Genomic DNA, 71,751 nt, shown 5'->3' on the forward strand with positions numbered 1-71,751 from the left:
GGGTTTGACGGCTGCCACGTCACCTATGGACAACTATATTAACTAAGAACACTACTTCTCGATCAGTACAAAAGAAAAGAAAAACAAGATTTGATACGCAAACTGTAAGCAAAGCAAAACTAGCAGTATTTTTAATCGGCATTTCTTTATCAGACTAGACATTTGAAGAACGTTTCAGGCGGAGGTGTTGGGCCTAAACTTCATATTGTCGATTGTCTGACCCGAAGAAAGGTATTTGAGCATGCCCGGCGTTTGAAGCGGAGCATCGACATTGGTTATGATTGTGAGCCCTGCTGTTTAATTGCGAGAACTGTAATGGCATCATTACTCTGGATCATTATGCTTTGGCAGTGTCCTGTGTCTTTCACTGACTGTGACAAGGAAAGAGGCTGGTGGCGACGACTCCTTCACAGCAGAGTTCTTTCAGATCAAGTACAGGCCGTCCAGAAGGGCCACGATACTGCGGTAAGGTTACCCCTTACTGTCCAGACGTGTGAGCCGCCTGCATAAACATAAGGGTTGATCTTCAGGACCTGAATAAAGTTCGTCATACCGTACCATACTACGGTTTAACCCACCCCCTCCGCAGCGTTCGTTCCCTCGGAGTCAATAAATCCTTCCATATCCGCAACCTGTTTGTGTCTACTCTACTCGAGCGCGATAACATCTCGTGGTTTGTACGGCCACCCTTGGTTTCCCTACACGCGTGCGTCCTGCTGCTGCTTACGTACCGACGCTTGAACTTTGAAGCGCGGGATAGGAAGTCCATGTCCGGAGACTGAAAAAGAAAGTTTGCACTTATCTCCGGCAATCGCATCGTTCCGGGACTCGCAAAAGGACACGGTGTCACTGGAAATTTTAGAGAAGGACAAGGGGAAGAAATAGAAAACGAGAGAATCTTTATGGAAAGTTCGTTCGTGAAGGCACCGTATCCGTCGGGACATGCGAGCCGGAGGTCCTTTTCTCTTTCTTTTTTTTTCGAAGTTATTGGACGACCGGCCGCAATGGCTCAGTGTCTTAAGGCGTTTTGATACAGTGCACGAGGGTTCGTATCTCAGCCATAGTGACCGCGAGCTTATAGTGGCGAATGGCAAGAAGGCTCGTGTAGCACGCTTTGCGTGCGCTTTAAAGATACGCAGGTGGTTAAAAATTAAGCCGGAGTCCTCACTATTACGTCATCGCCGCATGGATTAGATTTGGGACGCGTCAAACCCCGTAATTTTAATTGTTTCTTTTTATAATCCAAGATGCTCGTGTCGAGGCAAATGTTTATATTGCAGCTGATGACAGCCAAGCAACCGCCTAACAAAGGTTCTACTATACAGTCTCGTGACAGTGACAGATGTGTAATGTGGCAGATTATTATTTTTTTTCTTTTTCGTGAAGCAGCATTCACAAGTTAGAGGTATCGACAACAACGATTTGTAGCGCATTCTTGCGTGAGTATAACACATTCTCTCGCAGAAGCGTGCGTGTTAGATGCTTCAACATGGCTTTTGACGGTAGAAACAGCGCAGGAAGACGATGACTGACGAAAGGAATTAACACACGCCATAATGCAATTACCATTGTCCATTCGCGAGTAAAACTTCTCGTTGTTAACCAGTGTTATGCGAGGGTGTTCATTCTGCTAATCGGCGCTTTCATTTTCATTTCAGTCATTTTCTCTTCCGTCAGTCGTGTTCTCTTTAAGACTAAGCAGTACACATCAACTGAGTCATCAACTGAGCCAATTAATGCAACAGGCATAATGTTGAGGGATAAACAAGGCTAAGGATTGAGGATCAACAGTGAGTGTATGATATTCTAGCTAAAAATAACCGGGAATCGGATCACTTGGACGGCCCGTGCATCATGTGTACATGGGACAGACACCCGGTGTCCCGTTAGAGCAATATCTCTCGAAACGACATTTGGTTCACGGTGTCCCACGCTTCGTCAAGGAGTCGGCGACGCTCGAGGTGGACGAGTATCGCGGATCAAGCGAGAAAGTTCTTTCGTGCGACGTATTTGGCAGCGACGCACCTCTTCAAACATGGTGAATGGCGCCAAACACGCACAGGGAGTCTCTACAAAGCAGCATACTCTGTGCCGATTCGGATCGAATGTAAAATAAACGAGGGTTGGCGTCTAGCCGAGGGTTTCACTTTGTCTTCAATAGAATGTGACTTGGTCTCACAAACGGGCATGCAAGATGACTTCTGACTCCTCGTTAGTCGTTCGTTGCAAGGGGAATACAAAGCAAACACAGCGCGGCTTTGCCATTTTTAAAGTATATGGTAATGTATGGTAATACGTGTATATGGCCTTGAGTTGTCATGGCGCCAGCAGGATGACAGTTTTACTGCGCATATTTTCTTCCGGGTCGTTTTCCGATCCGAGAGTATGGACACACTCTAGAAAGAGTTGGCACCATTTGGGGTTTATCTTGTCTCCAAATAATAATCATCCTCTATACCGCGTGCCTTTATTTTTTATTTTTTATTTAGCGCTGCGCGTCCGACACTTACAGGTCAATAAGGGAACGCGCGTTATCAGCGCGGCGCAGCATTCTTGACAGCAACGCATGGTGCAGGTGGAGTTCAAAAAAGAATGAATTGAATTCTGGGGTTTTACGTGCCAAAACCACGATTCGATTATGAGGCACGCCATAGGGGGAGGGGGGGGGGGGGGAACTCCGGATTAATTTTGACCACCAGGGGATTTTTAATACCGGTGTCGCACGTACACCTCTGATTGCGATTGGGACCGATCAGGATTGAGCTTGATCCGGATCGAGCGTTGCTACGCGATCATTTGCGATCGCGATCTTGAGGGATCCGGAACCAGACGATCGCGATCCGTGAATCGTGATCAGGCCCCTTGATCGCGATCGCAGGCTGACGTCTTCGCCCTCTAGCACAGTATCTTGAAAACTCTAAAAACAAAAAAGTGAAGGCAGCTCAATAAAAAAAGAAACGTTTGAAACCTTTTTATCAGCAATAGCAAGCTGTAAAATTGAAATATTGTCCAAACTTAAGGATATCTTGCAAATCTGAATTTTTAGCCAAGTTCTGAGTGTTGCCGACGATCGATCAGCAGACGATAATAACTCGATCCGGATCGTCAGATCATTGCTGAATGCAATTAAGCAATCCGATCGGCTTTGATCGCGATCAGAAGTGTAAGTGTGGCACTGGTGTGACGTGCCCCTAATGCATGGCACACGGGCGTTTTTCAAGAAAGAAAACGCAGCCAACACAGATGACTATTGTCGCGGGACAAAGATACGCACCAAATGGCGCAAACTTCCTTTTTTTAGAGTGTGCCCACACGAAGCGTGTCAGGAATGGTAACTAACGATAAGCGCCTTTGCCACCATCCGCCGCCATTAGTATCATGAAAGTCTATACAGACTTTCTTGATCCTAGTGACGTGCTACTTTAAATCATACTTCGTCAGTCTCAAGACCATCTTTAAAGGCTATCGCGAGACTGCCGAAATAATATATAAAAGAGGCACGTCTATTTCGTTTATTGCTGAGGGGAAGTAGGAAACCACTTTTCTCTACCACACAAAATTCACTCTCACAAAACTTCGTTTGCGAAGCTTGCGAAACGTCCACATAGGCCCTCCTATGAGGTCTGTAGACTCTTTAGAGACAGTGGTTGGACTCACGGGCTCACATTTCTCGCCTATTAACTTGGAGACCTTGGAGACGCTTGGCGACCTGAAAACTGCCTGTTCAGATGTCTGTGGACCCACAAGAGACCAACAAGAGACAGACTGATAAACGACTTCTGTACGTGCGATGTCTGTAAATTTTAGGCAGCGAAAAGCGCTAATCTGAATGAACGTCTGCAAGAAGTCAGTACGGACCATCTGCAGGCTGTCCGTCTCCGTTCTTTTTGATAAGGACATCGCACTTTGGTAACCGGATAAGGGCACACGTGCCAGCTGCCATCGTCCAAGTGCACGGTCAAGGCTGCGAGAAGAGGCGAAGCGGAAATTCCTCGATTCGTTTGATTCCGCTTCTTTCGCTCCCGCTGTATCTCGGAGTGGCACGTGTCACAGCCGGGTTTATCTCCAGCCTGGGCCCGTTTTGGCATTCTCCTTATATCGCTGAGGTTATATACGACATCGTGCCCGGTCTCTTAAACGACGCTGCCGTTAAAACTTGAGCAGTCCGCAAGCAATATCGGGGACAGACACGTGCGGAATCACAGGGTGCATTTTGGCGGCGGGAACGTGTAGCGAAACAGAATGAGTAAATGGATTAGAACACTTGTACGCTCGCGGTTTCAAGTGGGGAAATGGCGTCCGTTGCCCGTGACGCGGATAGGTGATCCGCGACTGAATCACCGTTCGTCGGTAACACGTATGATGGCACGCACGACGGTAATCTGAAGCGAGTGACGTCGTACTATTAGAACGTCACGAACTTTGCTTGTTTACACCCGCCGTGGTTGCTCAGTGGCTATGGTGTTGGGCTGCTGAGCACGAGGTCGCGGGATCGAATCCCGGCCACGCCGGCCGCATTTCGATGGGGGCGAAATGCGAAAACACCCGTGTGCTTAGATTCAGGTGCACGTTAAAGAACCCCAGGTGGTCAAAATTTCCGGAGCCCTCCACTACGGCGTGCCTCATAATCAGAAAGTGGTTTCGGCACGTAAAACCCCAAATATTATTATTATTTGCTTGTTTACACCGGCTGGTGGCATCACATCCCGTCGACCATTGGTCCCATCTCGAAAACCTGTACTTTGATTTAAAAATGAAATGTCATTATACAACAGAAAGCTCAACATCTGATGTACCCTTATATACCGAACTGAACTTCCACGAACTACCGTATACACTTGGGTAAGAGCCGCACTTCTTTTTCGCGAACTTGACGAAGCGCGGCCCATACACGGGGTCGGGCCATTTGAGCCCAATTTTTTTCCTATCGTGCGTAACCCCGGTGATCCACTTTTACGGATAGGTCGAAAACTACTGTTTCCGTACGACGTGTATTTGTTCCTATGAGCGTCCCTCTCTCCACGGGGCTTCGACGTATGTGCATTTTTTCGTCAGCGCCGAAGCAGCGATCCGCTGCACGCTCACCAAGTGGTGCTCGGCGTGTGGGCCACAACCGTTAGCTTGAATTTGGCGTCAATTTCGGCTGCCAGACGCTTTGTTTTAGTAGCTGGGCGAGTAAACACAGCCGGCTGTACTAACCTGTATCGATGTGCGCAGTATTTCGTTCTTTTTTAAACGTTTTCATTAATGTTTTGGGCTTCTTACCTACCGGAGTGGCACTTAAACGAGTGCTGCTCTTACGCGAGTGTATGCGGTATACGTTATCAAGAGCTCGAGTAAAACGATTTTCTCTTCTTATGGACTTCTTCTGGTCATATCAGGTATGCAAGCGCATAGGAAGAGTTCTCAAGAAGTCTGTTCCAATGGGTTTATTGTGACGCCCGTATACTTATACGTATATGAAGTGCGATAGCCTGACTTCATGGTAAGTTGAAAAGCCCTCTATGATGTCCGCGCTAAATATTTCCGGCTTTCGTTAATAGATGTCCCAATAAACTCTTGTAACGGTACGGAAGTATTTATGCTCCACAACGCATAACGCCCAGCGAGAAACTTTTCAGCAAGAGGTTACTAAATGCCACGCAGCTAGAATTTATCTCACTTTCTCGCTTGTTTTCACTGTTCCAGTTACTACAAGGTACAGTAATTGCCGTTACAATAGCACGTTATTCTCAGAAAGAAATTAAAGTGTTCCATCTACTCGAGGTTTCCAGAGGCTATAAGTGTAGAACTGTAGAAATACCAATCACGTCTGTTGGACTCCAAATCTAGGCCATGAAACCATACTCCTTGTCAAGGCGGATTCCCTCGACGAAGGTGTTGAGAATTCGTCAATGCTGAGGATCGGCTCCCAGTCGTGAATGGTAGCAAACGCTTTATTGAAGATCCTTAATGATGCTGGATTCTCGAGAACCTCAATCTACGGTCTCGCTGGCAAAGCTTCACAGTGCTCAACGGAAGAATTCCGTCAGTTGCTAAGAGCAAGTTATTCCTTCACAAGAATTGGCTTGGATAGGGTGCGTATCACGTTTACGTATTTTAACTGTTTGCTTGGCTGGTCTATTCCGAAATATTTGTCGGTAGATAGATTATGACTATTTGAAAGGCAACATGCTGTCTTTGAAACAGTCATCAGCCTTTATAAACTAGAAAGAGAAACAAAGAGATATTTTTTTATTTATAAGCAAATGGGTTTGCCGGCTTAGAAGTATTCGCCCACATGCTACTCGAAGCTAGATCGAGGATAGAGATTCTAGAAGGACAGCAGAACAAAGTGTAAAGCATATATTTTTAGACTATGAGATGTAAAGGAATTAAACCGACATATACAGGACAAATATGGCAACAATGTGTCCAGGCCTTTTGACACTAAAACGCATATTAAGTCGCTAACACTCTCCATCAATGCAACGTCAAGCTCAAGACTTCTGTTTGATCATCTTCAATCAATGAGCTTAGCCTCAAAATTCAAGCTTTCATCTGGACAATGCGCATCGTATAAAAAGCCAGCAGTGAAGTCAAGGCGACTAAATTATTCGGTCAAACAGGGCTCACAAGAGAACGGAAGGTTTCAAGTAGTGTTATTTTGATTTTGTTCTAATATGGAAACGCACGCACACTACATTCGCTTGTACGATACATCTCACATGCTATTCCTCTTTCAATTTCTAGCAATAATGGGAGGGTTATTCTTCGAACGTCAGTATGTGGCCACGACGGAGAGCTTTGCGGGGTGAGCATTGGACGAGCTTTGCAAAAACTTGCTTTGAGACGAGCTTTGCATAATTTTGCAAACCTTCGGGAGCTTTCTTAAGTTTCGCGGGAGCCGGCGGTGAGCTAGCAAAAATAAACACACTCGGCTAGCAGACGTAAAAGACGGGTGCGTGACACTTTGAAGGCTTACTTGAAGGCTTGAGAAATAACGTTGCAAGCGTTTCTCACCAGGTACTGGCGTAACGCGCACTTAGCCCCGTAGCATCTGCTAGCCATCAGCGTATAGAAAGATACGATAGGGAACAAAACAAAACATCTTCGCATATTTATTATTTTTTCTTGCATCAATAGGTTTAAATTCCTCGTCAAATTCGGTATATCGAATAATAGTGCGGTTGTTTTACGTGGTGTTATACTTCGCATAAAGTAGATTGTCCTGGTGCACAATCAAAGGCATCTTTATTGCTTGTAAGCCTAGATCAATATAGCTCTAGCGAAGCTTCAACAGGTTTCTCTTCGACAGCTGGAAGGCGTCTGCCATCGTTCTGAGATCTTCTCCACATTCAATGAGGGCATCATATGTGTCACCATATGACCGGACCATCAAAAGAAATGGGGCCAAAACATGTATTGACATTCCCAAACGTTTTCACCCGGGTCCTTTGTTGCTCAACCGCGAGAATAACATCTTTCCAAAATTTGAAGCCTCACTACCACCTTTGGAGGATCTTGTCATTAGTGAGCATGGTATCTTAAGTATGCTGCTTAACCTTGAGGTAAAGAAATCACCTGGACCTGACAATATACCTAATGCCTTTTTGAAAAGATATGCACAATGGACATCTAAATATTTGTTTGTTTTATTTACAAGGTCCCTGTGTGAAAGTCAAATCCCAAGAGACTGGGGGACTGCCAGAGTGAAACCGCTTCACAAAAGTGGAGACAAGCAATTGATCAGGAACTACCGCCCAATTTCGCTAACATCGACTGCTTGTAAACTACTTGAACACATAATTCACAATCACATATCAAACTTCCTCGAAGCTAACAATTTCTTTACTAAATATCAGCATGGATTCAGGAGGGGTTACTCAACTTGTACACAGCTAGTAGAAACTATACATGATTTTTCCTCTTCAATTAACAATGGAACACAGATTGACGCCGTATTTATGGATTTCTCGAAAGGTTTTGACAGGGTCACTCACGAAAAGTTAATTTATAAGTTAGACACAATACTTCATAACAAACAATTAGTAAAGTGGATTTCAGCCTACCTTTTAAACAGGGAACAATTCGTTGTTTTTAACAATAATTGTTCTGACAAACTTACAGTTCACTCTGGCGTCCCTCAGGGCTCTGTTCTTGGGCCTCTATTGTTTTTGATATATATTAATGATATTGTGTCTAACATTCCTGTGAAAATTAGGCTTTACGCTGATGATTGTGTCATTTACACAGAAGTAAGAAGTGTCTCAGACCAATTACTACTAAATAGCGCGTTGCAAAAAGTTTCTGCATGGTGTGAATCATGGCAAATGTCCATTAATTTTGAAAAACCTGTATTGATGAGGATTACGCACAAAAAGAATGCCTTACCGTTTGATTACAGTATTAATGATGTGACACTTGCAGAAGTAACAGAATACAAATATCTAGGGCTATGGGTCACTAACAATCTCAGCTGGAACAAACATATTGATTTCATAACGTGTAACGCTTTTCGTAAATTGTTTTTCTTAAGACGGGCATTGCGGTTATCCACTCCATCTGTCCGCCTACTTGCTTACAGATGTATTGTCTTGCCTACCTTAGATTATGCTGCTATCATTTGGGACCCATTCACTAAGACTAACATAAACAAAGTAGAGAGGGTTCAAAGGAGGGCTGCTCGGTACATATATAATAATTACCGACGTACATCAATAACACAACTTTTAATCAAAGCTGGTCTGCCGACAATGAATGAGCGATATCGTTCTGCAAGACTTAAATTCATGTACCAATTAATTAAAGGACACTACAGAACCGAACTCACCCATTTAATTCATTTTTCGTCTGGGTATGCGACCCGACAACGACATCAACTAACTTTAACTCCTTTTCGCATCCGTAATAACTGTTTTAAATACTCATTTCTTCCACGAACTATTACCGATTGGAATAACCTCACTAACAATGAAGTGTTGCAACCGTCACTGACATTATTCGCTCAACATATTGCCTAGTCTGTGTTACTGCATTTCATCACTTTACTGTTCTATTGTGTATTTTCTTTTTTTTTACTGTTTGATATCTTGTTGAAATGTATTCATGATGCTGGCTGCAGAGCTTCAACCTGCACCCTTATTTCCCTTATTTCTTTTGTTTTGCCATTTTTGTGAAAGTGCTTAATTCTTTTCCCACCCTGCTATAATCCCGATACCGGGATTGCAGTATCAATAAATAAAATAATAAATAAATAAATAAAAATGAAAGTCTGGTTACTGTCAAAAGCTTAAGGGCGGACATTTATCAGTCTTTAAACTCTCAAGATGAGCATTCATCGAACCCTTCGAAAAAAAAATTTTGACTTCTTGCATCGTGACCACAAGCAGGTACTCCCCGGCACCGAAGTGACGTCATTGTAGATAACGTTACTTTGAACCTCGTATATCTTGAATTTCGGCAGGAAACGACATAAAACCGGTCGCAGCTTTCGAACGGTGGGGATCGTCTTACAGCGCACAACACCCCACAACTCAGCGGCACGTAAAAATTAAAGAAATAGCAACGAGCATAAAACCGCGGAGTCACTGCCGTGTCAAGCCTCTCTCTCTCTCTTTTTTTTTTTGAAGCCCCGCGAACCCATCGAGCAATCTTTGCCTCTTCTGTGCCCTTTTCTCCCCCCTTTCTTGCCTCTCTTACACGTTTGTTGATTTATTCCAGTTGTCCTACGTGATGGCAAGCTCGTGAGACTGAGTCCCACCAGCCCGCGCATGACAAGAAGCCAGTGACCTTAGGCGACCGGCTCAGGTTTGTCCGGTTGCGTCTCCTCGCCCCGGTGACGGGCACAAAATCAAAACAACATCGCAACAGGAGCCCGCGTCCCCGCGCGGGGGCCTCAACAAAACTGGATGACCGGCCCGCGTCCGCCGGATAGACAAGACGCCTCAGCAACGACGACGTCCTCGGCTCCACTGTTGACTCTTGTTGGCAGGGACCCGTAAATCGTCACCGTCTCCGGGCAGTCTCGCAGTAAACTTCCGCTGACTCGCCGTCCTTTGAAATTCCTGGTGAGTCAGACAGCGTCTCCCGTGAGCGACTCGATCGGCGACTACCCACCCCCCCGCTGCTCCCCCGGAGTCATCCCTACTTCTTCTACACAGAACGCACCTGCTGTGGACTGACGAGCACATTATTACACCCACGATGCGCTCTCCGGTAAGATATAAAAGCCACCCCCGCGGCATCCCGATCAGTTCTTTCTTCGCACCTTGGGTTCGGAGTTCAGAGTCACAGGGTCTGCACTTCTGGTTGCAAAACACGCCGGCCACCCTTCTTACCTCCCATGGTTTGAGCTCACTTAAAATACTGTCTACAATGGAGCTTTCTTATTATTGAAAACAAAGTGCCAATGGGAGAGAACAAACGTATGCTTTTTTTTCTTTCTCTTGAAAACGGGGCATACATCGTCTGTTCAAAGTTGAGCTGGCCCACCGGCTTCACGCCCTTCACGTCTTTCAAGTTCAAGGCCGCGAAGCCTTTACCCTGCCCTGCCGGTTTCAGAGGATTTCAAATACTTTGTGCAGCATAGCTTTCCTTTTAGAACACTGTATAATTGGAGTGGATATCTCGCATATTTTAAGATAAGCTAAGCAGTGTCTCGCACACTACGTCATCGTTGACGCCTTTGATGTTCACGGCCGCGCATACTTGTCCGGGCGCTGCAAAAAAAGCCACCATCTTAACCCTTTCTTTATCGAGCTCATTTAAAACGCTGCGCCTTAACAATGCCGAATTTGTTGCGAAGTGAGAGAAAGCTAGGAGAGTTGCAGTTCACTTTTTCCATGACGCGATACTCCGCAGTCCGTCCTTGATGCTATCGGATTTTGTACTCCTAACGTGTGTATCCCACGCATCTTTGTGTCACCGCCGATGCTACAATTACTTAATCTATTGCGTTCTAGGCGCTTGATCGAGGCTACTGACACCGCTTACCGATCGCGATTGTCACGCCTCTGGACGCTGAGCCTGAGTTAACACAGACATGGATGAACGGGATTTTGCAGGAAGGCTGTTGCAACTCAACTTTCGAACGACATGTATTTGGTTCGTTGGTCTCTGTGTAACGTTTCACGCACGATGTGCTTGACGAGCAAACTGAAAGTTTCGAATTTGATTCCTTAAGCGGGTTACCTGATTAAGGTGTGTGGTTCGTATTATGATGCCGACAAATACGCTTATTTTGTTGCCTCTGAATAGAACATACGAGAAGGGAATATTTTCTTTCGGGATGTGGCCGTTGACTGCATAAAGGAGAGTCGAGGTAATTAGTTCTACGATTTAAAAGAAATTTACACCCTTTGGTGGTAATCTTGCCCCCGTACCTTTTTATTCGTTCATCTTGCTTACATTCCCTTTCTTTAAAACTCTGCGCTCGTAAATGTCCTCTCAAGAACGCTATGTCACGCTGATGTGACAGTGCATTTGGGACTTGAAAGCACCGAGAGTGAGGAGTTAGAAAAATAAAAAAGTGCACAAAATAGACCCCGAGTATATTGTTTGAGAACCAGTTAGACCCGAAAGGCCACCCACTTTTTATAGCGTGCAGCCTAAGCTCGTATGTGTTATCTACAGCAGTCTGTACGACATAGTAGAGGGCGACAAATTATTAAATGGAGTGATGAGTATACAAAATTCGTGGGTATATGATGAGTTCACCTGGCACTGGACAGCGGTCAGTGGAGAACATTTGAGAAAGGGCCTTCATTTGCACCCAGGCTTCAAACATGATGATTATCATTATGGTCGTGACATGACAGCCCCTAAATAGTGAAAAGTGAGTGTAAAACAATCAATAAGGATTCCACATATTCATAGGTCGTGGCAGTGGGCTCCGAAGCTCCTTTCCTTTTGGGCATCCAGGAAAACTAGCAATGCTTCATTTCGCATCGGCGAAGGATAAAGAAGTTAAACTATTACAAACGCCCCACTGAGTCATTTCTGCTTAGATTCGACTTAACGAGCAAAACAACAAACGTAGAAGTCTCGCTGTCCCTAGCGGTAGCATTTTCAGCATTAACTAAACATGTCACGTTAACAGCACGTCTACTTTTTGGTTTACTGTGGCGCGAAGCCACAGTAAACCAAAAAGTGAAGTGAAGTGGAGGCATCGACTATTGTGACGACCCCGCCTATGGGTCGTCACAATAGTCGATGCCTCCCCTTCACTTTCTCTTTACTCACTGCCTTCCTCTACAGAGCACCCTCCACGGCCCTGACCCTCAGTGCCATTACGGTCACGGTTACGCGTGCAAGTTGGCACTTCCAAAAGCTGTCACTTGTTTGTCGTAGCTAAATCAGTCCTGCCTAAATCCGCAAGGTGGAGCAAGTTTGGGAAAAAAATTGCTCTTTTCCCGAGAGCTGCGCGAAGCTGCCAGGAGAATTCCCCCGGGGGCTTTTAACAATGATAACCAGTATGGCAAGGCGACCGGCCCAGAAAATATTTAACTCCTGGGTTCGATCATCGGAATCGGATGAATTTTCCAACCACGAAGCTTCCTTCCTGAGAAATCGGTATGAATTTCCTTTGTAGCTTGGTTCTACTTTCATTGGGATGGCAGTCATTCTCTTCGAAGAATCAATCTAACTTCCGCAGAAAAAATTGCTTATTTTGTACAAAAACAGCTTTGGGAAGCAGGGTCTGCATTGATGAACAAAATCCTTAAACCACAACTTCTCATGAGAACATTCGCTGACTAATCGGGATGTTGGGCGTATTATTGGCGAAGGCGGAGAGTCAATGACAAAGAACTGTTACGAACGAAAAGCTTCGTAAATTCAGTCTCTAAATTTTAGAAATCGCGCAAGGACCCTGCAGTAGGCGCGCTCGGTCATAACTTTCATCAATGTGCAGACAACAAGGCGTGTGAAGAATGGTACAGGTTGAAGAGCAAGCCCGTCAACTCGGACCTATTTGGTTTCATAAGCAACAACCACCTTTACGAATTCATTTTGCTTCTAAGCACTGAGCCTGCATGCGTAAATTTGTTTTCTTACTCTGGAATTTTTTGTTTTTTTTTCTTTTTTAAAAATTATTACTGAGGTGATTCAGGCCACAGAGTTATCGACAAGAGCTAGTGATTCAGCTAGAATCCGATCGAATAATAATAATAATAATATAGTTTATCCCACAATGTTACAAGACACAGTGTGCATATCAGGCCCGCCAAAGCCACATATCTATAAGGTGTGAGAGGCAGTGCCTGGCAGGCGGCAGGACTACATTATTTTGATTCACATACATAATGCATTATATGATGCCATTGAGAAGAAAAATATGTACACCTATCTTCAAAACGTCTTCCTTGTGGCTCCAAGCGGCTTTGTGGCATCTGCAAAGAGGATAATCTACAACAAATTGTTGGGTTATATATGCAACAACTCGCAACGATTATCCTTGAGCGATGAGACTTGTTGTCTTGCTGTCCTCATAAAACTACGGTCACTTAACAATGTCGCTTATAATGAAACGTGATAAATGACTACCGAATCAGCAACAACGTCAGAAGCCAGGACCACGAATAGACAAACCTACGTGCCACCCCCACAATTCCCACTTTTGCTAAATGATTGCTGTGCCACGGTGCCCTCTGGTAACCATGTGTCAAAGAAAAAAAAAACTAATGCCTCCGGTGATACGATCACGGACATCATCCGATTCCGCAATGTGGTGAGGTTCTGTAGTAGCGGCATAGTGAGCCAATTAGAACTGCTGTAGCAACCCTCTGGACCAATCAGAGTTAACAAGGCGGCGGAAACTCGATAGCACGGAGAAATTTGACAACAATGTCCGGAACGGCAATCCCTGCTCTCTGCAGTGAAAAACTTCAGTGATACCATCATGAACATCATCCGATTCCGCTATATGGTCAAATTCTTTAGTGGCGGCATATGTAGCCAATTAAAAACACTGTGGAACTCCTCTGGGCCTATCAGAGTTAACAAGGCGGCGTAAACTCGACAGCACGGAGAAATTTGACAACAATGTCCGGAATGGCTATCCCTGCTCTCTTCAGTGAAAAACTTCAGTGATACCATCATGAACATCATCCGATTCCGCTATATGGTCAAATTCTTTAGTGACGGCATATTTAGCCAATTAGAAACACTGTGGAACTCCTCTGGGCCTATCACAGTTAACAAGGCGGCGGAAACTCGACAGCGCGGAGAAATTTGACAACAATGTCCGGAACGGCAATCCCTGCTCTCTGCAGCGCACATCAGCGCGCGCGACGGATCGCGGCACCCCTGGCTGGTTCGAGCATTTGCGTAGAACGCGTACATACGCAAAAGCGCGGCGCAAGCTGTTAAAATGACCCTCGGCCGCCCCAACGGTTCGCCTGTCCGGCCGCTTCGAGCGACGTCGAGTTTTTTTAGAAAGCTCGTCCTTGAATTCATCCGGTCGTTCACCGGTCGCTTCCCTCCTCCTCAAACCCACGCCCTCTCCCCCTCGTCCACTCCCGCGCTTGCTGTACGCGGTCACACTACTGCGTTTACGGGCAAAAACAACAGGGCATTCTTCAAAACAGCATCTGCCTACGCCCCCCCCCCCCCCCCCAAGAAATGAATTAAGAAATCCGGCGAAGGTGAACTGCGCGGCTGTGACGCAACTTGTTCCTGTGTTTCGAAAAGGGAAACGGTAATCGGGTGGGAGAGTATAGACAGTCCAGCACCCAGCCCAAGACTTCGCCTTTCTTTTTTCAGTTTGTCTCCGTCCTCTTCTTCTTTGCTCTAAACGCCGCCGGTCGGGGAAAACACGCAATAAAGAAAGGTGTATAAATTACGGTTCGCTGACTCGGTCGACAGTGTTTCGTTGGCGGGAGTGCTTGGTTTCTAGTCGCGTCGGGCTGCTTCAGTCGCTACAGCCTTTCGCTCATTTGTCGGGTGGATCGTTTACAGAGGGGAGAGGTCGCTATTTTATTTATAGACACTCTCTCGGACAGCCCTGTTATTCGAGAAAGCCCACGGGGTGCCCTTTTCGCAGTTACTCGCTCGTTACTTTAGCGGGCCGTTCTTTGGTGCATCTGCCGTTACACGTGGGGAACACTGAAAATGCTGCGTTGATTTAGCACAGTAAGAACGAAACACAGATAGAGAGGAAAGAAGACGTCGGCACGGATTGACATAAAGCTTGGAATAGACTTAGCGTACCGGGCAGATCTAACGGTGTACTACCGCTTGCAGAGCATCGGTGAGCATTATTCATTGTGTAACCCAGTATCACGCAGCAGTGCTTTGCGTAATATAAAATCTGAACGAAACGTGATTGAACAGAACTATATTTAGTAATGAACTTTTGTGCGATTTCATGTCCGCAAGTATGAACTCAGTGGGTGCAGTCGATCACTGAATGTCATGCCACGTGATGAACACGATGAACCTTGTGGCTGAACCTAAGTAACGCCAAAATGTTCTTTCGGCTAAACGCAAAAGAATGTCAAGACACCCACTGTGCACCACTGTAAAATGGAATAGTTAATTTGTGTATAGAAGAGCGATTCCTTCAAACTTGCCAGAACACTATTCACCGCCGTTCCATTTTCAAGAATCGCGGTCGTAGTACGCTACCTTCCGGCATGCAAACGAGGAGAATAACGTGCTTTAAATGAAGATCTGGTGTTTCTTTCATACATCAACGCACCGTGTACAATTGTCCACAAAATGTTTCTGGGTCACAAGTTTCTCTTCGAATGCGAATTCCTGCGGGGTCAAGCCATGATGCTTCTAATTTAATTAATCGCGCTGCCACTAAATTACAATACTACATCAGTCTGAAACGAGGGTCATTTAAAAACAATCCTACTGTAACTTTGAGTTCGGTGTTAAATGTCCAGTTACATGTCCACGAACGCGAACGTCTGCGTTCGCGGAACGCTGACGCTCCACAAACGGAATTCTTGGGCTCCGCAAGTGGCCAAAACGAATCTCCGCTCGCTGGTTGTTTACATCAGAGTTTGAATCGAACAATGAAAAGCACCGCGTCCGCACATCGGTAGTCCTCATGAGAAAGACCATCGAGTCAGCAGCGTTTAAGACTCATTGCTGTGCGATTCAATGAGCCCACAGCGTCCACGCTGGACGCGTTTCATTCGAGCACGCAGGGAATTGATTCCCTCCCAATGATCGCCTCTCAATGGGAATGAACTTGCATAGGCTGCAAGCTGAAATCAACTATTGAAAGCAGCCTTCGAGTAATTCACCGCAGCAATCATCGCGAGTACATAAGTACTTTGAAGTGAGAGGGGAATGGGGGGGGGGGGGTGTTGGTTCTGTGGCACTCTGGGAGGGCATGCTGCAGGTGGGGTTCCTGAAGGCCAGAAAGTTTGGGAGGCCCTGCCTTAAACCTTAGTGGCCGAGAAGACGTGTTTTATTCATTTGCACCAGCTATTTGCGTTTAATCCAGGTACTGCAGAACGCGATATAGCCCAATTAACGCGACTCCATGGTTGTGCGTATCTTCACTATCATCACTTGTGGCCATGGTCATCGTTTATGAGTGTGATGATCCTGATGATGTCGGCATGGCTTATTTCCACACTAAACACGCGTAACGTATCACGATAGTCCACCAGTACCAAAACAAAAATGCAGCTTTTGCGTTTATGGAACAGCTTATCATTTATAGCAGTCTCATTAAATTGCAATTGAGCCATGAGGGTCTTATAGCACATCTCCTCTGGTCATCTAGACTGGTCACCGCCAGAGTTCAGCAGCCTTGTTTTATCGCGTGCGCTCAAGCACACATGGCCTTGCGGACGAGAGATCATTACTCAGCGGCGAAGAAAAAGAGAGAAAACGTGTCGTTTCGAACTGCAAACCAGAAGCGAGAGCGGCAAAGTTTCCGCAGCACATTTGGCGGAGGCGTTTCGCTTCGTCGCCTTGCGCAGCCAAGGACACGGTCTGCACATTTCTTGCGCGTTTTTTTTTCTTTCGTTTGATTTGTTCAAAATCTTGAGCAAAGAGCCAGTGGTCACATATACAAGATTTCATAAGAGGCGGCTCACTTCAATTGCTGGTTCCTTAGATTGAGAAGCCAGACGGTTCGTGACTCAACGTCTTACCTTCCAGACGGCAGCCTCAAGCACACGCACTTATGCGGTCCTCTGTGCCACGTTTTATTATACGGCGCAATCTCCTGAGATCTGCGGGCAAGTCTGGTTTAGTTTGTGGTAGAATGAAGGCTCTGGTGGCATATTTGTATGTGACGAAACTCCTTTCATTTTTTTTTATTTCACGTCGCTCATTCGCCGGTGGCGTCTGTGTTACGAGACATCTCCACGCACACCATAACTCCTGTGAACGTCCAGAAGGGATCGCTACATATTTGTCCATTCGTTCACGAGAAATATGACCACGCCGCATGTGATATAGTCACGTTACGTGATAACGGCACGTGGCCATGGTTGCTTACTATTGACGCACGTATATTGTTTGTCTTCGTCGCTTCGACGTCACTGGCTACCATGTGACAATATCTTCTCGTTCCGGTAATCTACTGGACAGCTATTCCTTTACGCCATCTCACCCGCCGTGGAAACGCAGTGGCTTCGGTGTTGCGCTGCCAAGCCTGAGATCTTGGGTTCGAGTCCCGACCGCATTTCGGTGGGGGAGAAATGCAGAAACCACGCGTGCATTGCATGCTCCGTAAAGAACCCCAGGTGGCCAAAAAAAAATCCGCAGTCCCCCACACTACGGAGTGCCTCATAATGATACCGTGGTTTCGACACGTGGAACTAAATAATTAAATTATTTATACCATCTCTTATGTTTCTGGTTTGGTGTTTCTCGCCCATGAAATTCTCGCGCTTAGTAGCTTCACGCCGTAGCCACTGGGCCACCGCAGCTGGTTGACAAGATATGTGACGTCAGTTTTCTCTCAGGAAAAAAAAATGATGATCGGCAACAAATTTTCAAAATTCAATAGCACTGAACAGAGAAGCAGAATTTGCCGAGTCTTCATTGTGGTCGTCTGCTATTCGTGATCTGCATATCATACATTGTCGAGCCCCTTCTAGTTTCAAACATTAGGCTTGGTTATAATTGGCTGTGTGTATTCCTATACCTAACGGCGGACGTGTTGTCTTTTGTTTTTTGTAGATTTATTGGTTGAATAATCCATTTCTACTTTATTTATGATCAATGACTTGCCTTGCATTGAATAATTTTTCATTTCTTTAATTGGCACCACTAAATAAGGAGACTTTGGCACCAAGAGTTGGTGCAGACTTCTACTTATTTTCACACGAGGCGTATCACGAGTCACAGAACACCAAAAAGGTAAAAGAAACACATGACAAAATAATGTAAACACAACAAACACCCACCAGACAAATATCACCATAATAGAGAAAGAAAGACTACAGCTTCAGACGTCACCAACAATATCGACACTTCCAACAATTGACACACATCACTTTTTTGAAGCATACGGCAGGCTACGCGCCGTATGTAGCAGTCATACCACATGCTACATACTGGAGTACTGACCGAAAGTGTTGTGTGGCGGGCCGCCTGAGCCCGACTCGGTAGTTTCACACCTGTCCCATACCCGGCCCGGCCCGATCACGCCCAAGCCGGCCCGGCCCGGTTCGGCCCGTTAGCCCTCGAGCGTAAGCGAAGCTTGGTCCAATTCTGGGTAGTTGTTATGATACGATCCGCGGCACAGGACATTCTTTAGAGACTGTTTTGACTGTGTCCACGCGACTGAGCCCACTCTAGTTTCTGTAGGGACTGGCAACACTGAATCGCATAATTTGGGACTGCGAGCCCACCTAATCCGCCCACATAAAGCTGACGAAATAAAGTTTTTACCAATAGCATACCCCGCCTATTGCGGGCCTGACTTAGACCCGTACCTATTACGGGACTGACCGGGGCCCGAGCCCGACCCAAGCCCGAAGCTCCTTGGCCCGAGCCCAGCGCGGGCCCGCAATTAGCATGGCCCCTGCGCAATGATGTCACGCAAGATCGTGAAGCGTTCCACATTTTTGGCGACATCTGCTCGCCCCCATCTAGATCCTGTACATTTACAGGATCCAGATGGGGGCGGGATCCACAACTGTCAAGATTTCAATAGAATACGCACATGCTGCGCGTGATTGCCAGAGCGGTGGGTGGGTGTCCCTGGGGGGCTGTTTGGTTCCATGATTGAGCTGCGGCGCTGCTGATTACCGGGGCCTGATTATTACAATAGGAGCACGCTCCGAGATTTTGTGAGGCATTTAAATCCCCTTCGAAGGTGTATGCCTATTCGTCCACTCCTACACGTCAGGCTTGCCTTCGCTTTTTCTTTTCATAACTGGATCTTCCTTAAAGCTCATTGGGATGCTAACGCTTCCCCTTTTCGGTCATTTTTCATTGGCATTTACGCCTGTTGTGCCTACCTGGTGATGCGGGCTTCCCCATTTTAGTTTTACTTTCTTTTAATGCTTGGGGACACAGAAAGCAATATACGTAGCTTACCCGACCCGAGCCCGACCCACGGGCCAGGCCGGGCCTGGGCTACCGGGCAGGTCCGAGCCGGGCTTGCGGGCGGTAGCAGAACAGAAGCGGTAGAAGGACCAGATGATGGGCTCTATATCAACCAGATCATCACGCTCCGTACTATACAATGCGTTCAAGTGTGGATTCGGAAAGTTGCTGATAAGATTTTCGAGCCGTGATCGCTGTTCATTTCAGTCGAGGCAAAGGGCGGTCGTCCATCATCTTGAGTCGATGTAGGGTGTTCATGTATAAACGAACGTTCCAGAATACTAGAGTTAAATGTAGGCACGGTACACGTGCGAGATTACGAGAAAGCGTTTGATTCTGTCGAAACCTCAGCAGTCATGGAGGCATTACGGAATCAGGGTGTAGACGAGCCGTATGTAAGAATACTGAAAGATATCTATAGCGGCTCCACAGCCACCGTAGTCCTCCATAAAGCAAGCAACAAAATCCCAATAAAGAAAGGCGTCAGGCAGGGAGATACGATATCTCCAATGCTATTCACAGCGCGTTAACAGGAGGTATTCATAGACCTGGACTGGGAAGAATTGGGGATAAAAGTTAATGGAGAATACCTTAGTAACTTGCGATTCGCTGATGATATTGCCTTGCTTAGTAACTCAGGGGACCAATTGCAATGCATGCTCACTGACCTGGAGAGGCAAAGCAGAAGAGTGGGTCTAAAAATTAATCTGCAGAAAACTAAAGTAATGCTTAACAGTCTCGGAAGAGAACAGCAATTTACAATAGGCAGCGAGGCACTGGAAGTCATAAGGGAATACGTCTACTTAGGGCAGGTAGTGACGGCGGATCCGGATCACGAGACGGAAATAATCAGAAGAATAAGAATGGGCTGGGGTGCATTTGGCGGGCATTCTCAGATCATGAACAGCAGGTTGCCATTATCCCTCAAGAGAAAAATATATAATAGCTGTGTCTTACCAGTACTCACCTACGGGGCAGAAACCTGGAGGCTTACGAAAAGGGTTCTACTCAAATTGAGGACGACGCAACGAGCTATGGAAAGAAGAATGATAGGTGTAACGTTAAGGGATAAGAAAAGAGCAGATTGGGTGAGGGAACAAACGCGAGTTAATGACATCTTAGTTGAAATCAAGAAAAAGAAATGGGCATGGGCGGGACATGTAATGAGGAGGGAAGATAACCGATGGTCATTAAGGGTTACGGACTGGATCCCAAGGGAAGGGACAAAATCCAGCATAGCAGGGGGCGGCAAAAAAAGCATAACAGACAAAAGCATAGACAAAGCATAGACAAAAGCATAGCAGGGGGCGGCAGAAAGTTAGGTGGGCGGATGAGATTAAGACGTTTGCAGGCACGGCATGGCCACAATTAGTACATGACCGGGGTTGTTGGAGAAATATGGGAGAGGCCTTTACCCTGCAGTGGGCGTAACCAGGCTGATGATGATGATGATGACGGTACACGTATTGTGAACCTCATCACGCTGAACGGGCGTCACCACACGAAACTATCTTGCGTTCGGGCAACACCGACGCTCCCGCATTCGATGCAGACGTATCGTGTTCTGCGGCAAATTTAGAATCAGAATCGAAAGAGTTTTTATTTTCCTCAAGGAAAAATGGCTTTTCTTTGAGGTAAAGCTCCAAAACTCAAACGAAATCTCGCGCGATGATCAATGGTGAATCCAAACAAGTTCGGTCATCAAGAATTTTGGGCTAAATTGATTTTGGCCTTTCGTAACGGGCTCAACGGAATGGTTTATATTTTTTTTTCCTCCTGTGCAGGTTTCTGTGGTGCTGCTGCTTGGGCTGTTCTGCCTGTCGGTGACGTCCACACCCGCAGGCTACCCTGTGGCCAGCCCGTACTCTCTGGTGTACTCCGACTACCCGCTCCCGTATCACAACGGTTACGCCCAGCCGTACCAGACCACCTACCAAACTCTCTACCATCCTGGCTACCAGCCCGGCTATCCTGGAGGCCACCAGACGGTAGTCGTTGGACTCGGGTGCGTTGAACCGCGCTGGCAGTGACGGTCCAGGTTTGCAGTTGTATCCAATGCTCCGTGTCACTCTACAATGCCCACACTACGAACCGAATGAATAAGCGAAGAGGCAAGGCTGGGCGCCTCAGCGAAGTAGCATTTGCTGTTGACTTTCAGATGCCGCAAACTTCCAGACACTGCAGCCTTCTGCAGCATCAGCTTGAAAGCACTTTCGGTGAACACCTGCGTCCTCTCTGAGGCTCATAACTTTGGAACCACGTGACACGCGAGCGGGCGCACGTGCCTGCATTTGCTGTTAAGAGCCAACCCACGTGTGCGGATCAGTAAACGCTGAGGAGATCACAAATTGAGGCGAAACTTTTGCAGGGGCTGAGTGGACCCTATACGTACACACTGACGACTTATAAAACGCGTGTGCATGGTGAACTCGAAGAGACTGTAAAAGCTTCCCAAGATCTGCAATTGATTTAACAGGGCAAGAGGGCACCGCGCCAGAAAGCGAAACTATATGCTACAGGCCTCCGAAAAAAATCTTTTTCGGGCTATGCTCAATTCATTACGAGGAGAAAAGAAATTAGCGTGCGTGTGCGTCGAGATCTACGCGCCGACTCACTTTTCCTGGTGATTACCATTGCAGACCGATGTATGCATGGGAAAGGCCCCACGCGGGGGGGGGGGGGGGGGGGTAGGAGGGACTCTGCCTCGCATTTCAATGAGCCTACAATTCACGGGTCGAAGGTCCATGTATGCTTGCTCCGCTGTGTTGCTCGCGTGGTTGGAAGCAGCACCGTTCGTCCAATTGACCGGGGGAAGAAAGCAAATTAACAAGTCTTGCTTGTTCGCTTCCCTTTCAAGCGTGATGGTCTTAGTGCTTTCGAAGCTAGGTGCCTATAGACTTGACCTCTTGGCCGCGTGACTCACTCTGACTGTAATTATTACCGCTGCGACTATAAGCGACGTCAGTGCGCTGACGTCTTTGCTTTAGAAGGTCCTCAATCTTCTAATCACATGACTTCCTCTTCTCTTTCGTATTTGTTTGGCATTTAGAGTAACGTACACCGAGGAAAGTGATATGGCTCAAAACAAGGACTCGTGTCTGAATGAAAGATCAAGAACACGAACGGAGGTACTTTTTTTCTGGAAGTGAAGCACACGTATTCATCTAATGCTCTTCCCACCACAACGCTCATTTGTTATCTGTTTTCGTTGAGAAGCATCCGGAAAAAAAGTTACGTGCGCCGACGTTTATGTTGTGTCGAATTTGAGTTTGTTCATCACGGCCATGGATAAAAGAAAAAACGAAAGACGCAGGTTAACAGAGTCGATGAAACATGGTATTTGTTTAGTAATGCATTCATTTGTTTCTTTATTCGTCTGCCTGACGGCTTGCCCATCGGTTACTGCGTGACCCGGAGAGAGCGAGTTGCTGAAAGCGTGTAAACGTAGCGACAACAAATCGTACTTTACTAGCGACGAAGAAAACACGAAGCACAAACTTTCGCACGAGAATAATCACTAGCTCGAGAAGTGAATGGTTAAATATTTTGGATAATACAATAATAACACAGTAATAAATTATAAGTATAGACTAGCGGCAAGCTTATATTTACGATGTTAACACAGTGATTCCCAATTTCATTGTGCTTGCTCTCAAGCGCATCCTGTCAAAACTGCACAGTGACGGAGGACTCAGTCGAGCAGAGTGATTAGAACAATAGGGGAAAACGTTACCTTTTTTAAGGTGTTTAGCCTGAGGATAAGCCAAAACACTTTAGACGTGTGCACCAGAAAACTTCCGTGACTCCTCGCCCAATGAGTTCAACACATTCAGGGAAATTGCATATTGTCGAAGAAACCGTGACGGCGTCGTATCAGCACTGACAGCTCCGACAAAATGTTCTTTGTAGATAAGGTTGGTCTATCTGTCTAAGGCGGGAAAATTTGCTGCAATCATGGAGTTCTATTCCTCCGAGCGAATCGGGTTGCTTACTTGCACCGAAAATTCCGGCGAGTCTACTACGCATATCCTTCGATGTTCTTAGGTTAGCATCTTCGAGGCTACGCCGGTGGTCATTGCGATGATCGTGGTTGGCACCATCCATCATCATTTCCAGCTGCGTCGTCTATTTCCTTTCTTGTAGTTGTCTTGGCTTGTAGGAAAAAAAAACAGAAAGAGCAGAGGGCGAGCCGTTCCTTGTCTGCGACTCACGCCACCGCTTGTTTACCCGCGCCGAGACAACGATTGATCGGCCACTCTGGGGAAGACCGCACGTCGAAAGCTAAGCAAAGTGGGATGAATTCAATTGTTCAAAATTTTACTTAGGTAAGCATTCCAGCTTGCCTTCATACGCCGATGTGGATGTGAAAGACGCCTTTTTACCTTGAAGCTCTCTGTCAGCACAAAGATAAGAAGAATTACAAAACTTAAGTGCGTAGCCCTTACGGAAAGGTGTGAGGCAATTGGTGCATGGAAGCGTTAAGTGAGTGCTGGCCAGTTTTCAAGGGGTTTTCCTTACAGTTAGCTTGCTTCTTCAATTGATTGATTGATTGATTGATTGATTGATTGATTGATTGATTGATTGATTGATTGATTGATTGATTGATTGATTGATTGATTGATTGAGTGAGTGAGTGAGTGCCAAATTATTTGTGTGTATACCAAGAGATTTATACGACATGACGAAATCTAAGGGATCGTTGTTAAGATGGTGGGTGCTAGGATTAGAATTATGTCTGGATATACGCGCATTATTTTCCATTTCTTAATATTTAATTAGATTAGCCACTTCCGCCACCAATCAACTATATTATCCAGACCAGCTTGAACTATTACGGTATCACCATCGTTGGAAATTTCCCGGAAGATAACAAACGTGTGCGAACAGATGTATGTTGGATGATATTGCAAGTCATATCTTTAATACACATAAGAAATAATAGTGGTCTCAGCACAGAACCTTGTCGTACACCCGATTATCTTCAGTGGGTGGAGAGTTACGACCGTTAATAGTAACGAATTGGAAGCGGTTAGTAAGGAAATGTTCCATTCATTTCAGAAAATTAGGGTCGATATTTAGTAAGCTTAGAATAAAGGGAAAATCAGACATCCACCCGTTCGTAGCAGTTGCTACAAAGGACAATTGCTACAAATTGCTACATTGCTACGAAGTTTAAAAAGTTGATTGATTGATTGATTGATTGATTGATTGATTGATTGATTGATTGATTGATTGATTGATTGATTGATTGATTGATTGATTGATTGATTGATTGATTGATTGATTGATTGATTGATTGATTTTTAGTGCTGGTTTCTACAACCCACCCGCGGTATGAATTATCGTTCACCTTGTGCTAGCAAGACAGACAAACCTCCACCAGCTGTCCGCTTGGAACGACAGTTGTATAAGGAGTACGCGGCAGGCTCTACTGTGTCTGAGGGCTTGCGTTTGAGTCGTCGAGATAAGGAGTGAGAAAACGTTTCGCCTAATAACTACCCTGTTTAGCGCCCAATTTTCCTGGCTGATTTTCGTTGTAACAATAAAATTCAAACAGCGCTAGACGACTGGACCAGAAAGAGGAGGAGACAAACACGGCGCTGAATCAGCGCCGGGTTTGTCTCCTCCTCTTTCTTGTCCTGTCGTCTAGCGCCGTTTGAATTTTATTTTTACCATGCAACACCAACTCGCCCAATCCGCTGCCCTTCTCATTTTCGTTCCTTTATGCAGCTCCCACGGGGGTCACGTGCTGTTTCCGACCACGGTGCCGAACGCGCGCCCTGTGCTTGTTCCGTTAGTGCCGGTGGTGCAGCAGCAGCAGCCCTCCAGGCGGCCCCAGTTCCCTGACAGACAGGACAGGCCGCTGGTTGTGAACCCCAAACAGGTGAGGGAACACCAGGTGATCAGGGTACGAAGAATGCGGCAACAGTGCACCTCACGACACCCTTTGTTCAAATCGAGGGGCCTCCCATGGACGCAGAAGTTTACGAGGAGAAATTGCCGTGTAACGAATAAGAGATACGCAGCAGCCGGGTTGGGAACCTTCCTATGGACACGGAGGCTTACCAGACACGGTGTCACGAACAAGCGACCCACAGCAGCAGAGTTGGGAAATGCCCCTTTTAGGGAAATAACCCTCGATGGAAACATTAAGCGTTCGTAAGACGGGGTTACCATAGCGCGGACAAGTGTCACAAACAAAAGGTACACAGACGCAAAACCAAGGTTCTATGTGTCCCCCTGATCAATGCACCAGACTCATGCAACCCCCTCCCCCCCCCCTTAAAGAAATATTTCTGTGTTATTATGCGGCTTTCCCATCCATACCCCTCTTTCTCCCCCTACCCAGTCTCTGGTCAAGTGGAGGCCCCCCACCACCCCCGAAAAAGTTTCTCGCTACTCCACCGCTAAGGAGCACCGAGATCGGTCAGTCGACAGAACCGAGGACACACACCGAGTGCTGAGTGGTTGTGCTGCTGCGTATTAAGGCCACTTCAGGTTACCACCTTGCGCGAGGCAGCGCAGAGGCGTCAGCGGAACCAAGCCTGCATCACCACCACCACCGCTTCCTCACTGCTACGGGCATCCTGCACAACCACACACGCGTTTCTCCTGTGAGACGTCAAAGCAGATTTGTGCGCGTAGGCAATGCAAATATAAGCAAGACAAGTTAGCCTCGTCTGAAGATGACCCCTAAGGAAAGGCGCTGGCTATCGCTGATGTAAAACGCTGAGGTCTCACTGACGCAAGCTTCAACGGCCCGCTAAATATAGGCAGCCTCGACGACTTCTCCAGTGCAGGAACAAAAAAAAAACGAGGACAGGAAGGAAAATGGCCAAAGCAGCTTCGGTGACGCTTACGTCACAGCTGATGTAGCTTCTACGCGGATTAGAGATAATGACGCACGCTCCTTCGAATTCCCTTTTGTAGACGTCGATCTGCAGTTTTTTTTTTTTGTCTAAAACTAACTGCAGTGTGTATTAACGTAGTTCGACAGTGTGAGGAATCGGAGGTTGTAAATGGGAGCCTGTGTTTCTCGCTTGTGCAGATCTTTTTTTTTTCCTTTATCCAGTTTGTTTGCGCTACACCTTATTCACGAGCGATGCACACACTACAGCCCATGAAAGAGTCCAACTAGTTATAAGTTGAAAAGAAATTTATGCAGAGTTGTCGGAATTACGTGTCACCTGCTTAACCCGAGCTGAAACGGGGGTCCTCCTTGCCGCCAAATAAATCTTTTTTTTTTCCGTGTCTCGTTCCCCTCTGTCGCGCTCTTCGCATTCCTCTTATTTCTCCTTCCTTCGTCTTGATTTGCATTCACCGCTGTAGGCAGAGCGTCGCGCAAAACCGTGCGGGAAGTCGGGCGAATGCTACGAGTTTTCGAAATAAGAATGGGGACGTCAGGTATGTATCTTGTCTAGGAACGTCGACAATGCGATCAAAAAAAAAAAGAAACGCTGGAAAAGGGAGTTGAGATCGAAGCGACGAGTACACGCTTGACTGAAATGTATAGATAACAACGACTTTTACATGGGCAAAAAAAAAGTAAAGATGATGAATGGTTGGGGGGGAGAGGGGGGAGAGGGGGGAGGGGGGGGCGTGACGAGAAATTGAAACGCTCAGTAAGAGGCCGGAAAAACAATGATCAGCAGTCTGTGCGTTCGGTCAATACGTAATTAGCTTGAGACGAGAGCAGTAATTGCAGATAATGCGAGTCAAGTTGACCTCACAAGCATGTGTTTAGTGAAATTACGGCAGCCTTAAAAACACCTTTAAAACCTCGCATAGCGAGTGTTTTATCCCGCGGCCATCGGTACATGACTGCAAATCTGACCGATAAAGGTAAAACTTCTTTTTTCTTAATCGGTTTTGAGGCGGAAGGTCAATGTTATTTGAAAGGTTTAGCTCATTATTAAGCGTATTGCCCTCTACCCAATACCGGCTTACTAGAGCCGTAAAGATTTAGCTCATTATCAAAAGTATTGCTCTTTACACAATAGCGGGCCACTAGAGCCGTGGACCGCAGTTGCAACGCTAGTAGCGACATCTTGGGATCTTTTATCTTCAACGCTTTACGTTTGCCATAGGTTTACCAAGCCCATAAAGGTGTTACAGTTTGCAGAACACGAGAGTGCCTGAGACTTCCACGATTGCAGCAGCGCTGGTCGCACCATCTCGTGGCGTTCTGTCTCACCAGAACGCCTTAAAAAGGTTTCTGCACTGATGCGGCATTGTCGTTGCAGAAGAAAAAAAAAGAAAAAGAAGCGCCTGGCATGGTAATGACTGCAGCTATACCGACTCCTTTGCCCCCGCAGGTAGTGAATGTAGCATCTATAGTATTGTGCTCTTCTTTACTGTGCATTAAAAGAAAAGATACTTTAGTGAATACTAGTAGAATGTTCTTTATTTGCTTACAGAATTGCGTAACGAAAATTTGTGGAGTATTTTATGTGTTCGAGACAAAACCCTTCGAATTTACAAAAATAATCCGCAGATCCTTCACGCAACATAGATGTCCCGTAATTTAAGCACCTAGTGCATAGCGTTCTAACAGGTGCTAGTGACCCATCTTGAACGTGGTGGATACCTTTCCGCAAATGCGATTACCGAAGCTTGTACAGAGCATTAAATGCTCGTACAAATTGCCACATACAAATTTTGTATGTGGCATTAATGTGGCATCATGCATGACAAATATGCGTTTCATATGTGACGCCTATTGTGTGCCGATCTCCTTTTAGTTTCGGAATGAACCTGCTTGTAGAAACGAAATGTTTTTTTTTTTTCTGCTTCAGTAAAAAAACATCCCTTCCCCAAACCAAGCATCACTAAAAACCGCATTCGCAGGTCATCCGAGCAGAGGAACCCGACAACCGCCGCCATAGCACCGGTCGTCAAGAACCGGAAGTCATCGACGTCATCGTGGACCGGAAGCACGTCACCGCACAGTAGACAGTGCTGCTGCCGGCGGACCATACGGAAAACTAAAACGGGGAGAAAGCCATCAGAACATTAAAGAACATGGAAACTCTCCAATGGTCGTGCTCCTTAGTTCAACATTCTCCATGACACGCTGAACTGAGTTGAGCTCAGATCGTAGCCCTAAATTTTAACGGCAGCGAAATTTTGGGCCACGTGAGAAGCCTGTAGTATAAAATGGCGTTGATATAGAACAGGCCACCGTGCAATATTTTACGTTTGAAATACGAGTGGACGCGGAGAGGCTCCCAAAAGTAGACATTTTTCGATTGCGAAACTGAAAGAAACGTTGCTATAACCACTTGCCGGAAGGGACACATTTTACTTTTACGGAAGGGAACATCTTACCTTCCAAGTTCTAACAGTCAAATTATTAATAATCTTGTTCCTATCCGCTTAATTTTAACCATCCGATTCATGACCAATCCCCCACTGTGGGTATGTGCCTTGGCCACTCAGGACAACAACAACGACAACAAGTACAAGATGTTCGAGCTGCCGAATGCCACACCCCTGATGCAGACCTCACTCATGGTGCTGGTCAGTTTGGTACAGTGACTGCTGCTTTCGCTATGAGCGTCCGATCGATTCGTGCGGTTTGTGGTCACAGCTTGCTATAACGCTGACACTTTCGTATGGCGCACGTCTTGTAGCGGCACCTCGGAACCTGTTCTCGGCGTAGTCGGTGTTCACTAGGTGCTCAGAAAACGCGGAGAACGTATTCGTTCCCTAGTCGACACGCATTTGGCCCGCTGTACAGGGTGTCCGAAAATTAACTGCCCAGTAGAAATGGGGGGTCGTAACAATGGAAATTTTACTTACGGCCGTGCAGTGATCGCTACAGGAGAGGCCGAAAATGTCTACCACCGTCTTGAAGACATGCCTTCATGCACACGTCGCTGTATACTGTTGAACAGGCAATGGAGGGCTGCTGGAGTCATCTGTTAAATGTGCCGGGTAATGGCTGTTCGCAGCTGCTTCAGCGTGTGAGGAATTGTTCTCCTACAGCCGCCCTTCGAGTTCACCCCACAGACGCTGTCAGACGAAATACAGGTCTCGCGCTATCGTATCGAACGGGAAACTGCGATGTCATTCGCAGCTGTCGTCACATTTTTCGTCTATCTTCTCACAGTAGTGTTACTTTTCGGACACCCTGTTTATTTGTTTGTTTGTTTGCTTACGATACTATCGTATTATCGAAACACTCGAACAGTTATGCAAAAGGGTAGAAAGTTGGGAGAGTTGGTACGGTAACATGATCTTAGATTTTAGTGCGAATAATTAGTAATTTAATTATGGGGTTTTACGTGCCAAAACCACTTTCTGATTATGAGGCACGCCGTAGTGGAGGACTCCGGAAATTTCGACCACCTGGGGTTCTTTAACGTGCACCTAAATCTAAGCACACGGGTGTTTTCGCATTTCGCCCCCATCGAAATGCGGCCGCCGTGGCCGGGATTCGATCCCGCGACCTCGTGCTCAGCAGCCCAACACCATAGCCACTGAGCAACCACGGCGGGTGATTTTAGTGCGAAGTGACACGGACACAGACTAGACAGGACGAGCGCTCGTCCTCTCTCTTTCTAGTCTGTGTCCGTGTCACTTCGCGCTAAAATCCAAGATCATGTTACTCGAACAGTCACCCCACCATGCAATTTAACTTACGAATTCGCCGCTGCTGCTCAAAGAGATGTGCTACTCGAGCTGTGTTGTAGTGTTGTGTTCGCCCTGAGCACGCCTTGCAAACGCTCCTTCGACTCTCCATTCCGGATCCACTTCCAGGGATTTAGCCGGGATCAGAGTCAGCGACTTCGTTTAAAGCGCAGGACACCATGTTGAGCAGCTGAGAAACCGCTGTCGTTGGCGGATCATGAGCACTGCCACCTTGATAACCGACCCTAGACTGGTCGTAATTCGTACGACTGCAGTGAGGCAGTGTGCGCCTGTGCACGTCGGAATGTTTTTCGATCGATTTGCATATTCCTTTAAACGCGTGTCGAGGACGTGCCTATGGCGCGTGCGATGCGTCAGTACTGCGCATATTTTTCCCCACTTTATTTTTCTTTCTTTGCCCTTGTACACTTCCAAGGGCGCATTTAAATCGCACGTGTCACTAAAGCTTGCAGACAGCCGGGCTCCCACATAAACGTTTACTACCGAAGTGCACCGTCCACCACTGAGCTGTCGAAAGACTACAGAGAGGAGCAATAAAAATATGCTACGGCAAAATTCAGGGGCGGGACAATGTTCTGTCGCGCACACCGTTAAAGGAAAAATCAGACTAGCACTTCAGTACAGATTAAACTAACGTTTTTGCCACGAAGGCCTCTGTAATTATTTTTTTGCCATTGAAGGTTACCTAACGCGTCACGCGGATCCCCTCCCTTTATTTTCTTGCTGTGAAGTCGATAAACTGAAGTTATATATTAGATTGAATACTAAGTTATGGGTTCCGTGTAAGAGTGTATGGTACTGTACATTTACGGGCAGCGCCTTCGAGATGGTAACGCTCACTCCTGCATAGGCACACTTGATGTAGAAAGGAGCAAGCTCTAGCTCGGGTGCTCCGATCTAAATACATATAAAAGGAGAACTCGTTTTCCTCGGCAGCAACTGCACCAAATTTGACGACGTTCGTTGCATTTAAAATAAAACGTAAAATCTAGTGAATGTAGGTTTCGAATTTTCGATTTAGGTCGCCAATCTAATATAAAAAATTTGCAAAAATCGAAAATTTTCATAAATCGAAATTATCAAGTTTACAACTGTGTACCTCAGCAAGGAAAGATGATATAACAATTCTGTGAATCGCATCTGTTAGTACATCTAAAGCGGACAAAATTTATGTGTTACACAGGAATGTAAAAAAATTTGGTAATATGGAAACATAGCTTTTTCAGAACCCTTGTGAACAACATAAATAATAAATTCATGTAAGATATAATTTGACATACCGAATTTGCCCGATTTGAATGATCTAATGGATGCCGTTTACAGAACCGCGATATCTGTTTTCGATGCAGAGCTATTAAGTTATAAACATTGTGTGTCTATGTTTTTCGAACTTTCGAATTTTCGAAAATCCATTTCCCAAAATTCAAGCCCTAAATCAAAATTCCAATTCCAACAGTCACTAGAATTTAATGTTTTCTCTCAGATGCAACAAATTTCATTAAAATTGGTGCAAGGGTTATCTCAGAAAAGCGTTTCTTTTTGCGTGTTACATGCATTTTAAGAGGCCGCGTTGGAGTTGGGCCCGAGCTGAAGCTCCCTCTTAACGTGGCACGCTTCTGCCAACAGCCGCAAATCCAACTATATAGACGAATAACGTTACCAACAGAGGATAAGTCGTGCCCGCGAAGGCACATTAACAGTAAGGATTCAATTCACACTTTTATTACAATAGCATTTTATTAGCCATAGCAATAGCATTTTATTACAATAGCATTTTATTATATAGACACCGTGCTAGCCGTCGGGGCTGCCGCCGTGCCGTCATGCTATCGACGACGCATGCGCGGTCCGTAGGTGAGCAGTTGGAAGGTTTCCAAAGACTCGAGAGACACGTGATGCGTTCTAAGTTTTGGGCTAAAAAATATGACGAAGCCAAGGAGATGTGTACACGCTCACGCTCTGCTCAGTATAGGCTCGGCGCCGGCGCGCCAGCTGCCGAGGCAGCGCTCTGGCTTCCGCGGCTGGCATGGGCTTTACACTCTTAAACAAGTTTTGCGCCCTTTGGGGCTTATCAATTAACCCCTAACAACAATCGTCATGTATCGTCCCAGTATCTTGTTTGTTTGTTTTTTAGCAAATTGGCGCACGCTGGTGAAGGAAGACGCAAAAAAGAGTGCAAGAGCACTACAGCCATAATCACTTTAAAGAACTCCAGATGGTTAAAATCAGTCCGGAGTTCTCCACTACGATGTCCCTCATAACCCACTGCACAGTTTAGAGACGTTAAATTTGAGAACGTTTTTTTTTTCTATTCTTGAGGGTCACTTATAAGCCGCCTATAATGCAAATATGGCGTCGTACAGCTTTCTTCAATCCAACTGCAAACATAACGGCGTTAATTATGTAATATCCCTTGTCGTGATACAGTCGCAGTGACCTTCAACTATGCTCTCTTTGTCTGTACATTTTTCTTGTGCATTTTTGTTTGTGTCTGTTCCTTTACAGTCAATAAAGCTTGTCTATACACGGTAAAGATGTTTCCTTCCGACAAAAGCAGCTTCAAATCTGCATCGTCATCATTACCAGCAGCATCCTATTTTTGTGTCCACACCAGGTCACAGAGGTCTCTCCCTGCGATTTCCAGTTGCCCCTGTCTTGTGGCCCCATCTCCCGCCTGCAAATTTGCTATTTTTAGACACAGCGCCGATTTCTCTGCCGTCCTCAACTCAGCTTCCCTTCTCTTGGCAACCACTCTGTGACTTTCAGAGGCCACTAGTTACCGGCCGTGTGTGCATTACATGGCTTGCCCAATCTGATTTTCTTCATCTCAGCGCCAATTATAAGACATAGGCTTTCCCCGTCTGTTATCTAATCCACACCGCTATCTTCCTGTCTCTTAACGTCAGGCTCTGCCTTTTTCCCTTCCACCACTTGTTGCGTGGTTTTTAGTTTATTCTCAACCGTCTTAGTTAACACGCCAAGTTGCCGTCCGTTATGTTAATACCAGTAGAATGCGATTATCGTATACACTTTGCAAGGTTATCGGTAAGCTGCCGGTCATGACATGAACTACCATGACCCTCGAATGTCGGCGGGTATAGAAGAGCGAGTCGGTTGATGGACCACGCAGATATGCCTTGCCTGCCTGTCGACCATCTCTGCGGCCGTGCTGCTCCACCCACTGGCCAGCATCGCTCAAGGAGGCAGCACGCGATGGGCCTCGGAGATCGGAGGCGCGTTCGGAACACGCAAGATGACTCCGCTCCGCTTCAGGTACGCAGGCCTCTCAACGTCGTACGAGCAGCGATCCACGGAGGAAGTGACCTATAGGAGAGAGTACTGCGTCAATCAGCCAGCGCTCTTAAGCCTATTCGAAATCGAACAGCGCGAAATGGATGAAGGGCAAAGAAGTCGCACACCACGGCTTCTGACTCACAACTGTATACGTTCACCTCAGAGAGCCCTACTCTGCTGTCAAGAATTGCGCATGCTCAAATCGGGCCAGACGTTGCAAATCTTTCCGCTGCAATTCCTTCTTTCAGGAAACCAAAGTTCTGTTTCGAAATAAGAAAAAAACTACTCCGAACATCACAAAGCATGCCGTAGACCGCTGGTGGTTATGCTTCACGTGCACGTAAGCCGAACATCGGTCATCCTGCACAACAAAGTATAATTCATGGCTGACATGGTTTCCGATGTGCTTGTCTGGCATGCCCTTGTCTTATGAGCATACTAAAAACATTCAGTTCTGAGTCAGCGCCCATGTTGTCTGAATCATTGTCCTTGGTTCATTCCGCACCACCTCGCCGAGCTTGCTGCTTAGATACAGTATGCTTCTCGAGCCGTCATCTTGTAAAGCAATCCGTTCAACTTTTTCTCTCTGAAGATGTTGGCCCATCACGTGACCCTGCATTCGGCGGAGTCGGCCCTAGCTGTGTGCTTGGTTCACGGTAGGTTTTAATCGACGCGCACTCTTTCGGGTCCTTTGCCATCTGTAGGGCAGGCGCCAATCGTCGCCGCCGGCTCTCGAGCTGTACATCCAACCTGCGCGCGCTGCAATGAACAGTTCACTTATTGAAGTTTTACAGAATACCCCCTTGCGTCACTGCGGCGTTCTGAAAGAACCAGGCGATTGTGCTCCTCTGAATGAGTCGATTTCGACCAGCCGCCAAACCAGGGTTAGCGAAGAGACGCTGCAGAAGTTTCAGCGTCCTACTAAAGCACACTGTTTCCTCCACCCGCTAGGTGGCTACGTTTTGTTATGGAGCTGCTGCTAGAATACGAAGTTTCAACGCCTGTCGCCTTGAAAATGCAGTGACCTCATTTTCCCATTAGTTCTACAAGATAACTTATGGTGGAGCTTTTGTAAATGGTTGCTATAGTGGGATACAACTTAAAAGAAGAACAGCAGTTGGCAACCAAGGCATACGGACCACGCGGGATTGCGTTAATGCGCCAGCCAACCACAGAAGCAAACAAAATCGTCGTCATGCGACGTTTTCAAAATGGCGTCATACTTTATCCCTACGGAGCGCCTGCTGTTCTTGGAGAGCCTTTTCATCGGCGGAAGCATTGAGGTGTGCAACAGACATGCACAAAATGCACGAAGTGTGAGCATTTCACTCTTCAAAAGTCCGCGGTACAATTCATTTCACTGCTGAACCCGTTTTACTCATGAAACTTCATTGCCAACTGTAGTGACGCTTGGCACTAGATAGTTGCAGCGAAGCAAGCGTTTTATTTAAGTTCAATAAAGAATCAAGGTTTCACCGTTCCACTGTAATAGACGACTGAGAACGTATACAACTACGAGCTTATAATTTTATTTTGTGGTTAACGCCTTGCTTAGCTAAGAAGGAAAGTTTGAAGTACGACCTATTTGGAGCCTCGCGGAGGAGCAATGGCTGGCAGTTATGAGGGCGTGGGCGGGGCTTCACTGTACGCTTCAGTTATATCCGACTATAGCAAGCAACTCGACTAGCCCCAAGTCCCATATACGGCATGCGAACAGCGAGAAAACGCACGAAAAAAGAAACGCGTACACGGTTGTCAGAATGTACTATAATTCGCACCGTCCAACACAGCGCAAAAAGCTCGTAATTTTATTGCGATAGCGATTACATGCACACTCCAGGAGCATCTCTGTCGTCGGCGTCGCTGTGGTGGTCCGTATAAAGTCCAATGGCGATAAAATCGCCGTCTCGCGCCGTACGCTGCATGTGCGAGTGAAAGAGTGCAAGGGCGTCCCGGCGGTCGCGGCTCAATTTTGTGCACACGACGGATGGAAGGGGGAGGAAGCGCGCCGCCTTTCGTCGCGTCAGGGAGATGTCAGGGAGGGCTTCGCGTTCTACTGCGGCCGCTACTGTTTTGGCGGCTTCTGTTCTTCTATTCTACGTTCTACTGTTTTGGCGACTTCTGTTCTATTGTTTCGGCCTTCTGTTCTACGTTCTACTGTTTTCGCGGCTTCTGTTCTTCTGTTCTACGTTCTACTGTTTTGGCGACTTCTGTTCTACTGTTTCGGCCTTCTGTTCTACGTTCTACTGTTTTGGCGACTTCTGTTCTACTGTTTCGTCCTTCTGTTCTACGTTCTACTGTTTTGGCGACTTCTGTTCTACTGTTTCATCCTTCTGTTCTACGTTCTACTGTTTTGGCGGCTTCTGTTCTTCTGTTCTACGTTCTACTGTTTTGGCGACTTCTGTTCTACTGTTTCGGCCTTCTGTTCTACGTTCTACTGTTTTGGCGACTTCTGTTCTACTGTTTCGTCCTTCTGTTCTACGGTCTACTGTTATGGCGACTTCTGTTCTACTGTTTCGTCCTTCTGTTCTACGTTCTACTGTTTTGGCGACTTCTGTTCTACTGTTTCGTCCTTCTGTTCTACGTTCTACTGTTTTGGCGACTTCTGTTCTACTGTTTCGGCCTTCTGTTCTACGTTCTACTGTTTTCGCGGCTTCTGTTCTTCTGTTCTACGTTCTACTGTTTTGGCGACTTCTGTTCTACTGTTTCGGCCTTCTGTTCTACGTTCTACTGTTTTGGCGACTTCTGTTCTACTGTTTCGTCCTTCTGTTCTACGTTCTACTGTTTTGGCGACTTCTGTTCTACTGTTTCGTCCTTCTGTTCTACGTTCTACTGTTTTGGCGACTTCTGTTCTACTGTTTCGTCCTTCTGTTCTACGTTCTACTGTTTTGGCGACTTCTGTTCTACTGTTTCGTCCTTCTGTTCTACGTTCTACTGTTTTGGCGACTTCTGTTCTACTGTTTCATCCTTCTGTTCTACGTTCTACTGTTTTGGCGGCTTCTGTTCTTCTGTTCTACGTTCTACTGTTTTGGCGACTTCTGTTCTACTGTTTCGTCCTTCTGTTCTACGTTCTACTGTTTTGGCGACTTCTGTTCTACTGTTTCGTCCTTCTGTTCTACGTTCTACTGTTTTGGCGACTTCTGTTCTACTGTTTCGTCCTTCTGTTCTACGTTCTACTGTTTTGGCGACTTCTGTTCTACTGTTTCGTCCTTCTGTTCTACGTTCTACTGTTTTGGCGACTTCTGTTCTACTGTTTCATCCTTCTGTTCTACGTTCTACTGTTTTGGCGGCTTCTGTTCTTCTGTTCTACGTTCTACTGTTTTGGCGACTTCTGTTCTACTGTTTCGTCCTTCTGTTCTACGTTCTACTGTTTTGGCGACTTCTGTTCTACTGTTTCGTCCTTCTGTTCTACGTTCTACTGTTTTGGCGGCTTCTGTTCTACTGTTTCGTCCTTCTGTTCTACGTTCTACTGTTTTGGCGACTTCTGTTCTACTGTTTCATCCTTCTGTTCTACGTTCTACTGTTTTGGCGGCTTCTGTTCTTCTGTTCTACGTTCTACTGTTTTGGCGACTTCTGTTCTACTGTTTCGTCCTTCTGTTCTACGTTCTACTGTTTTGGCGGCTTCTGTTCTACTGTTTCGTCCTTCTGTTCTACGTTCTACTGTTTTGGCGACTTCTGTTCTACTGTTTCATCCTTCTGTTCTACGTTCTACTGTTTTGGCGGCTTCTGTTCTTCTGTTCTACGTTCTACTGTTTTGGCGACTTCTGTTCTACTGTTTCGTCCTTCTGTTCTACGTTCTACTGTTTTGGCGACTTCTGTTCTACTGTTTCGTCCTTCTGTTCTACGTTCTACTGTTTTGGCGACTTCTGTTCTACTGTTTCGTCCTTCTGTTCTACGTTCTACTGTTTTGGCGGCTTCTGTTCTTCTGTTCTACGTTCTACTGTTTTGGCGACTTCTGTTCTACTGTTTCGTCCTTCTGTTCTACGTTCTACTGTTCTGGCGACTTCTGTTCTACTGTTTCGTCCTTCTGTTCTACGTTCTACTGTTTTGGCGGCTTCTGTTCTTCTGTTCTACGTTCTACTGTTTTGGCGACTTCTGTTCTACTGTTTCGTCCTTCTGTTCTACGTTCTACTGTTTTGGCGGCTTCTGTTCTTCTGTTCTACGTTCTACTGTTTTGGCGACTTCTGTTCTACTGTTTCGTCCTTCTGTTCTACGTTCTACTGTTTTGGCGGCTTCTGTTCTTCTGTTCTACGTTCTACTGTTTTGGCGACTTCTGTTCTACTGTTTCGTCCTTCTGTTCTACGTTCTACTGTTTTGGCGACTTCTGTTCTACTGTTTCATCCTTCTGTTCTACGTTCTACTGTTTTGGCGGCTTCTGTTCTTCTGTTCTACGTTCTACTGTTTCGGCGACTTCTGTTCTACTGTTTCGTCCTTCTGTTCTACGTTCTACTGTTTTGGCGACTTCTGTTCTACTGTTTCGTCCTTCTGTTCTACGTTCTACTGTTTTGGCGGCTTCTGTTCTTCTGTTCTACGTTCTACTGTTTTGGCGACTTCTGTTCTACTGTTTCGTCCTTCTGTTCTACGTTCTACTGTTTTGGCGGCTTAGTTCGCGTTGATGCGAGCGGCCGCAAGAAGGTCAATTTACTCGCTGCTGCTGCCGCGCTTATTCGCTGCGTTGTTTTGACAGCGAGTTCCCGCAGTCATCGAGGGAGATTTTTTCATGTTTGGAATTAATGCCATGATTGTTAACTTAGTTAGTATGCCTCTGGAATGATAGAAGGACGACGTGTGCAGTAGTTGGCAGCGAAAATAGTGACAGGCATATTAAGTATGGCGGAATCAATCTCTGTGTCCAAGCTAAAGGGCGCAGGAATGCAGTCGGCCACATATGCTCGCAGGTCCCGGAATGTTTTGTCCCAGACTGTACACACACGTCCATCCCGACCCACATGCCATACTTACGCACACTATACCGTCATCGTATCGAGAATAAGTGAATGGGCACACACTTGAGCCAATGCGCCGAAACGTGGGTGACGGCCACTACGCAGGCAACAAACGATTGTTCGAAGCTGAACGTTGTGTGACTTTACGGACCGTCGTCCGTAGAGTGAGCGAGCGACTATAGCGATAATACGTCTTTGCCAAAAGCTATTAGAAAGTACTGAGCATCTATGTTCCAAGCCTTTTGCACAGCAAGAACCAGTCTGTCTCAATTGAGGACATCCGCGAGTGATCAAGCAGTAAATAAACAATCAGATAGAGACCGCACAATGGAACGTTAGTGAGTCAGAAACATAACAAGCCGCTACTTCAAGGTAATTGGCCAATAAAAAAGAGAGAGCAAGACACATTGATCCTGATTTTATTTGCAAACTGAATGTTTTGACAACTTGGAATAGATTTCTAGCACCGCTTCTATCTAGTGCAAGCACGGAATACGCTGCTCGCGCCGTTTAAGCAAGGCTTAATGAGCTCCGAAAGCGCTTACATTGTCCCCCGAAGCCGTGGCCGAAGCTTCGTGTCGTCCACCCAGTCAGCGCCTACGATATCCGTCGAAACAAGTTGGATGAGCTGCGCCGGCGTCATGCACCTTTGTAAACACGGAGCCAAAGGCAGCTGAGGCAAGCAATGGACGCTTTACCACGTGATCAAACATGGCGGCGCCCACAGGATCACCGTGAAAAGGGTATATAAAAACCACCTGTTCTCCTTTTTTTTTGCACATTGTGGATAAAGCATGCCACGTTTAAAACATGTGGAAATATCAGCTTTTCTTCGAGGACTCGAAGGAAAAATTAAGCGGGAATCATACATAGCAGGATGCTTGTTTTTGCCACTACCTGTAAGGGCACATTCACACCGGCGACTGACAGTGGTCGCGCGACCAAGTTGGTCGCAAAGCGACCAGTCGCAAATGGTCGCAAATGGTCGCCTTTCTTGAAAAGCGACCATTTTGGGCCAGTCGCTCTCTGCGCGATTTTTCAGTCGCGCGACCGTGGTCGCAAAACTGATAAACCAGTCAGCGGCGCACCGGAAGTGATCTTTCGTGTGTCTACATCCGGCCTCCTCCGGCGTCGCGTTCAAATTCCGCGTAGATTCCGAGAGTTCTCGCTGAGAACCATAATCTCCGGGATTGCGACTTGCGGGTCGCGCTCAGCCGGGCTTGCCGGTGTGAACATCAGTCGCCTTGGGTCGCTTTTTGATTGCGAGTCGCAAATGGTCGCGCGACCTCCTCAAATCGCCGGTGTGAATGAGCCCTAAGCCTGCTGAGATGTGCTGCTGGGTACACTTGTTGGTTCGCTGTGTCGGTTAAATGGTGCGACGCGCGTGGGTGACCGCGATGTATGAGTATCTTGAAGTGCACTAGGCAGGCAGTCTTCAGCCTTATCACGCTACGAGGCCAGAGAGGGGCGAATTTTTTTTTGCTGATCTAGCCGGGCTCCATCTCATGATGCTCGGTGCTGTCGCTTCGAAGAACGGCTTCCTGCAAAAAGCATGACATCTGTGGCTCTTTTCTTTGGAATACAATGTAGTATGTGTTTAGCCAGAGGAGACGGCATCACGATTACGTCACGGCGTTCTGCTGGGGGAATTTTAAGGCGGCTTCGCCACCCGTCTTCCGTTTTTGCGTCTTCTTCGAGCTTCTACCAAGTGCCTTCTCGCGGTAAGAGTGGGCTTTTTTGGTAATGTTCATGGAAGAGTAACTTACTAACGCAGCTCAAGTAAGTTTTTTTTTTATATAGTGCCCCTTAAGTAACGACTTTACGAAAGCATATCGCTTCACAAAGATCCCACTGCATGCCTTGGGTATGCATAAATGTTAGTAACTCTTTCTCCGTTCTCTCGCAGCCACTACGGAGACGACCGCGGTTCCGCGATCGAGCTGGAACCCCTGACAGGAGAACCGTCGACGAATGCCGGCTGCCTCGCCGAACCCGAGACGGACAGTGATTGAAAAATAGACTGCTTCATTCCAACGTAACCTTGCAGTGGACGTTGTGCTGAAACCGCCTTCGCAATTTCGCGAGCCCCATGGAACGTTAGGGCGCCTGATCTTTGTACGCTGTTTTGCGCGCTCATTTTTGCCGGGTCTGTTCGTCGGTTACGCGGTTTGTTCGGGAATTCGTGCCGCGTTTAAAGTAAAACGCAATTGAAACTGAAAGCTTCCCGTGTTTGCTTCGCATCCCCGAGCACGGTATACCGCTTGTTTCACGTAACTAAAAACCAAAATTTAAATTAGAATGTTGTATTTTAAGCAATTATAACACCTAAACTTTTGCATAAATAACCGCAGTAACCTAACTGATTGCACGTGACAAATAGCCCGAGTAACTAAAGAATGCTACGAACAATATGACGTTGGCCTCCTAAAGAGAACCACTTTATTTAGATGATTTGGTTCTAGTCACGTGACACGCAAGATATACGCTCTCTGAGGGAGACTAGAGTTCCTTCCTCATTAAAGATTATGCTTCCGAGAGACAGAAGATTTTCGCTTTGACTCAATTCTGTTTCAGTGAAGGGCCGCTAAAAAGAAGCACCAGGTCGCTTCAGGTGGGTAACTTCGCTGTGGTAACTGGCGCGTTGCCTGCTTTATCAAGGCACCGTAACGGATATACTCTGAAATTAATACCGCATACACCGTCGTAAAAATGGTGGACGATGTTCAATTGCTTCCGAATCGAAAGTCAACCGAAGGCAACAAACCGGTGGAAACGCAAGTCAATTTCTTTCTTTCTTTTTTATTGCTTCACTTCAAAAGATGGCTGACGCAGCTACACTGTAAAATAATTTACCCCCTTAAAAGTGAAAAAGCGTGTAAATGCGCCTACAACTCACACACATAGGGTGTTCTTTGTATAACGGACACCCTACAGGTGGGAGTTATAGACACATTTACACCACTTTTTCACTTTTAACGGTGTAAATTATCTTACAGTGTACGCTGAAACTCTCATGTTCAGCGTTCGCAGCCATAGTACAGACGACCCGCAGTGGTTGCTCAGTGGCTATGGTGTTAGGCTGCTGAGCACGAGGTCGCGGGATCGAATCCCGGCCACGGCAGCCGCATTTCGATGGGGGCGAAATGCGAAAACACCCGCGTACTTAGATTTAGGTACACGTTAAAGAACCCCAGGTGGTCGAAATTTCCGGAGTCCTCCACTACGGCGTGCCTCATAATCAGAAAGTGGTTTTGGCAGGTAAAACCCCATAATTTAATTTTTTTAGTACAGACGCCCGAAAAACGTAACGAATAAAAGCATAAGTGCACGCCTTCATTCCGCACTGACTGCGTTTTGCCTTTGCTTGCGCACTGTCAGGATCGACGGAGTTGCTGTTTCGTTTATCGTCAACCAGAAAAAAAAAGAAAACAGAGAGAGAGAGAGAAACTCGTGTTTTGAAACGAACGCTCGTTGCAAAACCAACCGACCCCTCGCATTCAACACCGAGAACTGTTTGCGACTTGATAGAACACGCGCTTGCGCGTACACGGATAGAAGACTTCCTCCTACGCAGATACCCAAACCTCTCTCGCGCGCGCGCAATACCTCCGTCACGGGATCTCTACCGGGGGACTCCCTCCGAAAAAACTTAATGAATGCGCATGTGTTTACTCGATAGATCCTTTATTTTATTACCGCCGCAATCGTTTGTCTTTTTTTTTTTCCGAAGTTCCCGTATATGCGAAAGCCAAACGCTTCGGCGTAGCGGCTTAGCCAAGCATCGCGCAGGTGGTCGTCTTAATTGACCCGCGGTCTCACGCGGTCGATGTCACCTCACGAGGAAGTCCGTATCGCGCGTTACACAATTTTTTCTTATGAAATCGCGCGAAACGCGCGAGTTGAAACGGACATGCGCTGGAAGGCGATGACGAAGTGCGCCGTAAGAAAATAGTGGTCTTCTTTCGACGTCGATAAAATGGGACCGCAGAGAGCATTGCGCTGCGTTTTGCTTCTTTCTTGGTTACGATAACGCGCACACTTTGAAAGGATGCGAGTAGTTGTTAGGTTGAAGTTCTTATGTCTTTTTCGATAAGGTTTGTGAATTTTCTTTAAATATTTTTTTGGTATGCAATGAAGTATATATTACACGTAAGAGGCGAGAATGGGGGTTGGGGGCTATTGATCGCTGCATAAACGCAACAAGGGTAAGAAAGACAAGTCTACTTATTAAACGTGTTCCAGCGTTAAGCAAGGCTTGGCGTAATTCGCGAAGGATTTGCAAGATATGACAGCTGACGTCGAATTTCCATGCGTGCGTTTCGTGAGAGTAATCATTTGTGCAGGTAAAGGTAGTTGCTGTTCGGTGTCCGTGCCCTGCGTACATCGATCGTGTTTGCATTTGAATCATCCTTAGCGCTGCAACCGTGTTTCACGAGGCCAGTAACCAACTAGATCAGCTTTCAGCGTTATAGTAACGAGTCTCCTTGTCGAAACGTTGGTTCGAAAGGATTTCTCCCAAAAGTCGCCCTCTTGCAAATTATGTGTCTCTCCCAAAGCAGACTTAAACCACATCATGTGGGGGTGCCCTGAGCACCCCCTTCCCCCTTTCCTCAAGCAATTCATATCTAGTGTGGAGCAGTGCGAGGCTGCCTTGCGCAGCTCCAGGCCCGATCTTCAGGAGGCCGTCCTGGATTGGGCTGAGAGGATAAAGGAGGCCTACTGCAAATAGTTCATCCCCCTACCCTCTATTACATTGCCCCCTTCCCTTTAAAGAGGGATAAATAAAGTTTTTCATCATCATCATCATCATCATCATCACCCCAAAGGTCGTGATTGAAACACATCGGTTAGGGAGCACTGCTCCCTGCAAAGCGTGCTCAGAAGAACTACTTAGTTCGTTCCTTTCTCTTGCGTTCTTTTTTTTTATCTGTCTTCCCCCATCTTTCTAATCGTCTCCATAAAAACCGATTCTGATTGTGATCCCCTAACCGGGTAAGGCCTTGGTTAACCTTCCTGCCTTCGCCTCGATCTCCTTCTTGGGATTCAAAGCAGCGCGTAGCGCAGAAGATGCCTTAAGAATCAAAGCATTGCATCCTTCGCTACTCGACTGTTGTACCTAATTACATGGCTTGAATTACAATGCACGCCGCACTGCCCCCTAAAAGATTATGGGGTTTTACGTGCCAAAACCACTTTCTGATTATGAGGCACGCCGTAGTGGAGGACTCCGGAAATTTCGACCACCTGGGGTTCTTTAACGTGCACCTAAATCTAAGTACACGGGTGTTTTCGCGTTTCGCCCCCATCGAAATGCGGCCGCCTTGGCCGGGATTCGATCCCGCGACCTCGTGCTCAGCAGCCTAACACCATAGCTACTGAGCAACCACGGCGGGTGCACTGCCCCGTCACTTTGCAAGCATGCAACTTGCCCCTTAAATAGAGCTACAAAAAAAAATATCGGTGTCGTAAAGAGTTAGAACTAAAGCGCCGCTGAAATTTGAACACGATAAGCATATGAACAACATGAAAGCAGTCATAATTCCTGTGGATGGCCTTTGCGTTTGATTGGTTGGGGTGAATGTTGGCGTTGTTTACAACACGCATGGAGGAAAAAAAAACTATTTATTTATTTATTTATTTATTTATTTATTTATTTATTTATTTATTTATTTATTTACTTACTTAGTTGCCTCACGGGCTCCCACAGGAGCATTGCTTGAGGGGAGGATACAGGCAGTTGGCAAAAAAAGAAAGAAAGGAGTAAAAAGAAATTATACATTGTTAGCGAGTAAACATGAACGAACAAATATCTAACAATATAAATAACGCGATAAAGGAAACAAAACGACTGTGTGAAGTAGCAAGAAAGAAAGGAGTACCAAGAAATTATGCAAATGGTAGCTGGTGAAGATGAAAGAACAAGTCTCTAACAATGTCAAAGCAATACAAAACAAACATTCAAACAAAACAAACAAACAAAAACTATACAACTTCGCAAAAAGTATTTACTTAGGTGCGCAGTATAGTTTAGTTGTAATGAATTATGGAAATAATATGCATAAGCGTGCTTTGAAGGATACAGGGTCAGGAATGTCAACTATGTCGTTTGGAAGGTGATTCCAATGCTGAATGACACGTGGTAACGCGGAAGAATTGAAAGCATTGGTTCGGCAGAAGATACGCGGGAAACTGAGATGATTGTGCAGACGCCGATATGTACGAGGTGGAGGAGTGAGCGGCAGGGTAGACGGGCTCGTGCTATGGCCTTTTTTGTGAAATAGACAAAGCAATGCTATGGCTCTTCGTGATTCAAAAGATGAGAGGGATAAAGATGACTTAATCCTAGTCACGCTAGAGTCGCGGTGATAATCTCTGACAATGAACGAGGCGGCGCGGTTTTGGACTGACTCGAGAGTCGCGATTAGGTAAGCTTGATGAGGTGACTAGATAGGGGCCGCGAATTCCGGTTGTGGCCTTACGAATGTCTGATAAGCGATTTGTCTGGTGAGGGCAGGAGCTTCGCGAAGGTTACGCTTAAGATAACCGAGCGTACGTGAGGCTTTAGCAGTTATTTTTTCGATGTGCGCAGACCATGACAGGTTAGGTGTAAGGAGAATGCCGAGGTACTTGTATGAGTTGGTGCGTGTGACGGGGTTTTTATCAAATGTATAATCGAAAGAGGGAAATGTTTTTTTTGCGGGTGAATGTTAATAGTTTGCATTTATCAGTGTTTAGGGCCATTTGCCAAGAAGGACACCAGTTAGTAATACGTTAAAGATCTTGTTAGAGTGCGACGTGATCGGAAGGTGAGCATATTTGACGATAGATCACACAATCGTCTGCGAACAAGCGAATGGATGACGTTGTTTCGGATGGCAGGTCGTTAATATAGATCAGAAAATGTAATGGTCCGAGTACACTTCCTTGTGGTACACCAGGTGTTATATAGCTGATACTGGAAATAAAGTTATCGACGACGGTGAATTGCTTACGGAATGACAAGAAATTTCTTATCCAAGATACTGTTAGGGAATCGATGTTTAAGCATGAAAGTTTAGCTATGAGACGGCAATGAGCAACGCGATCGAAAGCCTTAGCGAAGTCTATGAAAATGTAATCTGTTTGTGGGCCCTTATCCATGTTTAGGAAAATCTCCCTAGTCAATTCGAATAGTTGCGTTTCACATGGTAGTCTTTTTCTAAAACCGTGCTGATGTTTAAAAAGAAACTTGTTAGTTTCCAAGTGATTCGCTACCTTTGAAAAGATTATGTGTTCTAGTAACTTACCGGGAACGCTTGTTAGTGATGTTGGGCGTCAGTTGTTAACAGCGCTTTTATCGCCAGACTTAAAAAAAAAGGTATAACTTTACCGACCTTCCAGTCATACGGAACTTCCCCTGTTGAGAGGGACTGTTGAAACAAGCAAGAAAGTACTGTGCTAGATGGTACCACTGTATAGTTTAAAATTTGAGTTTATACCATCTATGCCGGAAGAAGTTGACATCTTGAGGTTGTTGATCAGCTCAGCAACACCAGTGGTTGTTATACTGATGGGGGCCATGTATGGATAATCGAGTTCGATGGGTGTTGGTATTTTCGAATGGTCTTCCTTTGTAAATACGGCCGTGAAGTGATTGTTAAAGATAGATGCTGAAAGCTCTCGTGCAATCGGCAAGTCATAACTATCAAGTATTTGTGAAATGTGGGCATCTTTAACGGGAGAGATCGCTTTCCAAAATTTTTTGGGGTTGTTTTGAAGCAGTGATTGCAGATCGCAAGAGAAATACTTTTCCTTGGCTTGACGCAGTGCATTACAGAACGCTACATCACAAGACTTATGTTTGCTCCAAGATACAGGCGTGTCCACATGTTTGACAGTCCTGTAAGGACGCTTCTTTTGATTTTTTAGAGTACGAAGAGCTTTACTGAACCGTGGTTTCGATGAGTTAACGCGGAATGAAACCTTTGCTATATGCGCACGTGCTAATCCCATTAACTTTTCTTTGTACAGGCACCAATTCTCGCTCACTGTCCGCTCAGAAAAATTTGCTAAGAATGACGACGTGAAGCATTCCAAACCACTGTTAATAGCGCTGACGTTTGCTCTTTTGTAATAAAATACTTGTTTAGTTTTCAGGGGACGTGAGCATGAAGGTGTATGAACTGTGAATTGCAATAACCTGTGGTCATTGAACCCAATCCGCAAAAGTGATAGTGTTAACCCTCTCGGGCGCGGACGATAGAACAATATGCAAAATGTTATTGATACGAGTAGGTTGGTCTGTTAATTGCACAAGTGAAAAAAGCAAATGTTCGTTGAACGAACTCACAAGATGGCCGTGATTGGCCTCGCAAGTTTTGCCAGTCAATGTCCGGAAAGTTAAAGTCCCCAAGAAGAAAATTTTCAGCTTCGTTATATTTGGATCGAATAGAGGTAATGTTATCGTGCAATTCGGAAAATGAAATTGTAGGAGCTATCGGGTGGTCTGTAGCATACACCATAAATTGTATTCGATCGGGGAAATGATACGCAGACCCGCAGAATTTCGAGACTCGAAGGCATCGGCCCAAGAAATGACGTTATATGTTTTTTTTTGTTTTTTTATGGCGAGCAATACCCCGCCACCTCTTCTGTCGTCCCTATCTCTGCGATAGATAGTGCAAACATTGCAATGGGGTAGAACTTCGCCATAGGTAATTTCAGAGCTGAGCCAAGTTTCCGTAAGTGCCAATATATCGCGTTCACGGTCATCTAAGTATGACGAAATTTCACTGCGTTTTGGAAGAATGCTGCGAATGTTAGTTAATGATATGTATAGGTGCGAGGGCATGATAGGCTCATGTGGTTACTTGGTTTTTTTTCTTAAATGCACATGTTCCCAGTCTAGGTCTTTGCTATCGGGGTAGGGGAACTACAGCGGCAGACGCTGCATCGTATGTGTACATATTGTTATCGATTCTTAGTTCATCGAGGGTTAGTTTAAATTACGCGTTCTTGATTTTTACGAAGTCAATAAGTTTGCGCCGTGCGATACGAGTTTGCATAGAAAAATCCTCGCGAACAGCAAAATTTGTATTCTTTAACATATAACGACAGAAAGCTGTGCTAGTTGGTAAGGATTCATGTTCGTGTTGTCTACTTCTCTACTCTTGTGTCCTGTCTGCACGCCTCACTTCTATTTTGCTTGAACTTGTAGTTTTTTTTTTCTATTACGCGCTGCTTATCTTTAAAAATGTGAACTTGACTATGACAGGTCTATTCTTCTCATCGTTGTATTGGCCGAGGTGATTCGCGCGGTCTACTTGAGCTGGATCGATAGTGATACCAAGGTGGTGGTCACATACGTCAATGATTTTTTATTCTGATGACGACCATGACTCGCTTTTGTCATTTGCGATGCCAAAGAATAGCAAGTTACAGCGGCGAAGTCTATTTTCTGTGTCTTCACAGCGCGATTGTATTGTTTTTAGCTGCGTGAAAATGCCTTTAGCTATGTTCAGTGATTCGGGCGATGTATTGTTGACCGAACTTTTCACTGAAACAATATCGACTTCTACAGCCCGGAGCCAAGTCGACAGCTGCTTTAGCTCCACATCAACTGACGCCTGCCAATTGTTTAGTGCCCGCAGGTCATTACGAATCTCGTCCTGGCCGGATTCAATACGTTGCAAAGTTGCGAGAACGTTATCCAGCACATCCGGCCCGGGGTTTGATTCTATATCACCGGATAAAAGTAGGCGCAACCGACATATGCATAAAGAAAACAAGTTTTTGTCACGCTTCAGTGACGACAGTAGCTAGGACAGTAGCTATAGGAGGTAGATGACGTCCTTCAGGCCGCCTACGCACACCAAATCTCCGTGAAGCAGTCCCCTTCGTTCTCATCTATTACCAAGTACCTGCGGTCGGTGCACTTGGTCCGGGTCCAGTGCGCCTGGTTCCCAGTGGTTTTTAATCGACGCGAGCTGGTTGGAGCCCTTTGCCAATCGCTCTACGAACGCTTTCTCCCGGTATGCTAGTGCAAATTCGGTCGTTTTGTTCCAACGTATACGGTTAATGTCTTCATTAGGACGTGCGAATGCGGTAGCTGCACGTTTATGCGGTGCTCGTTGCCTTTGCGAACGAGGGCGGAGGAATACACCAAAAACCTGCCCTAACATGATCACGTGTTGTGCCGACCTTTTGTTCCTGGCTTCAAGTTAGATAAGCTGACCGAGCCCCCACCGAGTTGTTTTCTTCCTCCGTGATTTACAGGATGTAGGCCTACCAATGTGACGTCACTGCTCAAAGTGAAAAGGCAGTTGTTATCCCAGAGTCACGTTCGTTCAAGATTTCAGCAGGCTTAGACAAACGCGTTGCCGTCTGCTTGAGGGCTTGAGATTTGATCCTTGTGCGCTTCACCGTGTCGTCTGCTACAAGTGTACCTCAACAAAGTGCTTTCTTGGGCATCGTCAGGCTACGCATATGATGCAATGAATGGCACGTTGAGCGCAGCGCGGAGAAATACTATTCCGTGCCCCCCGTTAGCATGAAGATCTCGAGCGTATACACATGCACCAGTTCTATATAGGCTTGTAGCTCTCCGCGTAGTGAAACTATGTATTACACCTGCGGCATTGGCGCTGGAAGTTTCTTGATCGGGCATGTTTTCCCATTGTGCCAGACGATCGTTAGCGTCTGCCGCTGCAGACGGCACCGACGCCATGGAATTCACTCACCCGCTCACAATTAGGATTTCAGAGCACGCGCATCGGCCTGCTGGCTTAAGGCGCGCGCGCTTTGAGATTGTTTTCTTGCGCTCTCTGGGAGGGATCACGTGCTTCCGCGTTCGCCAAGATGTGCGCGTGCTTTTTAGTGATCATTTATCTCTTGCACGTGCAGCCGGGATTGCGTGGCTTTTTTCCTCCGATCGATACCTCCGATTGTTGACTTCGGTCATCGCATGCGAAAGGTCAGCTTAAGACCAGTTGGCATGGACTTCTGTTCTTAATTCTTTTTCGTTATCTTCCTTTATTTTTTCTCAAGCGATTAGGCAAAACGAGTTTGCTAAATTTCATGCCTTCTTTCTTTCTTCTGGTTGTTAGCGAACGGGAGCTTCCGTTGGGGAGATGATAAAAAAAAAGATATCATCTAACTTGCCACCTGACTAGCGTTCCTATGCGGCTCCCAATCCTCTCTGTAGTTTGATTACGCCGTAAGTGAATGTCGTTTCGTGATACCCAACCCTTGTTTTGGCGCATTGTACGCAGCGTCATTTGCCAGAAGCTAGGGCTGTTGCGCGCTAATATTTTGCGCTGCCAGTCTGAGCAATCATTTTTACTATTGCAAAGCATAATTTGGCTTTTTCCATTGAAATTTGCGGTAAGTGTTTAGGTTCGCATCTCGCATCGGTTTCGGGTACCTCTCAATAATAATTTTTAAAAGAGAACTCAGGTGACCGATTGTGGGATCGAAGCGCGGCCCCCTCCACAAATATCCGGTGTTGTTCTTACCACAAAGCTACGCATTTGTTGTTGTTGTCGTCGTCGTCGTCGTGTTGTTGTTGTTGTTGTTGCTGTTGCTGTTGTTGTTGTTGTTGTCGTCGTCGTCGTCGTCGTCGTCGTCGTCGTCGTCGTTGTTGTTGTTGTTGTTGTTGTTTCGCGTTTCTTACACGCAGAACGGCGACGGGCCCAAGGTACAAACGTTTCTTTTTCTTCCACATATGTATTCACTTCAAACGTATCCGTATGCAGCTTGAAAAAAGAACCTGTTCACACGTGCCCTTACTGGCCATGTTTCTTACTAAACCCATTTTTGTACGCCTTGATCTGTGAGAGCATTGTATTGGGTTGCATACAGGGGGACACATAGCTGCTAACTTTCTCGATTTTTCAGGGAGGCTCCCGAATTGCAACCAATGCACCCGCTTGCGCGGACACAAAGCTCCCGAAAAACTTATCTGACCGCTCAGCGAAAGAAAGAATAGTAAGAACAAGAGAAAGAAAATAGATAAATATATGCGGATTCCACGCACTGTGGGAATCGATGCACGCGAAGCTTTGTGCGCTGTTTTCTTTGATTGACGATGATTAGCGGTGACCTTGGCAGTGAATGTGTAATTTCCTCAGCGTTTAGTCCAATGCGAGAGTGGGAAGCTGATGTTAAACGTTACCTTGCGTATAAACCACTGCTGTTTGTCTGCGTAGTCCACCGGACACACAGGGAGACGTGCTTGCTTGAGGAGTTGTTGTGCGTCATTGCTGATAATCTCTCAGAGGGTTGACCATCATCATTGCCTCACATCGCACATCGCATCGTGGCAGAAGTGTTGAACTTTAATTGAACTGTGGGATTGTACGTAATTCGATTAGTTATTATAATTGTGCGTATACATTGCATGCCGTCTGCTCGCCGTCTGCACCGCGTTTCGCTGCATAGCGAAGACGCTCCTGTTCCGCGCGACGCATTCCTCCGGGCCTGGGTGTCCTCGACGCTGACTGCTCGCTTTGACGCCATTTTGCTGGCGCGCGTGTACGTCTTCCGTCTGCATACGTGGCCAGCACTCTCTTGAGACGCCAGCTCCAAGCCCTTTCTTCAGGCTATGGACGATTGTAATTTCTTTACACTACCACAGCCTAGCGTTTCTGTCACATAGGAAAGTATAAACACAGCACAGGACATACGCACAGGTTGTGCAACGCTGCCGCGGCTGCGCCGGCCGTGATGGATGGATGGATGGATGGATGTTATGAGCGTCCCCTTTGGAACGGGGCGGTGGGTTGCGCCACCAAGCTCTTGCTACTATACTGCCTAATATTCTACCTAGGTTAAACAATGAAAAAAGACACAAAAAAGCACTATGTACTACCACGCCCAAATTTTCTGATCCCCTATTGCGAACTGTGCTTTTGTACGTCTCCGTCTTTTGTCGTTTCCCTACTTTTCTTCCACCAATCCTCCAGTCGCCTCTTACTAATGTCTATTGCGGACATGTTTGCTTTACCACTGCTCCCTCTGAACCCAAGGGCTTCAAGGAGGCCAGTGGTGCCTAAATCGACCGCTGGGTAGACGTCTTCACATTCTAATAAAACATGCTCCGTAGTTTCCCTAGCTTTACCACAGCACGCACATGCTTCTTCTTACTTCTTATATCTCGCTTTATAGGTGCGTGTTCTAAGGCATCCTGACCTCGCTTCGAAAAGTAATGAGCTTCCCTTTGAGTTATCATAAATGGTTTCTTTCCTGATTTCGTTTTTTTCCTCTTAAGTAGTTACTCATGGCAGGTTTCTTTTCCATTGCCGCCACCCATGAGATTAATTCAGCTGCTCTGACTTTCCGCTTGACCTTTGTTGTTGTGTTGTCCACCCTACAGGCCGCATACTTGCTGGTAAGCTTCCTAGTTCTTTTCCTCCGCTGTGAATCAATGTTTTTCCTGTACAGATACCTGAACACTCTCCCAGCCCATTTACTTTCTTCCATATTCCTCAACCGTTCTTCATACTCAATTTTACTCCAAGCTTCCCTCACTTCAAAACTGGCGAGCGCGGTGATGGATGGATGGATGGATGGATGGATGGATGGATGGATGGATGGATGTTATGAGCATCCCATTTGGAACGGGGCGGTGGGTTGCGCCACCAAGCTCTTGCTACTGATGCGCGCGGAGGTAAGCGCCATCTGCTGGTGTGGCAAGAAACTCAGCGGCGAGCGCGGCAAGACCATCGCGGCACCCGGAAAGTAGGAAGAAGAGGCCAAGAAAGCTTCGCTGTGAAAGAACGAGTCACGCTGCACAGCCGCATCGTAATTTCGGTAGCTAGCCGAAGTAAGATTCCAATCCAAGCCACTTGTGGGTAGCAACTTTTGTCCTGACTCACTTAGCTTCCGGTCGACACAGTCGTTGAGGAGTGCGCGCGATGCAAAGGTCAAAATATTATGGATTTGCATAATGGGCGGTTTTTTTTCAAGTCAGCTTCGCCTTCATAGAGACTTCTTATGCGGTGAAACGTATTAAGAGTGAAAAAGGCGGCACTGTCACGGGATATAGCACGTGTTTGCTTAATGATACGTGCCCGCACGCGCCATCTCCAGTGATATATAGTATGAGCACCGAGATGTCTAATAGCCGCATTGGCAGCCTTTCGGCGCTGTTTCTGACGTTGCTGTGGCCCAGAAAAGAAATGAAAAAGAAAGAAATATCGAATTTGTTGTTGTCGCCTCCTCGCCCACCTTCTGATTTGTCATCTTCAGTGTCCTTATGCTTCGAGTTGTCGATTAATTGGCCCTCGTACTGTGATTTGCTATTCTCTTGATTACCTCCGCGGACTTTCCGGGGCGACCGCCCCGGAAAGGCGTTGGTCGTAGGTTCGATCCCTGGACCTATGCTGATTTTTTTTCTTCATTTGTGAAGCCTTCTTTTTGAGGTACCCGTATGTGCTTTGGAACCTGTACAGGAACCTGTATGGACAGGAGAGCTTGCGTGCGCCGCAGCCACAGTTGAGGCGGCAGTATGGACGGCGACCATTCTGATAAGCAGGAGGAGGCCTGGAATCGACATCGGAACGAGATGAAGAGGAAACTAATCGCCCAGGAAACAGACGAACATCGCGCCGAACGACTGGCTAAACGCCGCAACATAGCTAGACAACCAGACTAACCTGGACTTGTAATCAAGATTAACCAAGGCTATCTATGCTATGCCAATTAGGTTTCGCTACGTATGTCATAACATAGCCGAGCTAAGCCACGGCCAATTTTTTTTTCCAGTTAGCGGTTACGCGGAAGTTCGAGATGAGTGTCCTCAATACCATTATTTTCCTGTTGCAGAACCCTTGTATTCTCACCTTCCTGCTGTTTGACCTCGAGATGTAAGCGGGTTTGTCGAAGTACGAACCCGGCGCGCCCCCCCTTGCAATTGTTTCCCTTCAATCCCGCCAGGGGCCAATATATACTGCCGGCACGCTTTGCGGCAGCGGTGACGTCATCACATTCATCAAGAAATCGGTCTCTTTTTTTCGACTCGTCTAGTAACATGCGTAATTGCATATCAATCACCAATCCGCAATGCACTATAGGTATACCTGATTCGCGGTTTGCACGTAATAGCCATTCAACGGCCGTTGGGCATCGATCACGTGCGCGCATTCAATGCTTACCGCGTACGCTCCAGGAAAGTTTTGATCGAGTGCAGAAACCTCACTATCAGTAACGCGCTGCGCACATTGTCCATCTTGCGGAGGTGTTGTTGGTCGGAGCACCGCCGCTGCGTAAGTGCATTGTGGAAGACTAAAGCCATCTACGTGGATGGATGCTTGCAGCCTACGTCATGCAATCGCCGCGATACATCAGGATAATAAAGTGGCGATTACATTTGCGGCGCTCACGCGACTGTCAATTTGACCGATCGGGCGGATCGAGCATCTATACCATTGATCAGCTAATGCGGCAGCCACTTCTTCCTTTGTTGCTGCCTTGTTTTGTCCTTGTCCGTGTGCTTTTCTCATTTTCCTTATTCTGCTTCAAGTAGCAAGAGTCGACTTCCTTGAAGAAAGTCGTCTTTTCTTTTTTCCGTTGGAATGTTTCCTATTGAGTTTCTATAGCACTCGATACACTTCCTTAGAAAGCGCATTAATTTCAGTCGAAGCATTTGTAAGAGGTTTGTGAGGTGCACCGGAGTTGATGCCTGTTTTTCAGAAGAAGTAAAATATTAACGGCAGCAGACAAGAGTAAAAGGGGCGATTATTACTGACTAAGTGAATAAATATATGAGGCCTACTGATGAACCGATAGTAGAATACGGGGCAGGAACATGGAGGTTAACAAGGAAACTTAAGAAGAAGTTGAACACATTGCAGTGAGGAATGGAATTTAAAATGTTAGTCGGAACGCCCAGAGACAAGAAGATAGCGGTGTGGATTAGAAATCAAGCGGGGTATAGCCATGTTCCAGTTGACATCGAGAGAAAAAAACAATGAATCTGCGCAGGCCATGTAATACGTGGTGCGAATAACAATCGACGGTCTAGCAGAGTCACATAATGGGTGCCCTGAAATAAAAAAGAGCGCCACCCAGGACGGCAGAGAGTTGCGTGGTGTGGTGAAATAAGGAAATTTGCAGGCGCAAGATGAGAATCAGCTGGCGTAAGACAGGGATAAAAGACTGATCGCTGTCGCCCTTGTACTGCTGTGGACGCAAATATGAAAAGTGTCGCTGCAGAAATTCCGATGTATTTCTACTGGCCCTGTCTCAGAAAACTCCTAGCAAAAGTTGTTGTAAAGATAAGTTATGCGATTATATAAATCTCTTTTTAGTAGACGTTCAGTTGAGACGCAAGTGAATGTTGTACATGATCTCTGCAGTGGTATACCGCTGTGCTGAGATTGCGGAATAGATGTTTATCAGCGCTCAAGGCGCTGTCCGGAATCGGAATCTTAATCTAAATCCTCGAGATGTCTCGAGGATATAGATTTAGAAGACGAGTGCGCAAGCATATATAAACGGATCTTGTAAGGACAACCTCATCGTGAACAAGAAACTTGTACATATCCTAAAACTTGAAGCTTTGTGGGATTGTGTGTGTGCTTCTTTTTTTTTTTTGACCTTGGTAAGTGACCTGTTGCACTTGGGTGGCGTTCACCCACTCAGACAGTGTTCTGTCGAACTCGCGATTACATTAGTTCCAGAGGTCATTGCCATCCCGCTTATTATTCTTTCATAACGCCGACCCTGCGCTCTTGCGGGATAAAACTAATGCACCAGTGTATATTTCCTCAGGCATATTGGGTACAAACATTTGGAAACTCCTCCTCTAGCTTCAGGACTCCAATACACATGAAAAGGTGCCCGGAGCACTGACAGGGCCCTTTTTATGCATAGCCACAAAGCTTTTCTGTGGCGAACTGTCCCCCAAAATGTAGCAGCCAGCATTTATTTAATATGCGTTATGCCAGTAGTACCTTTCTACGTTCAATTTGTGTGTTGAAGTTGCTGCTGAACATATATTTCCTGTCAACGATTTCAGTACGTCATTAAATTATTGGGTGAATATTGCGAATTTAGTTAAGGCCCTCGGTCAATACACGATGCAGGCAGTATACTGCACACTACTTCAGTACAAACGCATCAGTCAACGGTGGTTGTGGAGCCCACAAATGTGCCCCATATTCGCGGCACATTATGTGTTCGCAGCCGTCTTGTAGTGAAGGGCATTGGGTGGCCACATACCTCGGGGACCTACCCACGCTGGAAAGCAAAGTAAACGTTTCAAAGGTCTACTGCAACATGCACCTGAGGTAATTAAAACAGCTTTTGGCGGATCTTCCATTAAACATTTGTTACTGTGTTATCGTAGCATACTTCTCTACGTAAAACGCCGATGGGTACCTTGGGAACTTCATGAACACGAGGGACAATTCAAAACAAACAAGCCAATTATCCCTCTCCATCAAAAAAAAAAGCGCGAAGTTATAATTGCTCCTGTATCCAACCGTATGTGCACCGTAGAGTGATAATGGGAATCACTGCAGGGGACGGCTGAGCGAAGTTCTCGCAGACCGCCAACGAAGCGCGGAAACCCGCGTTCTCTGCGTACTGCCTCTATCGGTACCTGTTGCGTAAACTCCCTATCCTTGAACTCCCGCCGTTTTGTAATAATAGCGCGCCCCCTAGCGGCGTCCTCTAAAGAAGCCTTCTGTAACCTTCGGCTGCGTCAGTAGGTGGCTCTAGGCGCTTGAAGGTAAAGGCCGTTTTCTCTGCACAGTGGACTCCAAGATTACCCAACGCCGCAACCATCTCGGAGGCCGTTTCTGCACTCCAACCCTTCGCATTTAACTCGCAAGCTGGCGCTGTGGGTGTAAAGAAGCGCGTTCGGGCGCGTTTTAAACCGAATTTAAGGAATCCTAATGCCACGGTACCATAACCAAGCGTGCGCTTCGAACCGGTTTACAGTTTGTCAAGGATATCGTAATTGTCGTTAAGCGATGTTGCATCGCCACGCTTCCAACATTTGCTAGTGGCTGCTCTTGGCTGTGAACACTTGATACAGAGATTGTGCACCTCAGCCCAGCAGTTTTCGGAGACAGCGTCATAATAGACGTCATAATAGAATCATATTCTCGCAGCTCTGACATTTACTGCGGGATTCATTAGTGCAACGTCGTATTCTTAATGGAAAGTGTAGACTCCACTTTAATTCTGGCAGAACTGCGCTGGCTGCGACATTTTTCCTTTTGTTTGCAGCAGCAGCAGATTCTGGGCCCAGCAGACATTCGTGGGTGAGGTACCTAGTGGTGGTGCGGGGTAGTTTCTTGCCTATATATTTGTGTTTCCTAAACCAGAAGTGCTTACCGTTAAGCTCGGGTAAACGCTGAATACTTTAAGAGCCAGTATATAGTATCAATCACGCGATCTTCTCAGGCGCAGAAAAATTATTCGTATCATCCGAACTTTCGTATGACCTCAAACAGACTAAATCGCTGAGCTATTCCGCACTTTAAGCTTCATTTCTCGCGTCTGAGAAGGCCAAAAATTCACCAACTAACAGCGACATCATGGTAATACCCCGAGTATATTTGCACTCAGATGGCCTCAAGCATCATTGCTTGCCACAAACCCCAGCGGCGACGCCAAAATGACCTGAAATTGATTGTCGCGAAATCCCCGGGCTTTGTTTACAGCTCGCCCTTTTTTCTCGAGGATTCTTTGGCGCTGGGAAGGTCCGGAGTCTTTCGCAGATTTTTCTTTGCGCAAATGCGAAAAAAATAAAATCATTTGTAATCCATGACATCACACGGACATACCGACACTGGGGTTTCGGCGCAAAGTTCAGTAATTGAAACTGTGACCTTCGTTTTCTCTTTCATGATCAAAATATTATCGCAAAAATAAAGCAAATAGAGCTTTTTCTTTAATAATGCATCATCTGCGTTAACTTGTTGTTTCTTTTTAGTGTACACTCTTAGGCAAAGTTACACCCTTTGACTTGCCCCTTCTGCCACACAACAATAATCGTTATCTGCCTTGATGCGTTTCCTTTCTTTAACGCTGCGAGCCCGGTACTTTCCAGTAACGAACGGCACGCGCGTTATCGGCATAGAAAAGTTCACACCCTTTGGAGTGCCCCTTTTGATAACGTGCGTGCCATTCGTTACTGGAAAGTTCAGGGCTCGCAGCGTTAAAGAAAGGAAACGCATCAAGGCAGATAACGATTATTGTTGTGTGGCAGAAGGGGCAAGCCAAAGGGTGTAACTTTGCCTAAGAGTGTACGCGTAAGCGCGACATCACGTCATTCAATATTTGGTTCTTTTTGATTTCATGAATTGCTTAGCATCATTTGAGAACTTAACTCAGTTTGCGGTATGTATATATCTGTCCACAGCCTAACCTCTTTGGCGCCTAGGGCAGCCCATGGATGGTCAAATGAGTACGGCATCGGGCTACATTGCCGAGGGAACCGTGATCAAAACCCGCCGCGGTTGCTCAGTGGCTATGGTGTTAAGCTGCTGAGCACGAGGTCGCGGGATCGAATCCCGGCCCCGGCCGCATTTCGACTGGGGCGAAATGCGAAAACACCCGTGTACTTAGATTTAGGTGCACGTTAAAGAACCCCAGGTGGTCAAAAATTCCGGAGACCTCCACTACGGCGTGCCTCATAATCAGAAAGTGGTTTTGGCACGTAAAACCCCATAATTTAATTTTAACCGTGATCAAAACCAACCGTCGGACAAGCTTCGGTCACTGGGTGGGTAGAACGATGGTTGCCGCTCTTCAATGAAGCTTTCTGACTCCAACCTGGCCTCTTGAGTATGCGTAAATGGGTATCCGTCGCTCTTCAATAAACCTATTTAACGCCAACTAGGATCACGCGCTGGGCGAATTTCCAAAAAAATTTTTAAGTTTGAAGAAAAAAAATAGAAGCGCGACGTTTACAAATCCGTAGCTCTGCATCAAGAACCGATGTTGCAGCTCTGTAAAATCTGTTAGAGCATCCAAAGCGGTCAAATTTGGCATACGAATTTATATCTTACGTGAATTCTTACGTTGTTTAGACGGGTTTTGCCAAAGTCCTACTCACATAAGAACAGTATACTGCAGAGCTACGTATAATACATCAATTTTGTCCCCTTTAGGTGCGCTATTAGATACAATTTACAGAATCTTGATATATTTCTCATTGTTGAGTTACAGAGTTGGAAACTTGATAGTTTCGTTTCTTCCAAATGTGCAGTTTTCAACAAATTTTATTAAGACGTTGACGACCTCAATCGATAATTCGCTACTAGCAGTCGCCAGAGTTTAAGTTTTTTCTTTTAAATACAACAAATCTCATCAAATGTGGTGCAGTGGTTGCCGAGAAAGACGATTTCTCTTTTTCAATGTATTCAGATAGTAGCCCCCGAGCTAAAGCTTCCTCTAGTCTAATGGCAATGCGTTCAATAAATAAAAAAACTACATCGCATAAGAGCGCTACTCAAACCACGTGCATTATTTTCTGAAGAATCCCTAGTATCATTATACTTCGTTTTTATTCATAGTGATGTCATTAATGGTATTACTTCCTGGGGTAATACTAGCTAAGCACTTTCATCTTTCCTCTATTCTGCACATACGAAATCGGACCATTCGCATTATAACCCGAAGTCCTTTTAGCTGCAATGCCTTGCCACAATAACGCACAGACCGGATTCTAGAAGTTACAGATTCGTTAAATCATCAATAAGTGGTCCTATCCTTCGAATTACTAACAAAACGGACAGACAGACAAATAACTTTATTGACAAGGTTCTGGGAAGCCCTGCTCTAGGGCAGAGCTGAGAACCATTCCCACGTGGGGGCTGGTAGGCCGAGCCCACCCGCCGCATCAATCGTGGGCTCTCTGGATAGACCAAGTTTACCGTGAAAGTTCTGAGCTATGGATGGCAGAGCTCCATTCTTCTTCCGTGATGCGATTGGGTCCCTGTAACGAAGGGCATCACCAGAGCATGTGTTCGAGATTGCCAACAGCCCCACAGTCGGGGCAACTAGAGCTAAAAGCCTCTGGAGGGATCGTATGGAAAAGGGCCAGGTTTGGGTAGGACTTAGTCTGAAGCATGCGTAAAGTGAACACCAGAAGAGGTCTAGCCAGTTTGCTGAGGGGGCGAATAAGTCCTCCTCCCCAGGTGACAGTGCTGAGTGATATCGTGGAGAGTGTCCCGAAATTCGAGAACCCCGGACTCTGTGCTCACCCCTGCTCTCGTGCGGTGGGTTAGGGCGCGTGCTTGGGAGTGGGCGATGTCATTGATATTGGACAAAGAGTCAAGCTGGGGGTCGAGCTGTGCCGGAAACCACGTGATCGTGTGCGAAGAGATTATCTTGTTCTTGAGAATCTTGTTAGCTCCCTCGGGGATGGAACCTCAAGCGAAAGCCCTGAACCCCGATCTCGAATCAGTGAAGATTTGTGTACTGTTGTTGTAGCCTGTCACACGTGTGGCTCCTACCCACGATGGGGGATTGGCCAAGAAATGGGTGGATTATTCCAAATAATTATGGAGCATCAATTTTCTAATATCTATGGAATCAGCATTCAATAGTGTAGAATTACCTGTTAAAATAAAATCAGGAAGATCATATTGAATGGGTAATAAATAATTTATAAGTAAATACTGTTATGTAGGAGTGCTATAGAAACTGCGACCTGCTCCGCTCTGGATGGTGTTGAGCACTTCAGGGAAGCCGCATTCACCATCTGTCTATTGTGATCAACGAGGGCAACGGCGAAGTTAGACGACTGTTCATATTGGGCTGTGTCAACAAAACATGTCGAGTATCAATCGTCTTTGGCACTATTGAGGAGGTCGAGGGCTCTTGCCCTGCGTCTGCCTACGTTGTGTTGAGGATCAACATTACGGGAAAACAGTGCGACTCTTACGTTTTTCCTTTGATCTTCTGAGATTTGATATATCCTTTCTTCCATGAGGACAGGGTTGATCCTAAGAACCGCCAGGATCCTCCTTCCAGCAGGGGGTACAGGATAGACGGGCCAGTTGAGCCACCTCCTAGGCCTCGATTATCTCGTCCAATGTGTTGTGCACTCCTAATTGCATAAGGAGGTCTGTGCTCGCTCCTAACAGAATGCCTAGTACTCTTTTGATACTCTTTTCTGATTAGCATGTTCAATTTTTTTTCTTCGCGAAGTTATACCAGTTGTGTATGGCTGCCACATAAACTATATCACTCATGGGCAAAACGTGGAATAACTTGAGGATTTTGTCTTCCTGGAGGCATCCCCCCCCCTATTAGAGACTCTGTGAAGGGGCCTGATTATGTTGTCAGTCTTGGCTGTGAGCTTGTTGAGCGTCTTATAGTTACTGCTACTGGAGTCGATGAACATGCCCTGGACCTGAATGCTGTCTACTCTGGGGATGGTACAGCCGCTTTTAGTGTAGAGTTTGGTGTCTATTTCAGACAACGGTTTCCAGCATCTAGGTTTGGGACCTCTCCTGACTGGCCTGTAGAGAAGGAGCTCAGACTTGCTCGGGGAGCATCTAAGCCCGTATTTTCCAGGTACATCTATGTTTATCTACAGCCTCCTGTAAGCCTAATTCAACATCTCCTTCGCTTTTTCCAGTGTACCAGATTGTGATATCATCACCCTTGAGTGTATGATTGATCCCTTCTGTGTTGGAGAGCCTTTGCAATAGTTTCTTCATGGCAATGTTAAAAAGCAATGGTGAGACTACCGCTCCTTGTGGCGTGCCTCTAGGGCCCAAACTGAAATTGTCGGACGTCACCGATTTTGAGCGTGGCCTTGCAATCCCTGAGGAACGAGGTTATGTACATGTGGAAGGCCTCTCCCAAATTGAGCTCCGAGACGGAGTTCCGAATATGACCATGGGAGGCAATGCCAAAGGCCTTCTCCAGGTGTAGGCCTAAGATGCCTCTTATATATTTTGTAGTGTTGTCAATGATTTGACACTTGATGACATTCCTCACGTCCTGCGTTGACAGGGCCGGACGAAAGCCGATCAGGTTGTACGGAAACAATCCTTGTTTCTGGATGTGCTTGGAGATGCCATTGAGTATGACATGTTCCGCTACCTTCCCCACGCAGTACGTGAGTGAAATGGGTCTGAGGTCTGCGAGACTCAGGGGTCTTCCAGGCTTTGGAAGGAGGAATACCGAGGCCATTTTCCAGGACTCCAGGACAACCCATTCTTCCCCAATTTCTTTGATCTCTTCTGTCAACCATTCTATGGAGCCGTCGTCCAGGTTTCTGTGGGCCCGGTTGGGGATGACATCGAGACCAGGGGCCGACCTGACATTCAGATTCTGTAGGGCTTCCCTTACTTCGCGTGACTTGAAGGGGCAAGATGAGTCTTTGTAGGGCGGATAGCCTTCGTCACTAGACTTATGCAGTGGCAGATGCTTGCGAGCGAATCTTTAGAGTACGGTCTTTACTGTCTCTGAGTGCGGGTCCAGGAGTGCTTTGAGTATAAAACCAACCCTGTGATTGCAGACAGAAGAACCCATCAGAAGATGGAAGAGGCCGTCTGAAGCCGCGAAGATCTCTTTTCTAGAGCCCAATAAATGTTTTCCGATCCAATCCGATCTCTGAGTGCGATGCCTTGTGTAGAACCGTCGCTGTCACTTGTCATTGGTTTGACTTGGTAGTGGTGTCATCGAGAAGATGCTTGAGTAGGCTCCACTTAGCTCCAACTCTCATCCGGCCATCCACCGAATTGCAGACGTCACCCCACTGCTGTCTGCTCAAGATTTGGCAGTGATCTTCCATAGTTTTCTTGAGCACTGGGGTCTTTTTTCGGAGCCTTCCGTTGAGTTTCTGCCCTTTCCATAAACCTAACAGTGACGCTTTAGTTTCTAGAAGATGAGCGAGGCGGCTATCGATCCTGTCCACCTCCAGTTCCGTCTGGACTTTCTTTGTCGCCGCCCTAATATCCTCCTTTAACTGTTCAGCCCACTGCCCTAGGCTAAGGGCTGAGTCCTGTGTTTGTGCTTGCTCTTCCCTAATCTTGGGAAAGTAATTTCAGTATGCAATAGTGAACTCTTTGAGGTCCCCACTTCTCACGTTGACGGAGGGGGTCAGGATTTTGTGATTGCTGCCTAGGTCCACGTGGAAGTTGGACTAAGAGGCCGACTCTACATTCCGTATGAAAAAGAGGTCAGGCGTGGTATCCCTAGAGCAACAGTTGCCGACCCTGGCCGGAAAAGCAGGATCTGTTATAAGGGTGCGGTTATTGTGGCTTGCCATAGGTCAACACCCTTGCGCTAGCTTGTGGGTACCCTCATGCTTGATTCGGAGCGTTGAAGTGTCCAGCCACCAGGAGTGGGAATGTTTTGGCCACTAGCAAGTGGCCTTGTTGATGATTGCCGCGAATATTTGCCTAAGGTCTTTGGGTTTACTGTATATGTTAAGTATAAATATATTGGTCTGGGGATGAGTTCAACGAGCGAGTGTTCAACCTTATTGGATTCAAGATTGAGGTCGTGGTCTATGAACGTACATTTGTTGGTGACTAACGTGCTGATGCCCCTTTTCCCATCACCATACTGGGTCTGTGATTTATAGCCCGGTAGGGCGACCGCATCTGTGAGTATTATTATTCGTTTATTCGGTATTATTCCGTTTGTCCAACGACGTAATCGGAGCTGTTGCAGAAACGTGCCGCTCCAGATTATCGCATCTGACCCCTAGTGTTCTGACCGCCTCCGCAAGTTTGTGGATTTCAACTTGAACTTTTTCGAAGGATTCGTCCATTTTTTTTTCGAGGGATTCGTCAGTTCCCAGTTTCTGCCACAGGGGCCTGAGTGGGTTCAACTGTCTCTCGCTTGCTAGCCTTTTTGAGTTCTGCAATTTCTGCTTTAAGCTGCTCCATTGCACGTTTTAACGAAGCGTTTTCTCTTTTCAACTGTGCTATCCTATTATGCTCTCGCGATTGACCCTCCGTTGCCTTTTTCGGCGATTCATTGACTCGGTCAGCCATGTGGTACCATGATCAGCAGGCTCCTGGATCTGAACTCCTGGTCCTCCTGGAACGAGAGTGGCCTCTGCAGCGGAAGTGGGTCCTGGAGGCTCTGCGGCGCCTGGAGGAGGAGCATCGTGTGGAGCATCCCCCACAAGGGGCACGGTCCTGGCAGCCGCCATCCTCGCCGCCAGAGTCTTGGGATCGGCTCCTGGATCTGGGTTAACTGCTGAGGGCCGGCTTGAGAGGGGTTGGCGACCGAGTTGGCTGGCTGGATTGTTCGCGGTGGCGCCGTTCTCTTACCCGTTGTCTAACTACAAACAGAATTTGAAACCTTTGCTTGCAGGTTCTGTCAGCCGTAGGATGAGGGCCTCCGCGGTGGGTGCACTTCGGTGTACATTCGTGTCTATCATGGCCAGGACTAGATAATCTCTTAAATTAAGTCATGACAGTAAGGGAAGCCCTCCAGAATCTAAATGGCAGGTCGACCCCTGGTCTCGATGGCATTCCCAACCGGGCCCTCAGAAACCTGGACGACGGCTCCATATAATGGTTGACAGAAGCGATCAATGGATGTAATCTGCCGCGCCACAGCCGCGGCAGATTGCATTTTTGGCGGTTGGGCAAACGGCGTCTCTGTGACCGAGCCTTCCACATGCATAGAAAACGTCAGTTTGTCTGCGATGCAGTAAGCATTCGACAAACTGTGATTGCATTTTACGAAGTCTGGGACTTTGAGTCCTTCAAACTATATGACTACCGCGCTTGTGTTCTTGATTCTTCTCACCTCGAGGGCGTTTGGACACTTGAGTTGAATGAGGAGGTGTTTGAAGTCATCTCGCTCGATGGTTGGATCAATTTCGCGAATAACTCCCTTGCATATGAGTTTTCGGGGGCTGCGAAATATGCACTAACTTCGAAACTTGCTTGTCCAATAAATATCGCTTTCACATCGGCGTAGACCGTGGCGTTACGCTTTGATGGTGTGCTTGCCACCAATATGTTTTGCACCACGTTCGGACATATGATATCCTCTGCTGTATCCGCCTACGTAAGCCTATAGCGGCGGTATTGAGGGCCTAGGCAACTCGGAGGTGGCCCATCTTCCTGATGTCCACGGGGACGGATAATGTCTCTAACGTGTTCTTTAGGTAGTCGAGGCAGTGGTTAGCCGTTTCTTAACATTTGCCGGAGCCTGGCTTTTATTCACGCCACGTGGCGTGTCGGCGGCTCGTCCACCCCTCTTGAGCGGTTCCTCGCTGATGGGTTTTCGCTTGTATAATGCCGTCATCCATCCAGCCTTTTCACGGACTTCACCGGGAGATATCCTCACCCTCAACGGTGATTTGCATAGACGTAAACATGCGTGCGGAGCCACGCAGGGCTCGCCCGCCGAGCCTCTGCCGCGGAGTGGTCGCGCAGAAAAAGTCCTCTAAAGATTGGGAAAATGTCCACCCACCATTGAAAACTTGGTATCAGCGTTCGCATTTGCTGGCCAAATGCGAAAACGTACTTTGGAATCCCTGACGTCACGCTGACGTAGCGGCGCTGGGGTTTCGGCGCGAAATTCAAATACTGATACTTGGACCTTCCTTTTCTCATCTAATAATCAAACTATTTTGTGGAAATGACTGCCTGCAGGGTTTTCAAACAATGCATCATTAGTCTAAACTGGTTTATTGTTTCGCTTTAGTGTCCCTTTATAGGGCTAAGGGCAGTTCAGCAATGGTTTCTAGGGCACCGCCACTGGGCGGAAGCGTGGTTGGTATCAAATATGAATCATAGAATAACCAGCGATGTAGCCTGCATATCAAAGCTGGAGGGGTCTCGTATGCCCTCCAGGCGTTCTGGGAACAATTGTTCATGGACAGTGTAGTGCGTCAAAAGCAAGAGCACTCAGTGGTGCAAGTAGAAATATTTGAAATGTGTCTCTTATGTCGTGAAACACTTCTGATTGAGCCTGCAAGTTTCGAAAATATGCGGAAAGTGATTTGGTACGACAAGTATCGGAAATTAGATGGCTGGGTGTTTTCTAGCTGTTGGCGCCAGTGCGTAATCTTGTAGCGGCTTCCCTACTTCAATCGTTTTGTACAATGTCTTGCATCAGGCATGTCTTTGAAGGGCGCGGACTGGTCATTTCCAGGACATGAAATGTTTAATAATATTTGGGGTTTTACGTGCCAAAACCACTTTCTGATTATGAGGCACGCCGTAGTGGAGGACTCCGGAAATTTTGACCACCTGGGGTTCTTTAACGTGCGCCTAAATCTAAGCACACGGGTGTTTTCGCATTTCGCCCCCATCGAAATGCGGCCGCCGTGGCCGGGATTCGATCCCGCGACCTCGTGCTCAGCAGCCCAACACCATAGCCACTGAGCAACCACGGCGGGTCATGAAATGTTTGATGTTTTCACTGCCGTCGCTGCGGAGAGTTCTCCCACGCAGTCTGCATTCTGCGAACTTGGCAGAAACTCCCTGAAAGAAACGAACATTCTTTATTGGTTCGGCAGCTCTGCGCTTTCGGCGATTCTGGAGGTGCAACCAATGCAGCGAAAATGTATTCTCAGCGGGCAGAATCGATTTGCGCCTGCGGGAAGTATGACCACGGCATTGGTAAGAGCTCGTCGCCGTATACGCCGGCTTCGTTGTTATCCCACCAAATTACCGCTCTTTATGTACATATACCTTAGAGTTTTGTTCTCTTGAACGCCCAGAAGGCCCGTTTGGACGTTATTACACTTCTGCCCGTTCGAGCTAGCGAACGTACGGTGGTATGGAGCAATTTGGACTGTTCGTACGACTCGCTTTCTTTTTCCCCCGACTGTGTACCCCCACTCTCTTGATGGCGTTCGCAGAACGATTTCCTCAGAAGCCCCAAGGTATCTAACTACGTAGGCCTACCTCAGCAGCCTACATTTTCAATTTAGTCCAAGTCAATCTGTCAGTGCATAAATCAATCAATCAATATACCATTCAAATAATCAAAACACACGGTTGTTGCATCGTTTATATCTGCCTCCATACACCGCGGAATTCAGAGATGTTTATCGCACGATAATGGCGTGCAACTATAAAGGACGCATGCGGCATGCACGACTCGGTGCTCCCTACAGATAAAGACGCAGCCGCTGTGCAGTGGTCACGGGGCTGCATTTCGCACGCCAGGAGCCACTACGGCCTACCATTACCGCGCAACGTGTCAAAGGAACGTATTAAGAAATTATTATAATGTCCGTGCGACCTGTCGACTGCCTGTTCTTTCCCGCTTCGCGCGCTTCGGCCGAGAGCCCTGTCACCAAAGCGCACCTATATATTTCCCAGACGCGACAGAAGCACTGTCCTCTTGAGGCTACGGGAAAGCGCGGGCTCTAACTGGTTCCTAACGATCCGGCCTGCATGACAGATTACCCAGCGCCTTGCACTTCGTCGCCCGTGAATGCTCGTCGCCACAGTACCGTGCAGCAGACGTAGAAACTGCGAGGCAGGCATGGGCGGCCATATCTAGAGCGCAGCAGGAAATAGTGCTAGAGTTCTTCGCCACTTTTACGACGAACTTCTTATGCGGCGCTAATTGAAATAGGTGAAATTGTTTCAGCATGCATGCTCGGGTTTTGTTGTTGTTGATATAAACATATGAGTCCGCCTTTCTTTCTTTTTCGTGATTTTACGCTGCAAGTTTGCTCAGTCGTCTGCTTTGGCCCTGGAGGGCAGGCTTTGGCCCTGGACAACTCTCGCCTTCTCTCAATTACACATCAGTGTTTCTACGACCCAATGTACAGCATACTGGACGCTACGACGGAAACAGAGGCAGAAAGTGAAGTGCCCGTGAAAGTCGTTGCTTTCGCCCAATTAGGCGCACTAACTCAGTCGTATATTCGCCAAAGAAAACGCCGATGCGAGACTTTATTTTTTCTTTTGTTTCGTAGAAGTCAGGGAAAAAAAGTACACAAGACTTAGCAAGCAGAATTGTGCAGCGTCGTCGTCTGCAGCTTCGTTTGCAAACGGCGCACTATTCTAGACGAAAAAAAAAAATCGTCTGACTTCAGGCCTTTTTCTTAGTCATTTTCTCCTTTTTTTTTCTTTTTTTCTCCTTAACATTTGTCCACAAGCAGACGATGATGTACACTCGGCGAACGAACATTGGCCTGACGATGCACATTAGTGTCGTCTGTTCGCTGTTCACTGCAACAGACGACGTATACATTCTGCGTACGGCCATGGTTAACTAACTATACACACAAACTATGCCGTAACGATGAGTGGTATTGGTGCATGCGGCAAGTTGGAGCGCTTGCTATAGGCTTTGTGGTTCGCCGATGCAAGTTCTCAGCCTCCATACCACTGCATGGTTCTTACCTGAGAAAGAGTTAGATACCTTCGGGCTTCTGAGGAAATCGTTCTGCGAATGCCATTAGGAAAGTGGGGGTACAGTCGGGGGAAAAAAAAGCGAGTCGCCCCAACAGTCCAAATTGCTCCATACCACCGTACGTTCGCTAGCTATAGAACGGGCAGAAGTGTAATAACGTCCAAGCGGGCCGTCTGGGCGCTCAACAGAACGAAACTCAAAGGTGTATATATATATCGCCTATACGCGCGCGGTCCCGAAAAGTGCGGAACTGAGCGAGCGGTGTTCAGTCAAGCGAGTCGCGGTACGCATATACTTGCCTGACTCGATCGCTTTTCCTTCTTCTGAAGAAACGGAGCGCGTGAAAAGAAAATACTCAGTTTCGATGTGTCCTCTCAACGCTAACTTCTAACGCGTTTGTTGCTTTTTTATTTAATTCGTTATTTTTAGTCGTCGATGCGGAAGCGATGCCTTTGTAGTATACGTGAGCGACGTCGGGGTGAAAAGCAGTCGAAAGTGGCTGTCGACTTTTTTTTTTCTCTCGTTCTTTTTCTTTTCTTCTTTTTGTTCCGCCCCCCTTTTGGTGAGCCTGCAGCTATTCTCGAAAGGTGACATGAAATAAAGCAGCGGAGCGGTATATACTTTGTTGCGAAGCTCGATAAAGAAATCGCACAGATGCAACGCACGTGTAGGGATCTGTGTGAAGGCGAAGCTATACGGATGCACGGTTAATTAAATACTATAAATTTATGTAATTCCCAGCAATGCGCTTTGCAGCGCAGCGAGCACTTACCATGCCTTCCAAAACACGGAGACCCTCACCACGTGAAGTACGCTACTGCGGATTGCACCATAGCAATCTCAGGGGATCAGCCTTGTTCTCAAGCTTCATTGTCAGTCTTCTCCAAGTTTTTCCCCATATATTTGCACCGGTAAAACGCACTGATTGTACACCTTTCTTTTCAATGGCGATGGTAAGCTTCCAGTCATGATCTGACAATGTCTGCCGTAAGCGCTCAAACCATTTTTATTTTTCTGTGACTTTCGTTCTCATGGTGAGGGTTCCCTGTGGTTAGTTGACCTAGGTAAACGGACTCTGTCGCAGACTCTAGAGGCTGATTGGCGATCCTGAACTCTTGTTCCCTTGCCCGGCTAGTGATCATTATCTTTGTTTTTCTTCACATTAATCTTCAACCCAACTCTTACACTCTCTCTGTTAAGTTCCCCAATCATTTGTTGTAACTCGTCCCCAGTCTTGCTGAACAGGACAATGTCATCTGCAAACCGAAGTTTGCTGAGATATTTGCCGTTGATCCTTACTCCGAAGCTGTCCCAGTTTAATATCTTGAATACTTCTTCAAGCACTTAGTGAATAGCATTGGAGAGATTGTGTCTCCTTGTCTGACCCCTTTCTTTGTGGGTATCTTCCTGCTGTGGAGAATTATTATTGTGGTGAATTAGGGTAGCTGAGGAATATTTGTAGATATTTTCCAAGATATTTAAGTAAGCCTCCTGCACTTCTTGATTACGTAATGCTTCTATGACATCTGGTATCTCTACTGAATCAAATGCCTTTTCGTAATGTATGAAAGTCATATAGAAATGCTGATTGTCCTCTGCATATTTCTCGATTACCTGATTGATTACATGGATGGGATTAATTGTACAGTATCCCTTCCTGAAGCCAGCCTGTTCCCTTGATTGACTGAAGTCAAGTGTTGCCCTTATTCTATTAGAAATTACTTGGTGAATATTTTATACAATGCTGAAGTAAGCTAATGGGCGTACAATTTGTCCGTTCTTTAACGTATCTCTTATTAAGGATTAGTATAACGCTGCCATTCTTCCAGTTATCTGGGACCCTTGAATTCGTGAGACATTTCGCATAAAGGTCCGCAAGCTTTTCAAGCGTGATGTCTCCTCCATCTTTGATTAAACCAACTGTTATTACATCTTCACTTGCCTCCTTTCCTTGTTTCATGTCTTCTAAGGCCCTTCTAACTTCATCGCAAGTTATAGAAGGAGCCTCTGTAACCTGTTCATTCCCACTTTCAATGTAGGCATCCTGGCTGCTCTGGGTATTGTACAGGTGAGCATAAAATTCTCCCGCTGCTTTTACTATATCTTCGAAATTGTTGATGATGATATTATAGTCAATATCACTATAGATAAAATCTGATAGGTGCATGGGCCATCAGAAAATTTGGTATAGGGCGTTAGTACTGTTTCTCAAAGAATCAGGAATGTGTAAAGGTTACTGGGTTTTATTATGGTTACTTCGATAACGACGTTGTACCTGTAGAATTATTCATTCTATCGCACAGATTTCACGTATTTGTGTTTCCGCAATCGCTTTTGTTATCGTGTGCCCCGCGGCTACTGTGCGTGTGTTTGTCTGCGCTGTGTTTTCGACCAATGAGGAAAGTCACCTATTTCTAATTCAGCATGAACATTAGATTTTTTTTAACTGCGCAGTAACCTTGCCGGACGTTCAATAAAGTTGTATCCATCCTTTCATCCATCAAAAACATTTGTTCTTGTCTATGTATGAGACCTCCCTAACTGGTGTCCTAACTTTATGCATCGTTTATTTCAAAGTTTTTTTGGAGCACATCAATGAATTAAGAGAAGAGGAGTTTCCGGCGCCCCCTGGGCCCTAACATGGTCTCGAATATAGTTAAGAAAAAATACAGCTCAAATAATTTTTTCTCTTTATGGTTTTTTATTCACCCTTTGAAGGTGGCTCAGGTCGAGGCAGGCCTCCTTTAAGTCTATCCCACTTTATGTACCTTTGAAGAACACCGGGAGCTCAGGATTTAGCCTGGTGCCCCTCAATACGGCATTTGTGTTCTGAGGAATAAATTCCGATAGTTTTCTAATATAACGATATTTTTTTCCATAAACCAAATGGCACGCGTTGGTTCTATAGCCAAACGTTGTAGTACAGTGAAACTGCGATGGGTCAGCTGACGACACTAAGCGAAGGTGGGCTATCAATATATTCACATGACTAATTACGAGGTAAACATGAGTGAAACTAGTTTGTTTTTTGATCGTGTTACTGCGCGCTGGAGTCTGCGCCTATGAATCTGTCTTATATTTCGGAGAAAAGCGTTTAGGAAGCTGACTGTGAGGCAAATCATTGTGCGAAAAGTGACCCTACAAACAATTACAGCTGTACTGGTTCTTTCCAAAATCTAAATGAAGTGTCTATGCCCTGTATACACAATGTCGCGAACATAAAAGATAGGATTAGATATATTACCCGCCGCGGTGGCTTAGTGGCTGCGGTGTTGCGCTGCTAAGCACGAGGTCGCGGGATGGAATCCCGGCCACGGCGGGCGCATTCCGGTGGGGGCGAAATGCGAACACGCCCGCATACTTAGATTTAGGCGCACGTTAAAAAAACCCCAGGTGGTCCAAATTTCTGGAGCCCCTCACTACGGCGTGCCTCATGATCAGATTGTGTTTTTGGCAAAGTAAAACCCCATATATTAATTTTTTTAGGTTTAGATATAAAATTTGACATGCATTGGTGGCAGGAGCCGCGTAGTGAGCAAAGAACTGGAGCTGGCTTGCAGATAACTGGCCATGGTAGTTCATGCTCAACACGCCAGGACATGTCTTACCAGAAAAATAATAAGGATAAAGTACCGTGGAAGAACAAGACATGGACGTATAATAGTTTGGGACCATGCCTTCGAGTTCATTATAACTAAATACATAAAAGAGCTCACCCTTGTTGTGCGTTCCCAAACTAGGGAAACACGGTGAACATACAATCGACCTGTTGACCGAACGGGTAAGACAGTCGCTTTGTTTCAAATTCAGCATTCGTCATGGCTGTCTAGAGCGGTATAGCCTGTTGCAGCACAGAAAAAGGAAGCGTAATATCACTGCAATCTCTATAGATTCGAGGTACTGTACGCAAGGAAAAACTTTGCAGGTTCGTGTGGTCCTCCCTGCTATTTAGCACTATCTCCCAAACTCTAAATCTGTCCTGTATTGTGAGAGTGACAAATTTATGGGGTCGAACGTCCCAAAGCAACGCTCAGGCTATCAGAGACGACGC

The 71,751-nt window shown here is 46.4% G+C and overlaps 2 protein-coding genes and 1 pseudogene across 3 annotated transcripts; all 3 read left to right on the forward strand.

The window, feature by feature from the left end:
- Positions 1–9,708: 9,708 nt before the first annotated feature.
- LOC135915654 (uncharacterized) lies at positions 9,709–28,471 on the forward strand. 2 transcript variants are annotated; one of them, XM_070522949.1, is made up of 5 exons: positions 9,709–10,049; positions 10,143–10,197; positions 21,294–21,514; positions 25,240–25,393; positions 28,357–28,471. In XM_070522949.1, the coding sequence occupies exons 2-5, from the start codon at positions 10,186–10,188 to the stop codon at positions 28,459–28,461; spliced, it is 492 nt and encodes a 163-aa protein (XP_070379050.1). In that variant the 5' UTR covers positions 9,709–10,049; positions 10,143–10,185; the 3' UTR covers positions 28,462–28,471. The 2 variants fall into 2 exon arrangements, with proteins under 2 accessions (XP_070379050.1, XP_065304859.2); XM_065448787.2 differs by having other exon boundaries at positions 9,709–10,197.
- Positions 18,969–19,027, forward strand: LOC139049341 (U6 spliceosomal RNA; annotated as a pseudogene).
- Positions 28,472–28,905: 434 nt separating the features above from the next.
- LOC135915655 (uncharacterized) lies at positions 28,906–40,783 on the forward strand. The gene is made up of 3 exons (XM_065448788.2): positions 28,906–29,028; positions 33,293–33,435; positions 40,309–40,783. The coding sequence occupies exons 1-3, from the start codon at positions 28,906–28,908 to the stop codon at positions 40,412–40,414; spliced, it is 372 nt and encodes a 123-aa protein (XP_065304860.2). The 3' UTR covers positions 40,415–40,783.
- Positions 40,784–71,751: the final 30,968 nt, after the last annotated feature.

This window comes from Dermacentor albipictus, chromosome 8 (assembly GCF_038994185.2).
Source record: "Dermacentor albipictus isolate Rhodes 1998 colony chromosome 8, USDA_Dalb.pri_finalv2, whole genome shotgun sequence".
In the NCBI taxonomy this organism is placed as follows: Eukaryota; Metazoa; Arthropoda; class Arachnida; order Ixodida; family Ixodidae; genus Dermacentor; species Dermacentor albipictus.

Excerpts from the sequence above, each read along its gene's own strand:
- LOC135915654 (XM_065448787.2), top strand. Across the intron at positions 21,515-25,239 it reads ACGGTAGTCGTTGGACTCGG|CTCCCACGGGGGTCACGTGC; the intron begins GTGCGTTGAACC and ends TCCTTTATGCAG. Across the intron at positions 25,394-28,356 it reads TGGTTGTGAACCCCAAACAG|GTCATCCGAGCAGAGGAACC; the intron begins GTGAGGGAACAC and ends CCGCATTCGCAG.
- LOC135915655 (XM_065448788.2), top strand. The coding sequence starts at position 28,906 with ATGACCAATCCCCCACTGTGGGTATGTGCCTTGGCCACTCAGGACAAC. Across the intron at positions 29,029-33,292 it reads AGACCTCACTCATGGTGCTG|ATATGCCTTGCCTGCCTGTC; the intron begins GTCAGTTTGGTA and ends TGGACCACGCAG. Across the intron at positions 33,436-40,308 it reads ATGACTCCGCTCCGCTTCAG|CCACTACGGAGACGACCGCG; the intron begins GTACGCAGGCCT and ends GTTCTCTCGCAG.